This window comes from Pristiophorus japonicus, chromosome 13 (genome assembly GCF_044704955.1).
Source record: "Pristiophorus japonicus isolate sPriJap1 chromosome 13, sPriJap1.hap1, whole genome shotgun sequence".
NCBI classification, from domain to species: Eukaryota; Metazoa; Chordata; class Chondrichthyes; family Pristiophoridae; genus Pristiophorus; species Pristiophorus japonicus.
In genome coordinates, this window is record NC_091989.1 from 119,089,775 (window position 1) to 119,161,704 (window position 71,930).

The following is a 71,930-nucleotide window of genomic DNA, read 5'->3' on the forward strand; positions in this document are numbered from 1 at the left end:
CTAAACGTTTACATGGGTCATACAATGCAAGTAACTTGTTAGAGCATAGCAGGTTTCTGGCCTTGTTAAAGGCTGTTTTTTGAGATTTATCGCAAATCCAGTCATCACCCTTGCATAGCAACAAATGCAAGGATTCCAGCAAAGTGCTCAACCCCGGTAGAAAGTTACCAAAATATTTGAGGAATCCCAGGAACGCAGCTCCATTACATTCTGTGGTCTGGATGCACTCTTGATGGCTTCCATCGTGGAGTCCATGGGTCTGATGCCATCCACTGCAATCTTTCGCCCCAGAAATTCGACCTCTGGCGCCAGGAAAACACACTTGGAGCATTAGAACCTCTTCCAGGTTGTGCAAGTATTCGGTGGTGTTGCGACCAGTGATCATGATGTCGTCTTGGAACACCATTGTGCATGGAACTGATTTCAGCAGACTCTGGAAAATGGCCACCGCCGAGCAAATCCCTAAGGGGCATCTATGGTACACGAAGAGTCCTTTGTGTGTGTTGATGCACGCCAACTCCTTTGGTGATCCAGCCAGCTCCTGTGTCATGTAAGCGGAGGTTAGCTCTAGCTTGGTGAACGACTTTCCCCATGCTCGTGTTATAGAAACATAGAAACATAGAAAACAGGTGCAGGAGTAGGCCATTCGGCCATTCGAGCCTGCACCGCCATTCAATAAGATCATGGCTGATCACCCACCCCAGCATCTCCCTCCCCCACACCCCCTCCACACCCCCCGGCCCCCCCAGCTGCAAGGACCACATCCAACTCCCTTCCGAACACATCCAATGAACTGGCATCAACAACTCTCCGCGGCAGGGAACCCCACAGGCCAACAACTCTCCGAGTGAAGAAGTCTCTCCCAATCCCAGCCCCAAACAGCCCACCCCCCATCCCAAGAATGTGCCCCCCCCCCACCCTCGGCTCCGGACCCACCCAACACCGGGAACACTCCCCCCGCACCCAACCCGCCCAGTCCCGTCAGAATCCTTCCCAAATGCCGAACACCCCCAGATGTCGAGCCCCCAGCCCCGGCCATCCCGGAGCCACGCCCCCACGACGCCAACCACACCACATCCACCAACCGCCATCTGCGCAGTCAACCCGTCCACCGCACTCTGAACACTCCCCGCACTGAGGCACAGAGCCCCCAGGCCCGCCCCTCCAACACACTTCGCCCCCCCAGACCTTCCCTGCAATGTGGCCCCTCCTGTCCCCTGCCCTGGGTTTCTCTGCCCCCCACCTCCACCACTCTCCCTTCCATCCCCCGTGCCCGTCTCCCCTCAACTTCCCTCTGCCTCCCCGCACAGGCTCCCATCTTGGGGGCGGTAACCTTCTGGGGCAGGGAATTTTAGCCCCCAGCGTGGAAGTCCTGCTCCTGCCGCAGAATTGGCCTTACCACCCCTCGATGGAAGTGGAGTGCAATTTCCCACACTCCACTTCCTTTGGGGGCAGTTACCGGGGCACGACTGGATGCTCCTGTGACAGGATGAACTGGTGCTCTCCACTCTCTCTCCTGTGACAGTTTGAACTGGTGCTCTCCACTTTCCCATCCTGTGACAGTTGGAACTGGTGCTCTCCACTCTCCCATCCTGTGACAGTTGGAATTGGTGCTCTCCACTCTCCCATCCTGTGACAGTTGGAATTGGTGCTCTCCACTCTCCCGTTCTGTGACAGTTTGAACTGGTGCTCTCCACTCTCTCTCCTGTGACAGTTGGAACTGGTGCTCTCCACTCTCCCATCCTGTGACAGTTTGAACTGGTGCTCTCCACTTTCCCGTCCTGCGACAGTTGGAACTGGTGCTCTCCGCTCTCCCGTCCTGTGACAGTTGGAACTGGTGCTCTCCACTTTCCCGTCCTGCGACAGTTTGAACTGGTGCTCTCCACTCTCCCGTCCTGTGACAGTTGGAACTGGTGCTCTCCACTCTCCTGTCCTGTGACAGTTGGAACTGGTGCTCTCCACTCTCCTGTCCTGTGACAGTTGGAACTGGTGCTCTCCACTCTCCCGTCCTGTGACAGTTGGAACTGGTGTTCTCCACTCTCTGTCCTGTGACAGTTGGAACTGGTGCTCTCCACTCTCCCGTCCTGTGACAGTTTGAACTGGTGCTCTCCACTCTCTCGTCCTGTGACAGTTGGAACTAAGAACAGTTGCGAATAAGTCCTCTGCTTTGGGTAGTGGATACTGGTCCTGTAATGAGACTCGGTTGATCATCACCTTGTAGTCCCCACAGATTCTGACCGTCCCATCGCTCTTTAGTACCGGCATGATTGGACTGGCCCACTTGTTGAAGTCAACTGACGATATGATTCCCTCTCATTGAAGTCTCTCCAGCTCGATTTCGACTTTCTCTCGCATCATATATGGGACTGCTCGGGCCTTGTGATGAATGGGCCGTACCCCAGGAACAAGATGGATCTGCACTTTGGCACCTGTGAAGTTGCCAATGCCTGGCTCAAATAACGCCGGGAATTTGTTTAGCACCTGGGTGCGTGGGGCGTCATCCGCCGAGTATAGTGCTTTGATGTCGTTTCAGTTCCATCGGATCTTGCCGAGCCAGCTCCTGCCAAGCAGCGTTGGGCCATCGCCTGACACAATCCATAGTGGTAAATCATGCACCCGTCTGTCATACGATACTTTCACTGCCGCACTGCTAATAACTGCTGAGTTCTTTGGTGTAAGTGCGCAGCGTTGTGTGGATCAGGCTCAGTTTTGGCCTCTGTGCCTTGTTACTCCACAGTTTCTCAAAAGCCTTCTGGCTCATAATTGACTGACTCGCCCCCGTGTCCAATTCCATGGAGACTGGAATGCCGTTAAGTTTGACTTTTAACATTATTGGGAGGATTTTGGTGGTGAAGATGTGTACCCCATACACTTCCTCCACATTCTCCAGTTGAGTTGCCTCTCCTGCTCGTTCAGTGTGATCCACGCTGGATCGGTCGCTCTCTGCTGACTTTGTTATGTGGTAAGTCCGAGGTCGCTTGCACATTCGCTGGAGGTGCTCCATTGTTCTACAGCCCTTGCACACGTAGTGCTTGAATCGACATTGATGGGCTCTGTGACTGCCCCCGCAGTGCCAGCATGGTGTTAATGGATTCACATTAGCATTCCCCAGCGGCCTCTGAGTCATCCTGGGTCTAGCCTCTGCGGTCGTGTGGGCCCTACCTTACAGTCCTGCCTGCTGAAGGCATTATTTTAAGCACAGTACTTGCCGGTAAGCTTTGATACTGGGAAGATATCTGTTTCGTGTTGTCGCTCATGGATGTGAAGGCTTGGGCTATCGTGATGGTCCTGCTCAGATCCAGGGATTCGGTAGACAGCAGTTTGCGAAGGATGACCTCGTGGCCAATCCCAAGCACGAAAAAAATCTCACAACATTTCCCCCAATGATCCTGCAAAGTCGCACTGCCCCGCAAGGTGACTTAGGTTGCTGACAAAACTCACCACGTTCTGGCCTTCGGAGTGACAGTGCATGTAAAAGCGGTACCTGGCCATCAGGATGCTCTCCTTTGGCTTGAGGTGTTCCTTAGCCAGTGTACACAACTCTGCATAAGATTTGTCCGTTAGTTTGACCGGTGCCAGCAAATTTTTAAGGAGGCCATATACTGGTGACCCACATACGGTGAGGAGAATCGCCCTGCACTTGATCTCTGTTTCAGCCATGTCTTATTCATTGGCCACAAAGTACTGGTCGAGGCACTCAACGAGGCTTCCCGATCATCACCCTCAACAAATCTCTCAAGAATACCAACGGCAGCCATTTCTATTGTGAAAGTTTGTGATCTGTAACTCGTCGCCAGTTGTTAAGTTCAGAATAACTCCACAAGACAGTGTTGTAAGCTCAAACCATTGTGACCTTGGTCTCTTTAATATAACTTCAAAGTGAAGCAGCAGCATGGTGGACTGCCTTTTATACCTGCTTGCACCAAGGTACACAGGTGACCCATAGGTCTCCCACAGGTGTGCCCTCTGGTGGCAAGTCTGATACACAGGTGAGGTTCACATACATAACAGTAATGGCGGCAAACGCCAAGAGTTTCACCTTCATTACCGTCCCAAAATCTGGGCCAATGTTTCATCCGAAAGACGGCACCTTTGACAGAGCAACGCTCCCTCAGGACTGCACTGAAGTGTCAGCCTGGATTTTTTCTCAAGTCTCTGGCCTATGGCTTGACAACCTTCTGACTCAGAGACAGAGAGCTGCCACTGAGTCAAGGCTAACATTAATAATCTAAATTAATGGACTTTAAGGAAACGCTGTGTGAGCTGGATACAAATCCCACGTCTCCCCCTTTAGTGCTGGCGTCACTGTGACGCTGGAGTGCATCCAGTGGATATAAATCGTGGGCTGAGCATAGGATCCCAAAAGCAGGCGACACTTCTCAGCAACCAAGTGAGTGGACAAAAAAGTTTGCTTTCATTTCTTAAACTATTCTTTTTTGGTAAATGGAGTTTGCTTATTCGAAGTTTCTTAAATCAAACTTTAGCAAATGCATGATATTCTTATGATAGATAAATGATCTTTATTGTACAGTGTATGGTTCACCAAAAGAAACAGACCTGTGTCTAGGGCTGGGTGTTTCTTCCAGTTGAGTGTTGTGTGTTTACGCTCCAGGGATCATGTTTAACGCCGTGTTGCTGTGCTGCTGGGCTCTGCAGAGTGTTCAGATCGTTCTCACCTCTGGTCCCACCAGAAGTGCAGAGGGTGCGCTGGATTCCAACTCCGTGAGGGAGGTAGCCACCTACATCGACCTTGCTCTTCTGAGCAGGGTCAAGGCCCTACTGTCTGCCGCAGGTGTGTATTAACAATCTCTGTCTGTCTGCACTGACTGCGTTAGTCTGGCAGCGAGGCTCTCCAAGCGAATAGATATCCGCCATTTAAACCATAATTGGAGGTGGAAATGACATTGCTTGCAGTTGCAGTGTAGCAATCGAAGGAACAGTGAATCGGTTCATGGCTCCAATGGGGGAGCGGGAAGTGAGCACGGTACTGATTCCACATAAAGCATTTGTACTTACATTAGAAATTGTTTTCAAAGAGGAGCAAATGAATCTGTAGCTCTGTGTATTTATGGCAACTCCGACCTCACCGATTGCAGGTAGGTATACTGTTAGAGCAATAGATAACTTAGCTTGGATGTCCTTAACTTTAAATTCTGGTATCCATGTTAAAAAAGACAATTTTTGTACTATATTAGCTTTAAATATATCAACTGACAACTTACCCTTAAACTGTAATTCAGCAGTTAGAGGATCTTTATGTTACTGCTCACAGTCATCTACTCTTCTGGTTTACCTTGTCAGTTGTTTTTGCTTCTGTCTCTGTCCTTTTTTTTATTGCTTTTCTCTCAGTCCTGTTTTGTGCGTCCCCTTCTGTCCGCTTCTGTCTGCACCGCCCCCCACCCCACCACCCGATATTCTGCTGGGAAGATGCTGGTGGTGCAGATCACACTGGCTCTCATTATTTTAAACTACAACTTAATTGTTCAGGTAGAGAAAAAATGATTTGTGAGACAGTCTTTATTTTTTAGTAAGATTTAGTACAATCGACCAAATTAAAGTTTCGTGTTCCATAATTTGCGTTTGCACAAACAACAACATGGGGGATTTTGATTTTACACATGATTGTAACGTTTGATTTCGTAATCCAGGTCCACTGGCAGGGCCTGCATTGGATGGAGCAGTAGATTTAGTTAAGGAGGATCATGTGTCGGAGAACATCATGCTGGATCCTGAGGTAAACACATCAACAACGCAAAACACGGCGGCCATTGCTGCATAATAAACTGGTTCCCTTTTTATTACATATAAATTTAGACTTTTCATAACAAATTGCTGTTTTTAAAATTTCATACAAACTGCTTCTTTTTATTGGAAGGGAGAGTAAGATCTTGGGAAATTCTTCCAATATCCATTTATCTCCCACAACAGGGGACACATTCTTGCGATATTTCAATCTTAAATTTCGTTAATATAAATAGTGATTTCTCTCGAAGCTGTGCCATTTTGGTTAAAAGTAAAGCAAAATTAAAACGGTGCCGCTTTCAAGCTAAACAGCTGAACATTTTCAGACTCTCACTTTATGTTAGTAAAGAGGTGGGTGTGTCTGATTAATGAGAGAACAGTTTTCTGAAGGATCATGTTGAAATATTCTATTTAATTGATTATTAATCTTTATATCAAATTTATAAATGGCAACAGTAGGAGCAGCTCCCAAACCCGTGACCTCTACCACCAGAAGGACAAGGGCAGAAGGCGCATGGGAACACCATCACCTGCAAGTTCCCCTCCAAGTTACACACCATCCTGACTTGGAAATATATCGCCGTTCCTTCATCGTCACTGGATCAAAATCCTGGAACTCTCTAACAGCACTGTGGAAGTACCTTCACCACACGGACTGCAGCAGTTCAAGAAGGTGGCTCACCACCACCTTCTCGAGGACAATTAGGAATGGGCAATAAATGCTGGCCTCGCCAGCGACACCCACATTCTGGAACGAATAAAAAAAGAGCAAGTTCATCATTGAAAGTAAACAGTCTGTCCAAACAAAGTTCTGGCAAAGGAGGCAGAGCAGCCAATGGCTGTGGTACACGTGGTAACCAATGAGCAAGTGAGGTCCTGCAGTCAGATATTCAGAAAGTAAATGCTTTTAAATACACAATACAGGATTTACAAAGGAAACCTATATAGTGGGAAATAATAAGGTATAAGGGCAAAAAGGAGTGCAGTGGTAGAGTGCATGGATAGGATGAAGACTGTTAAAAAAACACTTCTTCATTCATTTTTGGGATTTTGGGGATATGGACATTACTGGCAAAGCCAGCATTTTATTGTTGATCCCTCGCTGTCCTTGAGAAGGTGGAGGTGAGCCTTCTTCTTGAACTGCTGTAATCCGTGTGGTAAAGGTACTCTCATGGTTCTGTTAGGGAGGGAGTTCCAGGATTTTGACCCAGCGACGGTAAAGGAATGGCAATATATCTTCAAGTCGGAATGGTGTGTGGCTTGGAGAGGAACTTGGTGGTGATGATGTTCCCATGCACCTGATGCCCTTGTCCTTCTAGGTGGTGGAAGTTGCGGCTGAAGAAACTGTGACAACTTGCTGCAGTGCATCCTGTGGACAGGACGCACTGTAGCCATGGTAAGCCAGTGGTGGAGAGAGTGGATGTTTAAGCTGCTGGATGGGGTTCCTAATGGGGTGCCTAATTATGCAGGCAAGAAAAGGTAAAGATTGAAGGGAATATAAAAGCAAAATAAAAGGCTTGTACAAATACACCTGGAGTGGCAGCGCCAAGGAAATAGTAGGGCCTTTGAGAGGTCCAGTGGGCATGTGGTATCGGGCTGCCAGGAAATGGCAGCTGTCCAGAATAACTGTGTTCAGGGAAGGAGCCACTGACTCGCTCCTGGAAATGCTGATTGATTTATAGAGAAATAAGAATAATAGTAACTACTGTTCAGGAAGTGTTAGAAACAGTGAAGGCACTGAAAGAGGATTAGGCCCAGGATCCTAGCCTGGACTCAGGGGTATTTACAGAAACAGCCAATGAACTTGGTTACATTCTGATGGGGATCGTTATGAAATCATATGGAGATGTACCAAAGGACTGGTGAGAAAAAGGGCTAAAGGTTGTCCTGGAAGTTATAAGCTGGTGAGCATGACATCTGTACTGTTTATAATTTTAGACACGATCCTGAGGAAGGGTATTGAGAAACACCCGGTGAACTATAAAATAATCAGGGCAAGTCATCATGGTCTTGTAGCAGGAAGGACATGCCTGGCAAATCATTAGAATTCTTTGAGAAGGCATCAGAGCTTTTGGATAAAGGGAAGTCCACAGTGAACATTTTATCTAGACTTTTTAATAAAGTGCAGTACAGAAGGTACCTACGGTAGACAAAGCATAAAATAGGTGACATTTATTTAGTCAGTGGGGAAAAACCTATTTCATTTAGCATATAAACCACCTTTTGTCTGGGTGCCTTTTTCAAAAATAAATTGAGAAAATAGACATTATTTTTAAAAACCCAGCATTAAAAGTAACTTTTCTTTCCAATTGTTTTCTGTGAGAAAAATCATCAGAATCCTGAAACATGATATTTAAGATCCTTAAAGGTATTGGCAAGTTGAAACCTGAAAGACTATTTACTGTGATAGCACTCGGAACGAGGGAAATGAGTGGACAGATCAGATATTTAAAAAAATACTACAGAGGTGATAAATGTTTGGAATAACTGACCAGGAAGGCTGATTAACATCAGTAATTTTAAGAATGATTCAGGTGGGCATTTGGCGAAAATTCATGGATATAGGTAGTGAACTGTGTGCTCTGGTTTTGAACTCTGGGGCTGACTTGATGCACCAAAATGATCTTGTCACAGTATGTGTTTAACTATTAAATGTAATTGTTTATTAATTACTCCAATGCTGCAATATGAAGGAATGATATGTAGCTGTGCTTTCCTAATCTTCAAATGTAATCGTTTTTCCCTTGCAGGTAATATCCAATGCACTGGAGATGGACAGATCAGAGCGGTCACCCAGGAGATGTGTCCGACACTTGGAGTCCTGTTTTGGTCATACTCTGCCTTGCTGTGATCCATGTGCCATTTGTTACTGTAGGTTTTTTAATGCCATTTGTTACTGCAGGAAAATTGGCAATAGCTGTCACCAGGGCAAGAATTAGTTTTGTACTTGTGCTGTCTGCTAGAACACGTTTCTGTAAAAAAATATATGCACAAATTTATGTTGTATTGTTGTTAGCATGTAACTAGTATTTTTGCAGTTGAAATAAACTTATTGCATATATGAGAGAAAAAAACTTGTTTTTGGAGTACCGTCTAGATCTTTATTTGTGACAAGTAGATGTCACAAAATCTGAATAGACATTGTCGGACTTTGTCACCCTTTGGGGAAGTTTTAAAGCTACACCTTTTAAATGTGGTTAGGAAGTGTCACAAATTAATTAATTTTGCTACGAGAGACATCTTGCCCCTGAATTTGCGGTCGGCATGACGGCGAACTATCAGAGTACGCCATCACGCCGCCTTTGAAACTGACTGCAAGTTCATGCGCTAAATCCCGAACTTGCGATCTGTCAAGTTAATAACGCACAGAGGCTTCGCTGCGTCTTTCACCTCCTGATAGAAATCAACGTGCTGGCGAAAAGTTGCCTGCTCCTAAGTAATTATGCTGAAAATGTTTAAGTCTTGTTCAAGCAGGGACAGGAAGCCTGTTTGCACAGCATAAGGGGACTAGAGGAAAGGTTTTTTAAAATTGGGAATCGCGTTCTAACACACAACACAATTAATAGGTATCATCGATTGTATATTGTACATTGCCCTGTGGCTGTGTATCCTGCAAGAAAATGGTTTACAATTAGCAAATGCCAATTTAGAACAATCATTGTAGATGGCCATTTTTGTTTTAAGTTTTAATTTAAATCGTGAGAATGGAAGCATTTTTATTTTTAGATGTCCCGAACATGTGTCACCAAATTATATGTTTAGTGTTCTAATTACTGAGGAAATTGACCTCGATATTTTGCAGAATATCATCATAGGCAGCCCCTCGAAATCGAGGAAGACTTGCTTCCACTCTAAAAGTGAGTTCTCAGGTGACTGGACAGTCCAATACAGGAATTACAGTTTCCGACTGTAGAATATATGCCACCGAGGACAGTGACAGTCTCGCTATCAACAGTAACATAACCATATCACAGAATAATCTCGAGTCATCATTAACTCCCAGCCAGAACATGAACTCGTTTCCTATCCCAGTTCCAGAGTGAAGCATGATGATTAATGACGTTCAGTACAAATCTTTGTTGCAGAATGCGTTGCCGTATGAAACACTAGTAAATGTCAGAGCGCCACAGTACTGAGACAGGCTCTGGCAAATAAGCCAGACACTTTGTACAGCGGTGTAGTCAAATGGTGCTGGTTTAGTCCTGCCATCAGAGTCAGTTGCTAGCTGAAGCTAAGCACAGAAACACCAGCTACAGGCGGCATTAAAGCTGGCGAGACCCGAATTAATAGCTTATTGAAAAGCTCATCTAAGAATCAAGAAGTCAAATAACCGCCCACGTGATCCCAGGTTCGCATACGCACAACTCTGCAGCGTTTGAAAGGAAGTTCTCAAAGGGGGGAATTGCATGAGGAAAGTGCGGATTTACTTGCGATGTCAGCGGCGTACTACTTAGCTTCGCCGCCGACTGCAAATTCCGGCCCATTAATCTCAGACTTTGTTACATTATAGGATACCAGTGCATGGATGCTTAGCACATTGTATGAAATTCATTTCTCTGCTATTTTAATGGAGGCATTAAACCACTTTAAAAAAACAGATTAGCAGAGGAAGGAATTTCACATGAACACATTTAGTATTTGTATGATAGGTTCATAACTTCAAGTCCTCAATTTCTCACATTCTACCAATTAAGATTTTAAATATTGTTTTATCCTTAACGGAAAGTAATGACTTGATTCTGCAACACGAGTGTTCAATACTTTGTTTTTGACTGAAGGTGAGAAACAAAATACAGCGCAGTGGATGAATCTTAGTCTACAGTACAAATTTGGAGTCTGCAATAGATAATCTCATGGGTTCAGCATCACCATTCTCTCCTTAATCAGATACCACATCCCTTCTGTGACTTTTTCTGAACTTATGTTTTGTGTCTTAGGGGTGTGATAACATTGATAATTTAAGTTCAAAGCTTCATTGTTATAAGGCAGTGAAAGCTTGAAACTTTGTTCTCAAACAATAGCATAAATAAAGTAGTAGAACAGGCACACCTTGTATAGAACTGGTTTGATATTCAACGTAAGCCACGTGCCCCTGAATAATGGGGCAGATCTGGCAGATACCTCTACATTCTCGTCTTCCTACTTCTTCCGTCTCTCAGACTGGTTATATTATCCATGCACTTTCTTAATCTTGGTTGATCAATAATTGCTACTTTCCATCCATTTGCGGAGATCTGATTTCTGATTCAACACCAATAGCAAAACACACTGAAGTGAAAATAAGGGGAACAATTTTATCGGAGCCAAGGCATTTAAAGCAGTGGAAAACTACAACAAAGTGTGAAAGGCTCAGAGATGGTTGTGAAAGAAATGGAAGAAGTTAGAGGGAGATTTCCATTCCATGCACACTTCAAAGGTGGTAGAACAAGTTGGTGAGGCTGTTAAAAAAGCATATCCTTGGGTTTATAAATAGAGGCATGGAGTACAAAAGCAATGAAGTTAGGCTAAACCTTTATAAATCACTGGTTAGGCCTCAGCTGGAGTATTGCGTCCAATTCTGGGCATCACACTTTAGGAATGATGTCAAGGCTTTGGAGAGTGTGCAGAGGAGATTTACTAGGATGCTACCAGGGATGAGGGACTTCAGTTATTTGGAGAGACTAGAGAAGCTAGGATTGTTCTCTTTAGAACACAGAAGGTTAAGTGGAGAATTAAAAGAGGTGTTCAAAATTTTGAGGGGTTTTGATAGAGCACAAATGGCAGGAGGGATGGTAACCAGAGGTCATAGATTTAAGCTAATTGACAAAAGAACCAGAGAGGAGATGCGAAGAAATTTTTTACACAGTGAGTTGTTATGATCTGAAATACATTGCCTGAAAGACTGGTGGAAGCAGATTCAATAGTAACTTTCATAGAAACAAAGAAACATGGAAAATAGCTGTAGGAGTTGGCCATTCGACCCTTCAAGCCTGTACCACCATTCAATATGATCATTGCTGATCATGCAACTTTAGTACCTCATCCCTGCTTTCTCTCCCTACCCCTTGATCCCTTTAGCCATAAGGGCCACATCTGACTCCCTTTTGAATATATCTAATGAACTTTCTTAACAACTTTCTGTGGTAGAGAACTCCACAGGTTCACAATTCTCTGAGTGAAGAAGTTTCTCCTCATCTCGGTCCTAAGTGGCTTCCCCTTATCCTTAGACTGTGACCCCTGGTTCTAGACTTCCCCATCATCGGGAACATTCTTCCTGCATCTAACCTGTTCAATCCCATCAGAATTTTATATGTTTTTATGAGATCCCCTCTCATTCTTCTAAATTCTAATCGATCCAGTATTCATATGTCATTCCTGCCATCCCGGGAATCAGTCTGGTGAACTTTCGCTGCACTCCCTCAATAGCAAGAATGTCCTTCCTCAGATTAGGAGGCCAAAACTGTACACAATATTCAAGGTGTGGCCTCACCAAGGCCCTGTACAGCTGTAGTAAGACCTCCCTGCTCCTATACTCAAGTCCTCTTGCTATGAAGGCCAACATGCCATTTGCCTTCTTCACCGCATGCCAACTTTGAATGACTGATTACCATGACACCCAGGTTTCGTTGCACCTCCCCTTTTCCTAATCTGTCACCATTCAGATAATATTCCGCCTTCCTGTTTTTGCCACCAAAGTGGATAACCTCACATTTATCTACATTATACAATTCCAAAAAGGAATTGGATAAATACTTGAAAATGAAAAATTTGCAGGACTATAGAGAAAGACCAAGGGAAAGGTATTAATTGGATAGCACTTTTAAAAAGCCCGCATGCACTATCGGCCAAATAGCCTCCTGTGCTGTATGATTCTATGATTAGCATGTGAGTTATTAATGAATGGAATATCTACTTTCAGGAAATCACTGTTTTTAGAAGATAACAGTACGGTAATTTCATGTAACTTGTGATAGGCTAAGGCACCCAATTAAAAGTTAAAGTTATTCAAAGCAAGTACCCAAATGAAGTCTATTATGCTAATAAATATAAATAAATGTAAGATGATAAGTGACAGGAAGTAAAAGAATAAAATGGGGATAGAAGGAGACAGATAACCACAGGGGAATATTTCCTTACATGTAACAAAAATGTAAACTTGTTCTTTATAAACAACAACAATAACTTGTATTTATATAGCACCTTTAACATAGTAAAATGTCCCAAGGTGCTTCACAGGAGTGTTATCAGACAAAATGTGACACCGAGCCACATCAAAGAGATATTAGGACAGATGACCAAAAGCTTGGTCAAAGAGATAGATTTTAAGGAGCAACATAAAGAAGGAGAGAGGCAGATAGGTTTAGGGAGGGAATTCCAGACCTTAGGGCCTGAACAGCTGACGGCATAGCCACCAATGGTGGAGTGAAGGAAATCGAGGATGCGCAAGAGGCCAGAATCGGTGCTCAGCACACAAAGGAAATCGTTCCCCCGCACACCTCTGAACACCAGTTATTTCACTTAAACAATTCTTAAAATGCAATGCAAAATTTCCCAAACTTAAACAATGTTACTTACTCCAGATGGACAATCCTATAAAAATCACGATAGCAAAACAGTCAACAACATTTTGAAAATTATTGAATGGCTCGGGTCTACAAATATCATATTACCAACTTTGAAAGGAACTACGAGAAAGCAAATTGATTTCAGCATTCAAAGTTCCAAAGGCAATGAAAGAGGTTCAACCTCAACAAAAAAACACTCATGATGCCGGAGAATGTGACAACAAAGATTTTCATTGGATGAAAGAACATTCCACAAATCCTAAATGTCATCTTCAGGTTCAAGTGCAATGTAAATTTTAGTAGCTTATTTTGAATGTTGTATTGCTTGACAATCAAATAATATAAGGGCACCTAAATGATAATAGTGTCCTCGACCAGGCCGACATTCCCAACATTGAAGCACTGACCACACTTGATCAGCTTTGCTGGGCAGGTCACATCGTTCACATGCCAGACACGAGACTCCCAAAGCAAGTGCTCTACTCGGAACTCCTTTGCGGCAAACGAGGCAAAGCTGGGCAGAGGAAACATCACAGGGACACCCTCAAAGCCTCTCTGAAAAAGTGCAACATCCCCACTGACACCTAGGAGTCCCTGGCCAAAGATCGCCCTAAGTGGAGGAAGTGTATCCGGGAGGGCGCTGAACATCTTGAATCTCATCGCCGAGCGCATGCAGAAATCAAGCGCAGGCAGCGAAAAAAACGTGTGGCAACCCGTCCCACCCACCTTTTCCCTCAACGACTATCTATCCCACCTGTGACATGGACTGTAGCTCTCGCATTGGACTGTTCAGCCATCTAAGTGGAAGCAAGTCTTCCTCGATTCCGAGGGACTGCCTATGATAATGATGATAAGGGCACCATTATAGTACTCAACCTGTTTGAAATTGGTGCCGATTGAGAGCAATGTGGGGTTGGAAAACGGGAGTTTTATCTGTTCCATGTCATTCTCTGGCCAAAAGAACATGTTTTCCCAGAACTCCGCTCACAGGCATTTTAAACAAATTACATTTTAATGTTAGAGAGCTAACTGCTTTTTTAGTTCTAAGGTTAAAAATGGAAATTCTAGGACAAGCCACTGGAGATTTTTAAAATGTTACTTTACACAAGCTCGAGTTGTATTGCAGTGGGTGTGAAGCCTAAGCAATGCGAGACTACCTTGTGTTGTCCAAGTGGCCACATGATGTGAAGCATTCTGAGTGTGCAGCAATGCCTGTGGAGATATGCTATGGGATGCACTAGAGACCATTAAATCTTTGTGGTGTGAGCTCCTCTCCAGGAGGAGGTCTCACACTAGTTTGAGTTTGCATCAAGTGCAATATAGCTCCAGCCTAACTATACTTGGGGTGACATCACACTTGAATCACGGCTTTTTTCAAAGCAAAACTCTAACCACTTGGCATTGGTGCAAGCTGTAGTATAACTGACCTATTATTTCCTGACCTTAATATGGTTAAAGGAACCTTGTAACTTCTGTAATTTGGTCAATGTGATGGTTTGGTTATGTCGCAATGCAGGAAAAGACCAAAATGCCTTCAGTGACTAACACTAGATTGTGTCTGGATATCTTGAAAACACATTTAATACCCGGACTAAAACTATAACAAAATTATGAATGTGTTGACATTTCTCAACATTATTACTGCATGAGTAGTAGAGGGAATGGATCTATCAGTGAACCCAAATCACATGTCTATGTGTTTTTGTTGAATCATTGGCTGTGAAAATCCATCATGCTTCAGATCCTTTCATAGGAACATAGGCCCAGCAACAGGCCTTTCGGCCCATCGAGCCTGCTCTGTCATTTTGTTAGCCACAGCAGCTCTTTATCTTATAATCTCATTTCCCCGCCCTTTCTCCATATAATGTAATACTCTCACTTCCCAAGTAAGTATTTATAGGGCTGATTTTAACTTTCAGTGGTGGCAGAAGATGGGTGGGAGCTGCTCAGGCACCCATTGTACACCCCGTCCAATTTTCATTTCCCGTGGCCTGGCCAAAATTTAGCAATATTTATCCCTCAACCACCGTCATTAAAAACAGATTATCTGATCAATTATCACACTGCTGTTTGTGGTACCGTGCTGTATGCAAATTGCCTGCCGTATTTGCCTACATTACAAGAGCACACTCACCTCGGAGTCAGAAGGTCATGGGTTCAAGTCCCACTCCAGAGACGTGAGCACATAAATCCAGACTGACACTCCAATGCAGTGCTGAGGAAGTGCTGCACTGTCGGAGGTGCCGTCTTTTGGATGAGATGTTAAATCGAGGCCCCATCTGCTCTCAGGTGGATGTAAAAGACCCTGTGAATTTGAAGAAGAGCCGGCGAGTTATCCCTGGTGTCCTGGCCAATATTTATCCCTCAATCAACATAACACAAACAGACTATCTGGTCATTATCATATTGTTGTTTGTGGGAGCTTGCTGTGCGCAAATTGGCTGCCGCGTTTCCCACATTACAACAGTGACTACACTCCAAAAGTATTTAATTGGTTGTAAAGCGCTTTGAGATGCCCAGTGGGCACAAAAGGTGCTATATAAATGTAAGTCTTTCTTTCTTTAACAGTGACTGCACTTCACAAAAGTACTTCATTGGCTGTAAAATGCTTTGGGACGTCATGAAAGGCGCTATACAAATGCAAGTTCATTCTTAATTGTTGCACTTTGCGTTCTTTTCCAAGGTCGGAGCTGAGACATGTTATCCAAGCAAAGTGAGGAGAGCTTTGCTTTCCATCTAATTATGCTAAACTTAAACAGGGACGACTGGTTACTGACATTGGCTGCCAGAATTAGGAAGTGTTCCAATCCCCAACATCCTTCGCTTTGATTAGCATAAACTTCACTAAATGTTGTCTCTGCCCAAATGTGTGGTATTTACTTAAAACCACCACCAGATGGCACTCTAAAACAATGCAATATAAATTGCTCAGATCACTTTTTCTCAGTTCCATTAAAGCCACTATGATGCACTTTGGAATTGAATTACCTTCAACTTTTTTCTTTGCTAATTTTTTTAGATCATTTATACATTTTATACAATCCTGTGCGTTCTTTGAGGCTGAAATCCCCTTGTTCTGTGTCTCCCGTTAACCCCGCTCCCCTTACCGGCCGCTCCCTACGCGGGGTTGGGGCCACAATCATGCAGCCCGGCACTCCATTTCAGTACCGGGCTGTGGCCAAGCAACCCTTAGCCCTGGTGGTCCAGTGGAGGCCTTCAAAGGGCCTGCAGAGTTCACAGCGTCCCTCTCCTTTAACGGAAGGGGAGGAGTTTTGAAAAGCATCAGGCTTCGGTCTTCCTAATATTTAGCTGGAGGAAATTTCTGCTCATCCAGTATTGGATGTTGGCAAGCTGTAGCAGGCACATCAGATCTCAAGCCCTTGGAATTCCTGGCAGAACCTACCCTGGACGTAGTGGCCCGCCATTCTAAAGCCCTCATCAGAGAGTGGCATACTGAAGTACCATCTGCCTCTGCTCCAAGCTATAAAACTCCTCCTCCTCCTCCATTGGCTCCCTAATGGCAAGGGGAAATCCTGAAAGGAATGCCCATGTTAACCATGGGGTGTTGCTGCCTATGTCAAGCGAACTATCTTCAATGGTAGGGGAGCAAAATCTCAATTCTAAACAAAGAAAAGACAACTATTTAAAGATTCATGTAAACAATAAGTCTACAAAAGTGCAATGAAGTGTGCTTTGATCCAGCTTTTAAAGGCGCACAGCATTAGCAATGGAGCAAAGTTTCTGAGTTCCTGGGGTTACAAGCATTCATGTCCCCAAATGCAGAGTGTAATAGGTGCAACCCCATCTGAAACCCTCGGGCTGAAACAAAATAGGCGTAAGATCACTGTCGCCATTTTTGTTAACCTCCTCTGCACCCGGCACGCAGCCGAGCCATGGCCACACAGGAGCAGATTTCCAGCCCCATGGTCTGTCTATAAGTTTGACATTGGTGTTGGCACGGCAGATTTAGGATGGAATTTTTTATTTTATGGACAATTCTAATCCAGGAAGTGACAGCTTTACCACCTCCCCCTCCATTTGCAATTCATTAGCAGTTAGTTTAGATTAGCAGACATAAAGTGGCCCTTTGAGCTGGTATATTCGAATAATCCCATCTAAATTCTGTTTATTATGGTTGCTATCATACAACCCTTTTTCTGCATGGAGGTGAATATGTGACATAAATGAAACTTGGACGGGTCTGTATAAAATATGTTTAATGAACAATGAAAGGAATTGGGCTATTCCAAACTGAGTAAGAGAGCACGTAATGTTCCTAACTTCTATTTATTTAAAATGTTGTGCAAGAAAAACATCGAGTCATTTACAAAAGACAAGGCCACACTTATCAATCTGTCTACAGAGTTGTTTGAGAACTTACCATATGTGCGGGATGTCTACTGTTGTTAATAAACCAATGGTTAATACATTTCATTGCCTTCCAAAAGGAGCAAGATTCTATCCTCTTTATACTGCTTCTCATCTAATTGATGTCTTCATTCATTTTTTAAACCACTTAAAGAAACCCTATTCTGTTATTTCCATTATATAAAAGCTGGTACACAGTAGTAGATACAGAAAGCTGAGAGTTTGGCAATGTAATTCCTTGGAGGTTTTCCTGGTTGCCTGTTTGACTTAAGTGGAAGAGTGGCCGAATCCCTGGGGATACTGAGTTAACAGCCATTTATACCGTTTCCTTGGTGATTCCGCCAGTCTCCTGCTGAGGTTCTGGCTGGAGACAGGAACCACCTCCATGGAATTTCAGGGCCAAAGTGCTCACAGGTATAAATGCCATGCTGAGTTAGTGGATCCCGGTTGGGACAGTGGTAGAACACTCAGTGTCCCTGGACTAAGGGAGGGGACATAAAAAGTTTAACCAGAGTTTCTATCCAGTGACTCTTGCGAGAAAGGGTGCAAGTGTGAATGTTGGATGAGGACACAGGGCTAGTTTCCTTGTTTTTTTGCATGCTTAACGCCCACTTAATGTCCATTTTACTGCTGAAATGACATATAACACCCATATATCGCCCATTTAGGCACAAAATGGAAACTGTCGGGCATTTTTCGGAAACTTATCACCAAGCGTTACTTTCCCCATGTGCATAACGCCGGGAAGAAATAATACCGTCCTCCCACTTTTTTGGGGCAGAATCATCAGAATGGGCGAAATCAATGCCTGTAATATCACCCAGCATTACATTCCGCACAGGATTAACGCCGAGATTCAATAATACCGCCCGCTTTTTTTTTGTCGTAAAGATCACATTTGGCGAAACTAACGCCCAGGAGATCACCCACCGTCACTTTCACCACCTCGCACACATCTCGCCCACAATATCACTCGCCCAAAAACCCACCCAGAAAAAGTGCAGTGTGGGCGCCATTTTTAAAATCGCTGTTCGCTTCATTCAAAAGGCTGCTTCAACTTTGGAGGAGTTTGCATTGACTCTGGAGTTCTTCTCAGGTGAAGTGAACTGTATGAAGTGACATATTTTCAGACTCTGGACTATTGGGGGTTTACTCTAGGTGTAGTTTGGTGAGGAAATTATTGCTTCTGATCAATCGCTATTATTCTTTCATTGCAATGGGGCCAGCCATTTCTCAGCCTGCATTGATTAATACGCAGATGCTGCAGAGTGCAAATGGCTCAATGTGTGATGCACATCATTATGTCCCCAATTTAAGATATACAAGAATGAGGAGGAGTGTCATAGAAACATAGAAACATAGAAAATAGGTTCATGAGTAGGCCTTTCGGCCCTTCGAGCCTGCACCACCATTCAATATGATCATGGCTGATCATGCAACTTCAGTACCCCATTCCTGCTTTATCTCCAAACCCCTTGATCCATTTAGCCGTAAGGGCCACATCTAACTCCCTTTTCAATATATCTAACAAACTGGCTTCAACAACTTTCTGTGGTAGAGAATTCCACAGGTTCACAATTCTCTGATTGAAGAAGTTTCTCCTCATCTCGGTCCTAAATGGCTTACCCCTTATCCTTAGACTGCGTCCCCTGGTTCTGGACTTCCCCAACATCGGGAACATTCTTCCTGAATCTAACCTGTCCAATCCCGTCAGAATTTTATATGTTTCTATGAGATCCCCTTTCATTCTTCCAAATTCCAATGAATATAAGCCTAGTCAATCCAGTCTTTCTTCATATGTCAGTCCTGCCATCCCGGGAATCAGTCTGGTGAACCTTCGCTGCACTCCCTCAATAGCAAGAATGTCCTTCCTCAGATTAGGAGACCAACACTGTACACAATATTCAAGGTGTGGCTTCACCAAGGCCCTATACAACTGCAGTAAGACCTCCCTGCTCCTATACTCAAATCCTCTTGCTATGAAGGTCAACATGCCATTTGCCTTCTTCACCACCTGCACGCCAACTTTCAATGACTGATGTACCATGACACCTAGGTCTCGTTGCACCTCCCTTTTTCCTAATCTGTCACCATTCATATAATATTCTGCCTTCCTGTTTTTGCCACCAAAGTGGATAACCTCACATTTATCTACATTATACTGCATCTGCCATGCATTTGCCCACTCACCTAATCTGTCCAAGACACCCTGCAGCCTCTTAGCATCCTCCTCACAGCTCACACTGACACCCAGCTTAGTGTCATCTGCAAACTTAGAGATATTACATTCAATTTCTTTGTCTAAATCATTAATGTATACTGTAAATAGCTGGGGTCCCAGCACTGAACCTTGCGGTACCCCACTAGTCACTGCCTGTCATTCTGAAAAGGACCCGTTTATTCCTACTCTTTGCTTCCTGTCTGCCAACCAGTTCTCTATCCACGTTAATACATTACCCCTAATACCATGTGCTTTAATTTTGCACACTAATCTCTTGTGTGGGACATTGTCAAAAGCCAAATACACCATATCCACTGTTTGTTTCTCCCTTGTCCATTCTATTAGTTACAGCCTCAAAAAATTCTAGAAGACTTGTCAAGCATGATTTCCCTTTCATAAATTCATGCTGACTTGGACCGATCCTGTCACTGCTTTCCAAATGTGCTGCTATTACATCTTTAATAATTGATTCCAACATTTTCCCCACTACCGACGTCAGGCTAACCGGTCTATAATTCTCGGTGCCAACAATGTTCTTGGTGCTTAGTGCTTTTGCTCCTGGTGAATCTCCCTCATGTCTCCCACAACAGCCAGACAAGCACACACCACACCCACACAAGCCCAAAAATGTAAAATCTAGCCCATGATCTCATGTTCAGCTGTGAAAAAAATATATACAGAGAGAGAAAAGGTAAGATATAACACCTTTTATGCCCCTCTTGAAAAACACGCATTAACAACTATTCTGTTTTCTGTACTTTAACCAATTTCCTACCTTGCTCTCATGCTCCCTTATATTTTGTGCACCTCAATTTTGTTCACAAGCCTCCTGTGTGACACCTTACCAGATGCCATTCCAGGATTGTACTTGTGAAAGATACATCCTCATTCACCCTCGTGTCTCCAGAGGAACATGTTGTACACAATATAAGTTTCAAATGAAGTTCTGAAGGGTTTTTTTTGTTCCTCGTAGATCCCAATTTCTATTAGTTAAAAATGTTTACAAAAGAAATAAAGCCATGCGAGAAATTGCACCCAAAATGCACTTTAATTGTGATGGTTAGGTTACAGTTTAAGTTTCTGCTAAAAGTCATTTGCATAATCACAAACATAAAATCTCCCATAAACCAGCGCAATCGGGCAGCTTAATAGAATGTAATCATTTATGTTATTTTCTTTCCCATTAAAAAGTATTCCTTGATGTATTTAAGAGCGGTAACCTGGTGCAGTTTTATTAATACAGCTGAAAATGGGTTTATCAGCAAAAATATGCATTTTTAATATCTATCCTCCACCTATGAGTAACCTCATTTAAAATCACTGAAAGTGATCTAAAAAATACTAGACTGACACATTTAATAGTTTCATTGGTTTACAGTTCAAACTAGTCAGTTTTTGATTTTAAAAAATGTTTAAGGCGTGCCTACTAGTGTCTGTGCGTCTAAGAAAATGAGCACAATTTGAGAGCCTTTCTGAACCAGTGCAATTGGCAGAATCTCGCGTCTTGGACGTGGGGGTTGGCCTTTTCTGGGCGGGGCTTGCTTCGGGCGAATTGAATCTGGAGCCAGCATAAAAGATTGGGGAAAGCACGATTGTAAGTGGTTCTGGGCGTAACGCACTTATGTCTAAAATTCCCCAATCATTTGCGCTGGGTCGGCCAATTCCACCCCGATTGCACTGATACTATTCGCAGAAACAAGTGGAAACTCCACCCCAAGGTCTTATTTATCAAGTTTCCTATCAAATGTATGGTGAAAGATTCTTTGTACAGCTGTTTATGAACGTGTCGTGTGTGGAAAATCTATTATTATATCATTAATGAACTGACGTATATCGCATATAATTCCTTTTCAATTATAACAGACACAGGATTTTACTTATCTGTGATTATACCGCACATTCTCTATTTTACTGATCTTTTTTGAGTTCTTAGGTGCAAAAAACAGATGCTCTAAATTATATACTGGAATTACTTCTAAAAGACGAGTATGCAGTAGCAAATATAATAAAGATTGAAATAATTGAAATGAAATATTATAGGTACTGATATCATTCCAATCTATTGAGGTATTTAATTTGCCTGGCACTAGTTTAATTTATTGATTCTGGAAATAAATAGAATCATAAATACCGGCCATCTCTCTTCATAGTTGTTTTTCGTTTTTGCGATTGTTCTTTAATTAATGTCTCACGCTATCGTGTGATAATTAATATTGCTGAAATATCGAACTAGGTAACTGTACAACAGTTCCTCTAATACAAGCCATTATAGCTTTTATTTTGTCTGAAACAAGACCAGACATCACGTGGTCCTTGGTGAGTTTAACAGAAATCCCTTAAATAAACCAATTCAGATTAAGGCCATTGCCATGAGCTGCACAGAGTATTAACGTATTATTCTCAAAGAGATCTTCAATTGGGATTTAGTTAAAATTCTAAAATCTGGACAAATTGGGTCAGAAACACATTGTGGACTCCGGTTAGCTGTGATTTGGGTTTACTGTCGTATACACTAATGATTTGATGGAATTTACCAGGATAATTTCTTACTCTGCAGTCTGTAGAATAGTTCAGTTACCAGCAGTGTAATGATCGTTTCACATTGTATCATGGAAGATGGTTTCAACTGCAGTCTCAGAGGAGAATGTCAAATGCACAAAGTGTACAGCATTTACATCCTCTACATTACCAGCCCTTGGTGTCTGGGACCTTTCTCTTTCAGTTATAGGTCTTCACTCATCCTGGATGGAACTGGCAGTCAATGAACATTCGGCATTACCCGGCTGAAATGTTCATCTCCTGCTGCACTCATCAATCACGTGCCACCCATTTGCTTGCCTGGCACAACCAATGATGTCCCAGAGTCCATGAAGGTTATGGCAAGACCCCCTATAAAGGTTTGACACTTTAAAAGAAAGACTTTCATTTGCATAGCACCTTTCACAACCTCAGGACGTCCCAAAGCACTTTACAACCAATGAAGTACGTTTGAAGTACAGTCACTGTTGTAATGAAGGAAACGTGGCACTCGGGAACCACGTCTGTCAACCTGAGGTGGGAGTTGAGTGTCCATTGATCCAGCTGATTAGTTGACAGCATGAAATGTACTATAAAACCTCACACCTCACAGCTGATCACTTTCCTCAGCCAGAAGCTGTTGCTAACTGCAATCCCAGCACAGATTTCGCTTTCCAGAGGATGCAAGTGTTTCCAGCAAAGTTGCCATCCAGTCTCACCTCATTGGTAGAACCTATCACACCATTGACAGATTGCTTGGCCTGCCATCTATTCCATCAGCATGGATGCTGTTTATACTGTCTCACCTTGGTCCTCAGAATAGGACCACAATGAGTCCAACACCAGCACCACCAGGCACACCAGCAGCACCAATACAGGGTAAACAACAACCATCCTCAATGACCTGATGCTCCACAGGACAGAGGGCACCAGCACAGGGCTGCACTTTGATGGAGACAATATCCCTAACACAGGGTATTCAGGCAGAGGATGAGCTTCCTCAACATGACTGAGCAGCAGTGCCAGAGGAGGCTCAGGCGATCGTGCCAGTTCATCGCAGACATTTGCAACTTGCTGGAGCAAGACCTGCAGCCCAAGGGACCGGGTGGACATGCCTTGCCGGTGGCTATCAAAGTCACTAGCACCCTCAACTTCTTCATCTCAGGCTCCTTCCAGGGATCTGCAGCAGGCATTTGCATCATCTCGTAGTCGACCGCCCACAGATGCATTACACAGGTCACCGATGGCCTGTTTAATAAGTCAGCCAATTATATCAACTTTGCCACTGATGAAGCCGGTGTTACTGAGCAGGTGCTCAGTTTTGCTGTTCTGGCTGGCTTCCCACGGGTGCAGGGTGTCATCGACTGTACAAATGTGGCCATCAGGGACCGCATCATCACCCAGGAGTCTTTGTCAACCACAAGGGCTTCCACTCCTTCAATGTGCAGCTGGTCTGTAACCATAAGATGATCATCATGCATGTGTGTGCCAAATTCCCTGGCAGCTGCCATAACTCTTTCGTCCTTCGCCAGTTCACCCTCCTTCAGCCCTTTGCTCCTCCAAACAGACTTTTCGGCTGGCTGCTTGGAGACAAGGGCTATTCACTGAAGACATGGCTCATGACACCCTTGAGGAGGCTAAGTACTGAGGCCCAGGAGAGATATAATGAAAGCCACATTTCGGCCAGATGTGTCATAGAGCAGACAATAGGCATGCTCAAAATGCACTTTAGATGCATTGATAGATCTGGAGGAGCCCTTCGGTACACACCAGCCAGGGTCCCCAAAATCGTCATGGTCTGCTGTGTCCTGAACAACATAGCACGGCAGCAAGGATTAGCACTGCATTAGGAGCAAGGCACACAGCCTCTTCAGAGGATAGGAGGAGCAGGAGGAGGAGCATCATCTGGAAGATGAGGAGGAGGAGCTGGAGGAACCTGCGGTCCAGATTCCACCAGCACCCGAGCACATTGCTGCTAAGAGGCCAGCGATAGGCTCACCATGGCCAGATTAAGTTAACTTTACGCTGTACACCCATATAGCTGCCACGTGCAGTGCCAGGTTGGCATCACCCCACAGCAACACCATAAAGGAACCCTACAATGACCAAGCCATTCTTTTCACACTGACCATCATTGCTGGTAGTTCCGTTATGTCTCATCATTCACTACAACTCACTAAGCCACTTCCAAAGGTGTACACAAATTTGTCCAAGATCGGAAAGTGGTAAAAATAAAGATTTTTATGTTTGACAGCACATTAATGGACATTTTACATAAACATTGAATAAAATACCCAAGTGGCTACCGCTGTGGATCTACTTGTGTGTCATCTTTCTCTTCTGCGTGCTTCTACAATGTGCTATCCCTGCGGCTTCAGCAGAGGTAGAGACAGCCTGTTAACTTCCCTGCTGCGACTACTTAGACACTCTTGGCGGATGTCCTCACGGTTCTGGAGCCTGTGAGGACCCCGCCAAAGTCTGCTCCTCCTGCGTCTGTGCAGGGACAGACTCGACCATCGCGATCCGTGGAGGTACCTGGAGCTCTGACTGAGTGAGTGGCAATGGGGAAGAAGTGTGAGTTCTTTGAAAGGAGTCCACATTTCCATGTCCCCTCTCACCATCATCCCTTTCATCGGCCACCCACGCTTCGCTGCTGGCAGGGAGCTGGAGAGCGTCTTGCTGCACATCAGTGGGGCCATGAGGAACCAAGTCTACGCTGATATCCCTCTCAGAGATGAGGTCTATGAGCCTCTGCCATGTATTCTCCATAGATACCATGTGCTCCTGTAAGTGGCGCATTATGAAGAATGGGTACAGATACCCTTATGCACCTGATGGCCATTCAATGGCTGCTGACATCAAACCCCATATGAGTGACTGACGTATGCCATGTATGATATGTAATTTTATCACCAGATTGCTGAGAGGTCCCCTCTCTCTGTCTCCCACCTGCAGCTGCTCGGCCACTACAGCTACTTCTAAGGCTGCCTCCTCTGCTGTTGTAAGGGTGGCAAATGATGGAGGGCCACCTCTGGTTCTCTCCCTGACCCTCATTGTGGGCTCTCTTTTCCTGCAAGGAGGGAAAGAAGCGAAGGTTGAGTGAGAGTGTTGGAATGAGTGTAAGGAATGGATGGGTTACATCTTTAGAGGGTGACTACGATGGAGTGGGGTGCCAAAGCCAAATGGCTTCCTTGGGTGTTGTTAGTTGGTACGATTGCATTAGGATGAGGGTAAGTGTGAGGAGTGTTTAGTTAGATGGGGATGTGATAATGTAGATAGAGAGTGAGGGATGGGTGGACGTGCAAGGTACGTTGGTGTGAGTAAGGATGTACAGGAGTAGGGTTGGGAAGGCAGAGTATGAGAAAGTGAAGAGAGGCACAGCAGGATGAGGTTGCGTGTGGTTTTGTACTCACCTTTCCTGATCTAATCAGATCATTGAAGTGTTTCCGGCACTGCACCCAGGTTCTCCTGAATACATCACTGCTGTTGACCTCCTCTTCAATTTGGAGCCAGGCTCTTTTGTCTCCTGGGAGGTCTCTTCTGCCCATTGCATGCTCTGATCCCTCCACAACCATATGGAGGGAGTCATTGGAGAACCTGGGTGCAGCCCTCTGTCTCTTTGCAAATATCTGTGGAACTGTTTGCAGCAGTCGATTTGCCTGCACAATCCTAGATGAACCGTCAAATGCAATGTGGCCGTGGCTCCGTTAAATATACCGGCTGAAAACGCGTCATGGATGACATCCTCAGACTTGCACTATTTAATGGGGCTGGGTAACATGCAGGGCAGCTTTAATAGGCCCCATTAGCGCAAAGTTGATTTCTGGAGTGGGATGGAAGCAGCACCTGAGTCGCGACCCCCCCACACCGAGCACCCGCACCCGACCCACCCAGGTACAGAAAACTCCAGCCACAGTGTTTGGGTGCTACCAAGATTGTGTTGTAAAAACCTGCAGTTGTAGGAAGAGGGGAAGACTGAAAGAGATGAGGAATTCCACGGTTTTGAGGTTCTGGGAAACAATAGTTGAAAATTTCAATGTTGGTGGGGGTGTAAAACGAATGATACCAGATCTGTTACTTGTTATACACCCCACCCATTACTTAAAATAAAGCATGTTTGCAAATATTTCTCATTTTTTTCCCAGCAATTATTTTTTTGTGACGCACTAGATGAATTTGAATATCCATTAAAATGGGAGATATAGGGCGAGGTTTAAAAAAACTGTGAGTAATTGTGTTTGTATTCCATGGATGACCAAAGGGATGCGATTAGTACTCTGACTTACTTCGCTGGGTTGAACTGAATTTGATCCAGCGGGCGACAAAAAAATTGCCAAGCAATAGTTCTTTAAAGAATGCTCAGCACATGAGTTCAGAGCGAATTCCCACTTCCCTCCTCCAACCCTCCTCTTGCTGCTCCCACCAAAGGAAAGGCAGGAGAGAGTGAAACTCTCAGTAACCAGTGGAACATGATTTGAGATCTGTTGAAGGTATAGGGAGGAGTGGTGAGTGGTGAAGGTACTTAGAAGAAAGTGTTATCAATAAGACAATGTGGAAGACTTTGGCAAGGCTGTATTGTAGTGTGGCCTATGATCTGTCTGGACATTTGAATCCCAGTGGTGTGTTTCATGCTGACTGTCACAGGCACATGCACCTCATTATGCCTGCACTTGGTAGGTGTATGTGGCTTCTGCAGAGGTGTCACGAGCTAGGGCTGCAGAAGACTGCCTTGGTCTCTTAGAAGCTAGCCTTGCATTTTTCTTAGTGGATCAACTAATGGGGGCACAGTGAATAGACTTAAAATAAAGACAGCATTACTGTTGCCCAGGAAGCAACCATTGACCTGCATCATCCTGTGCAGATGCTCACGGACTAGCTGTGCGTTGATGAAGTGTTCGGCCCCGTGGTTCATGAATGGACAGTTATTGTGTACAGGAGTGCGTAAGGCTGCAGGTACGCAATCAATGATACTCTGCATGTGGGGAAATACAAATGTGGTAGACGTTTGACAATTTATATATTTTTTTCAGATTTTCAATAACCTTGTACTCTTCATATTCCATTTGTTTACTTTGGAAAGGAATAAGCAGCATGTGCACTTGTTAATTTGCTTTAATGGCATTTTTTAATCTTTTTAAATACTATTTGCTATCTGTTTACGACATTCCTATTGTACGGCACCTAAGGTTCATGGCAACCAAAGTATATAAAACCCTTCACCGTCTTCTTAAGGCTCATAGCAACATAAACCATGGCATTCCTCTGGCTTCTCTCCTGCTTCGCCTTCATTGGAGCCACTTATGGTAATTTTGTTTTAAATGAAAGTTTAATCATTGAAATGGAAGATATAGTTTTGGATAGTCAGATATTGTTGATAATACAACATTGTAACAATTGCTTCTTTCTATCTGGGCGCAGGCTGTGGCTTGCCGGCCATCACCCCTGTCGTCACGGGCTATGCTCGAATTGTCAATGGTGAAGAGGCCGTTGCAGGATCCTGGCCCTGGCAGGTCTCCCTGCAGGTGAGCTAATGTTATTCAGCTATATATAAAAGTAAATTGTTCTGTTGATATTCAAGCAGTTGACATCATCCTGTGCTATATCCATAGGACATGCTCTTCAGCACTCACATTGAATCCTGGTAGACAGTTAAAAGCTCATAGACCATATACAGTAGGGAGAAATAATGAAGGACAATTTGCTGCTTCTTCCTCATAAGATTGATGTGGATGAAGAAAGGCATGCACCCCATTCTAGTTTATCCATATGGTGAACCTCCGCACATTGCATCATCCAATTGTTTTTAAGGATAATTCCAGGGTTTTTAATCTCCACTGTCCTACTGGAAGACCACTCCACATATTCCTCGTTCTTTGTATGAAGAAGAATTTCTGTCATCAGCCTTATGTTGTCAGAAAGTGAATCAAGCACTGACCCCAGGGTACACCACTTCCAACCTTGCTCCCGTCCGAGGAATACCAATATACCCCATCTCGGTGTTTTCTGTCCATCAATTAACTTTCTATCTGCTAAAATTCCAGTTATACCACATGCCTGAATTTTTCTAATAAGCTTCTTATGAGACACCTTATCAAATTCTATATATACTACACTTACTGCTTTCCCTTTTTCTATCCAATCTGTCACTTCTTCAGATAAAATGACTTGCCTTTAACAAATCCATACTGTTGCCCTTAATCAACACATTTCTAAATGCTCAGTAATTTTATCTTAAATTATAGATTCACCCACAAATGAGATTACACTACTTGGTCTATAGGTAGCTGGTCAATCCTTCCCTCCCTTTTTGAACAAATATGTTACATTGGTCACTTTCCAGTCCCATGGTAAATTTGCAAATTTAAGGAGGATTGAAAAGTTGTGGCCAGAGCCTCTGCTATCTCCTTTATCACTTCTTTCAACTGCTCTGGGTGCCTCAAATTCTCTAAAAATCTGTATAGAATCAATTCCTTTTCTACAATCACCTCTAACAATTGCTCCATATCATCCTCTAGGACATCTACATTCTCAATTCCACCATCATTTGCATTAAAACAATTTAAAATATTTATTTAATATCCTGCTACACATTCATGCTTCACAGTTAGACTCCATCCATCATCCCTGAGTGGTCCTACCCTCTCTTTCAATATTTTTAACTAACTTTTTATATGCTTATGAAATCCTTTATCATTTGTTTTTATATTATCTGTTACCCTTTTTCCATATACTCTTTTAGCCATTCTAATCTCCCTTTTTACCTCCCACCTTACTTTCTATATTCCTCTTAATTGTCTTTAGTCTTATTAACCCTAATTTCATCATATCCTTTCCATTTAAAGTTTCTGTTTCATTTTATTATCTCTGTGTATCCTTGGAACTCAATACTTCAATGCATCCCTTTTCGTTTATAGGAATACATTTATTTTCCACTCTTTCTATCTCATATTTGAAAATTTCTCACTGTTGGTCTGACTACCTGTTTGCTAACGTCCCTGCCTAGTCAATTGGGTCCATATTCCTTCTTATAGAGAAATCCAGTTCACAGTATGGAGACCCTGCCCCCCACTCTCCTACCAATAAAACTAGGCCCACTTTACAATGGGAAAAAATTGAAGAAGCTGTTGCCGTGGTGATATTGAGCATTTTGTTTCTTTGTGTAACAGACCGACAGTGGATGGCATTTCTGCGGGGGCTCTTTGATCAATGAAAACTGGGTTGTCACTGCTGCACATTGTGGTGTGAGGTAAGTCTTCATACTAGGCCTGCAAAAAGTAAAAAAATCTGAAATTGCAGCTCTAAAGCTTCATTCATGGGGGGTAGTGCAGTTTAGAATCATAAAATCATAGAATGGTTACAGCACGGAAGAAAGCCATTCAGCCCGTCGAGCTTTGACTGCCATTTTTGATCAAAGTAAAATTTAGTGCAAGACGTATATTGCAGGTGGGGGAAGAACATTGATCTGAAGAATAGTAAGACCCTTCCCTGAAGAGAGTCAGGGAAATAGAAGATGCCTGGAAAGTGATGATGACAAGAAAGTGCAGTTTTCAGTTTTGAATACTGGGAGACGGAATCCTTTAGTTGCTGACATTTTGCTACAAACGTACTCACTGTCACTTCTTGTTTCCCTTTTGTCTGGCACAGTACTGCAGATTTCGTTGTTGTTGGTGCCCACGACAAAAGCTTAACATCAGAATTGAGCCAGAAATCCATGACTATTGTCAAGGTATGTATAGATCGCTCTGTAAATCTAGGATTCTATTTGAATTCAATTCTAGTTTGGATTAAACCACTGTTAAGATTCAAAATAATGGGGGAAATTGGGCACCACAGAGAATGACCACACCTGCTGCTGGCATTGCATATCCAAAATAGAAAAGTGTTCCATTCCCCAATACTAATATTCCTCACCTTGCCCAGCATTAAAACATTGTGGGGTCGAAATTCGGTACAGCCGTTTTTGAGGCGGTGTCACCGCCTGAGTGCTGACTTTAGCGCCGGGCGTTAGGCGCAGCCTCAAAGTCGTAAATTCAGTTTGTGCGCCCAAAGATGAGAGAGCAGTGCTAAAATGTTGCATTGCACACTCATCCTTGGGCGGCAGTTCGGGAGGCCGACTGAATTTCCCGACGGGAAGCTGCCGGCATGCTAGAAAAAAAAAGGGAAGAAAAAAAAAACCTAAAACTTCTCTGATCCTCACACGCACTTCCCCACTCTTAAAACTAATGAAAACATGCAGAAATGAATGGAAAAACTTACCTTCCTTTCTGGGTGATTGCGCCCGAGATCCGCTCTTTAATGACCACTTTTTCCTGGCTGTATGGCCGCCTGTTTGTACAGTAGCCGTACAAAGCAAATGTTGCGACAGAGGTGTCAAAGAGGCGTTGTACGCTGGATGACATCACCACGTGGGTGGCATTAGCTGGCACAGCGTTGCCTCTTGGCACCTCTACCAAAGAGCCAACTTAATTTAGGGCAAGGCGTCGATGCCACTTACCGTCGAAGGTGGGCCTTTGCCGCCCATAGCCACTTCCCGCGCACGGTAACAGGCAGCGTACAAAACCAAATTTTAACCCCCGTAACTCTGACAACAGAATCATCAGTCAAGTTGATACTAATTGGAAACAAGAGTCACTTGCAGGTGTTTATTGAGGTAAGAAAGAAAGAAGCAGTGGCGGGCACAGATTCTGAGCAGGCCACATGCCACTTGCCCCCAAGCTTTGGGCCCTGGTTTCAATCCAGTCCGTATTGATTTCTCCCTCAAATTTCCCGGCCCACTGAGCTTCCAGCAGTATTTACTTTGTGATGAATTGTTAGTAAAATTGCTGGCATTACAATATTTGTGGAGACAAGCTCATGCATACGTATACACACACATCAGGCAGGATTAGAACTTTGACTTTTTATACATGAAATTATGTGACTGAAAATATCGACTCTGACAAAGTGTTAGGATCAAGGCTGACAATCAAAAAAAGTGAGTTTGGTCTCAAAACCCTTTAACTATTTGGAGCTGCGATACTTTTAATGCTGAGGACCAACAAAATAAATCACATTTTTATTTAAAATAAGTGAACCTCACTTAGAACGAGTGAGAATTGACAGGCCTGAATCTTTAAAACTCACTTGCTGGTATCAATGGGCATTTTAGTGCTAATTTACAGAGCATATAAATAAGAGTCCTATTAATTGGCTTAAAGCTCTATAAAGAATATCAAATTTTGAAAAGAAAACTGAAGATGTATATTTTATGCAACAGTTTACAGAGAGCCACCATGGGCATCAATCTGTTTGAGTTTTTATTTTATATGTCTATTTATTTTCCATTAACTTGCTGACTGGTCACTCTTTTATCCAGTGATGTGTTTTGAACTTGTCAATGAGCAATGGCCCTTCCACAGGTGCTGCTGCAAATTAGCATTTGTTTAAGCAAGGGTTTCCCCTCTGAAATCCAGCAAAGTCTGCAGCTATTTATCTCAAGGAACTGCGTACGTGTAAAACATAACAAGAGTAATAAGCTCAGCCACTGTTCCTGCACTTTCCATTACAGGTCATTACTCATCCCAAGTGGAACACTTACACCATTAACTATGATGTTTCTGTAGTGAAGCTTGCATCCCCTGCTCGTTTCAACACTCAAGTATCCTCAGTCTGTCTTGCTGCTGCATCTGATGACTATCCAGCTGGCATGAAGTGTGTCACAACAGGATGGGGAAGGACCCGCGCCAGCCGTACGTCACTTAAAACCTTTAGAAAAAGAATCTAAACTTGACACAGATAAGTCTTTCTCTGCAATAGTTGTCGGTTTCGTATCCTCGTACTCTTCCCTTGGAGAATAGTGGAAAGTAGTGGAAAGATTCACAGGCTGATTGACAGTCTGCCAGGCCGTGACGTGAATGCCCCTTCCATGGCGGTAACCATTGTTATCCCAGCTGATAGGGTGGTTAGTCCCATACAGTGGGCTGGTTTTATGGGCTCCCACAACCCATACAATGAGGAGGGAACCAGCCACACCCACCAGATGCAAGTATCCCACTCTCCAGGACTCTCTGGAGCAGTATTCGAACCTTGCACCTTCTGACTCAGCATTCTGCCACTAAGCTAAAAGCTGTAGTGACCAATTGTCACTTTGCATGTGCTCATATTGAATGTCAGTACAGCTGCATTTTCAAACATACATTTTTGGAAATGTTGTTTCGATGAACCAATAGGAATATGATTGACATTGGAAAGGTTAGTTTCTACTGGTTAGCAGGAAGAGTTCCAGAGTTACTTGGGTTTTTGCTGTCCTAATCTATTTTTAGTAATAATCGTATGGCATCACAGACACTCTTATCCAGATTGCTCAAATGGTGAGTTATCTTCTTAGGCCGTCCCTCAAATCGAGGATGACTCGCTTCCACACCAAAAAGGGATGTGTTCAATGAGTTCACAGGTGTTTCAATGAAGGACCTAAAATTCCAGGTCCCAAACTGCATTTTGAAGGGTACAAGATGCCTGTGCGTGGATTTTTTAAACATGTGGTGGCCTTTGCACACCAGCCACCACACAGGCTTAACAGAGCTTGGTCTTGGTCCAGTGGCAAGGGTTAACCAAGACGACTGGAGACCAGCTCTGCTGCACGGACCTAGTGCGCACACATATCGCAGTGTGGGCTGGCCCATGCTGCCCCTGGATCCACGTCTCTTCTGGGCCCCGATCACATTGCACTGCAATCTCTCGCCGCTCCTTCGCTCCGACCTTACCGCTCCTCCTGTACCTTCCCACGCTTGGGTTATAATAAAGAGGCAACACTCAAGAAGCCAACTGTGGAGACGACCAAATCCTGGTGTTAAACAAGAAATTAGGGATGCGTGCAATAAAGGTACAGCATGGGCGACTTTAATCGACATATAGATTGGGTTAACCAAGTTGGTAGCAATGCGGTGGAGGAGGATATCCTGGAAGGTATTAGGGATGGTTTTCTAGACCAATATGTCGAGGAACCAACTAAAGAGCTGGCCATCCTAGACTGGGTGTTGCGTAATGAGAAGGGACTAATTAGCAATCTAGCTGTGCGAGGCCCACTGGGGAAGAGTGACCATAATATGGTAGAATTCTTTATTAAGATGGAGAGCGACAGTGTTAATTCAGAGACTAGGGTCCTGAACTTAAGGAAAGGTAACTTCGATGGTATGAGACGTGAATTGGCTAGGATAGACTGGCAAATGATACTTAAAGGGATGACAGTGGATAGGCAATGGCAGACATTTATAGATTACATGGATGAACTTCAACAATTGTACATCCCTGTTTGGAGTAAAAATAAAAAAGGGAAGGTGGCTCAACCATGGCTAACAAGGGAAATTAAGGATAGTGTTAAATCCAAGGAAGAGGCATATAAATTGGCCAGAAAAAGCAGCAAACCTGAGGACTGGGGAGAAATTTAGAATTCAGCAGAGGAGGATAAAGGGTCTAATTAGGAGGGGGAAAATAAAGTATGAGAGGAAGCTTGCAGGGAACATAAAAACTGACTGCAAAAGCTTCTATAGATATGTGAAGAGAAAAAGATTAGTGAAGACCAACGTAGATCCTTTGCAGACAGAATCAGGTGAATTTATAATGGGGAACAAAGAAATGGCAGATCAATTGAACAAATACTTTGGATCTGTCTTCACTAAGGAAGACACAAATAACCTTCCGGAAATACTAGGCGACCGAGGGTCTAACGAAAAGAAGGAACTGAAGGAAATCCTTATCAGTCAGGAAATTGTGTTAGGGAAATTGATGGGATTGAAGACCAATAAATCTCCAGAGCCTGATAGGCTGCATCCCAGAGTATTTAAGGAAGTGGCCCTAGAAATAGTGGATGCATTTGGTGATCATTTTCCAACATTCTATTGACTCTGGATCAGTTCCTATGGACTGGAGGGTAGCTAATGTAACACAACCTTTTTAAAAAGGAGGGAGAGAGAAAATGGGTAAATATAGACTAGTTAGCATGACATAGGTGATGGGGAAAATGTTGGAATCAATTATTAAAGATGAAATAGCAGCGTATTTGGAAAGCAGTGACAGGATCGGTCCCAGTCAGCATGGATTTATGAAAGGGAAATCATGTTTGACAAATCTTCTAGAATTTATTGAGAATGTAATTAGTAGAGTGGACAAGGGAGAGCCAGTGGATGTGGTGTGTTTGGACTTTCAAAAGGATTTTGACAAGGTCCCACACAAGAGATTAGTGTGCAAAATTAAAGCACAGGGTATTGGGGGTAATGTATTGATGTGGATAGAAAACTGGTTGGCGGACAGGAAGCAGAGAGTCAGAATAAATGGGTCCTTTTCAGAATGGCAGGCAATGACTAGTGGGGTGCCGCAGGGTTCAGTGCTGGGACCCCAGCTATTTACAATATACATCAATGATTTAGATAAAGGAATTGAATGTAATATCTCCAAGTTTGCAGATGACACTAATCTGGGTGGCGATGTGAGCTGTGAGGAGGATGCTAAGAGACTACAGGGTGACTTGGACAGGTTAGGTGAGTGGGAAAATGCATGGCAGGTGCAGTATAATGTGGATAAATGTGAGGTTATCCACTTTGGTGGCAAAAACAGGAAGGCAGAATATTATCTGAATCGTGACAGATTAGGAAAAGGGGAGGTGCAGCGAGACTTGGGTGTCATGGTACATCAGTCATTGAAGTTTGGCATGCAGGTACAGCAGGCGTGAAGAAGGCAAATGGTATGTTGGCCTTCATAGCTAGAGGATTTGAATATAGCAGCAGGGAGGTCTTACTGCAGTTGTACAGTTGGTGAGGCCACACCTGGAATATCGTGTTCAGTTTTGGTCCCCTAATCTGAAAAAGGACGTTCTTGCTATTGAGGGAGTACAGCGAAGGTTCACAAGATTAATTCCTGGAATGGCAGGACTGACATATGAGGAGAGACTGGATCAACTGGGTTTGTATCCACTGGAGTTTAGAAGAATGAGAGGGATCTCGTAGAAACATATAAAATTCTGATAGGACTGCGCAGGTTAGAGGCAGGAAGAATGTTTCCGTTGCTGGGGAGTTCGAGAACCAGGGGTCACAGTCTAAGAATAAGGGGTAAGCCATTTAGGACCGAGATGAGGAGAAACTTCTTCACTCAGAGAGTGGTTAACCTGTGGAATTCTCTACCGCAGAAAGTTGTTGAGGCCAGTTCATTAGATATATTCAAAAGGGAGTTAGATATGGCCCTTACGGCCAAAGGGATCAAGGGGTTGGTGAGGCGTGAGTCCGGGGATCAGCAGAGGCCTATAAAAGGCCGCGAGAGATGTCGGGAGTTTGTTGGTGAGGCGTGAGTCCGGGGATCAGCAGAGACCTATAAAAGGCCGCGAGAGGCGTCGGGAGTTCGTTGGTGAGGCGTGAGTCCGGGGATCAGCAGAGGCCTATAAAAGGCCGCGAGAGGTGTCGGGAGTTCGTTGGTGAGGCGTGAGTCTGGGGATCAGCAGAGGCCTATAAAAGGCGTACTTGTGCAGCTACAAGGAGAAGGCAAAAAAGAAGTAGAAAGAAACAGAAAGGTGACGTCACAGCCTAGGGGGTAAGTGATTGGCTGGTGATTGGTGAGTAGTTTTTCTTTTTCTTTTTTATATCAGTCAGTAACTTTTAGCATTATTGTTGCCAATTTAAGTGTATCTAAGTCATGGCAGGAGAGCTCGGTCGGGTGTTATGCTCCTCCTGTACCATGTGGGAACTCAGGGACACCTCTGGTGTCCCTGACGACTACGTGTGCGGGAAGTGTATCCACCTCGAGCTCCTGACGGTCCACATTGCGGAATTGGAGCTGAGGGTGGATTCACTCTGGAGCATCCACGATGCTGAGAATGACGTGAGTATCACATGTAGTGAGTTGGTCTTACCGCAGGAGAAGGGTCCTCAGCCAGATAGCGAATGGAAGACCAGCAGGAAGAGTAGTGCAAGGAAGGTAGTGCAGGGGTCCCCTGTGGTCATCCCCCTGCAAAACAGATACACCGCTTTGAGTACTGTTGGGGGGGATGACTCATCAGGGGAGGGCAGCAGCAGCCAAGTTCATGGCACCATGGCTGGCTCTGCTGCACAGGAGGGCAGGAAAAAGAGTGGGAGCGCGATAGTGATAAGGGATTCAATGGTGAGGGGAATAGATAGGCGTTTCTGCGGCCGCAACCGAGACTCCAGGATGGTATGTTGCCTCCCTGGTGCAAGGGTCAAGGATGTCTCGGAGCGGGTGCAGGACATTCTGAAATGGGAGGGAGAACAGCCAGTTGTCGTGGTGCACATTGGTACCAACGACATAGGTAAAAAAAGGGATGAGGTCCTACGAAACGAATTTAAGGAGCTCGGAGCTAAATTAAAAAGTAGGACCTCAAAAGTAGTAATCTTGGGATTGCTACCAGTGCCACGTGCTAGTCAGAGTAGGAATCGCAGGATAGCGCAGATGAATACGTGGCTTGAGCAGTGGTGCAGCAGGGAGGGATTCAAATTCCTGGGGCATTGGAACCGGTTCTGGGGGAGGTGGGACCAGTACAAACCGGACGGTCTGCACCTGGGCAGGACCGGAACCAATGTCCTAGGGGGAGTGTTTGCTAGTGCTGTTGGGGAGGAGTTAAACTAATATGGCAGGGGGACGGGAACCAATGCAGGGAGACAGAGGGAGACAAAAAGGAGGCAAAAGCAAAAGACAGAAAGGAGATGAGGAAAAGTGGAGGGCAGAGAAACCCAAGGGAAAGAACAAAAAGGGCCACTGTACAGCAAAATTCTAAAAGGACAAAGGGTGTTAAAAAAACAAGCCTGAAGGCTTTGTGTCTTAATGCAAGGAGTATCCGCAATAAGGTGGATGAATTAACTGTGCAAATAGATGTTAACAAATATGATGTGATTGGGATTACGGAGACGTGGCTCCAGGATGATCAGGGCTGGGAACTCAACATCCAGGGGTATTCAACATTCAGGAAGGATAAAAGGAAAAGGATGTGGGGTAGCATTGCTGGTTAAAGAGGAGATTAATGCAATAGTTAGGAAAGACATTAGCTTGGATGATGTGGAATCTATATGGGTCGAGCTGCAGAACACCAAAGGGCAAAAAACGTTAGTGGGAGTTGTGTACAGATCTCCAAACAGTAGTAGTGATGTTGGGGAGGGCATCAAACAGGAAATTAGGGGTGCATGCAATAAAGGTGCAGCAGTTATAATGGGTGACTTTAATATGCACATAGATTGGGCTAGCCAAACTGGAAGCAATACGGTGGAGGAGGATTTCCTGGAGTGCATAAGGGATGATTTTCTAGACCAATATGTCGAGGAACCAACTAGGAGGGAGGCCATCTTAGACTGGGTGTTGTGTAATGAGAGAGGATTAATTAGCAATCTCATTGTGCGAGACCCCTTGGGGAAGAGTGACCATAATATGGTGGAATTCTGCATTAGGATGGAGAATGAAACAGTTAATTCAGAGACCATGGTCCAGAACTTAAAGAAGGGTAACTTTGAAGGTATGAGGCGTGAATTGGCAAGGATAGATTGGCGAATGATACTTAAGGGGTTGACTGTGGATGGGCAATGGCAGACATTTAGAGACCGCATGGATGAATTACAACAATTGTACATTCCTGTCTGGCGTAAAAATAAGAAAGGGAAGGTGGCTCAACCGTGGCTATCTAGGGAAATCAGGGATAGTATTAAAGCCAAGGAAGTGGCATACAAATTGGCCAGAAGTAGCAGCGAACCCGGAGACTGGGAGAAATTTAGAACTCAGCAGAGGAGGACAAAGGGTTTGATTAGGGCAGGGAAAATGGAGTACGAGAAGAAGCTTGCAGGGAACATTAAGGCGGATTGCAAAAGTTTCTATAGATATGTAAAGAGAAAAAGGTTAGTAAAGACAAACGTAGGTCCCCTGCAGTCAGAATCAGGGGAAGTCATAATGGGGAACAAAGAAATGGCAGACCAATTGAACAAGTACTTTGGTTCGGTATTGACTAAGGAGGACACAAACAACCTTCCAGATATAAAAGGGGTCAGAGGGTCTAATAAGGAGGAGGAACTGAGGGAAATCTTTATTAGTCGGGAAATTGTGTTGGGGAAATTGATGGGATTGAAGGCCGATAAATCCCCAGGGCCTGATGGACTGCATCCCAGAGTACTTAAGGAGGTGGCCTTGGAAATAGCGGATGCATTGACAGTCATTTTCCAACATTCCATTGACTCTGGATCAGTTCCTATCAAGTGGAGGGTAGCCAATGTAACCCCACTTTTTAAAAAAGGAGGGAGAGAGAAAACAGGGAATTATAGACCGGTCAGCCTGACCTCAGTAGTGGGTAAAATGATGGAATCAATTATTAAGGATGTCATAGCAGCGCATTTGGAAAATGGTGACATGATAGGTCCAGGTCAGCATGGATTTGTGAAAGGGAAATCATGCTTGACAAATCTTCTGGAATTTTTTGAGGATGTTTCCAGTAAAGTGGACAAAGGAGAACCAGTTGATGTGGTATATTTGGACTTTCAGAAGGCTTTCGACAAGGTCCCACACAAGAGATTAATGTGCAAAGTTAAAGCACATGGGATTGGGGGTAGTGTGCTGATGTGGATTGAGAACTGGTTGTCAGACAGGAAGCAAAGAGTAGGAGTAAATGGGTACTTTTCAGAATGGCAGGCAGTGACTAGTGGGGTACCGCAAGGTTCTGTGCTGGGGCCCCAGCTGTTTACATTGTACATTAATGATTTAGACGAGGGGATTAAATGTAGTATCTCCAAATTTGCGGATGACACTAAGTTGGGTGGCAGTGTGAGCTGTGCGGAGGATGCTATGAGGCTGCAGAGTGACTTGGATAGGTTAGGTGAGTGGGCAAATGAATGGCAGATGAAGTATAATGTGGATAAACGTGAGGTTATCCACTTTGGTGGTAAAAACAGAGAGACAGACTATTATCTGAATGGTGACAGATTAGGAAAAGGGAAGGTGCAACGAGACCTGGGTGTCATGGTACATCAGTCATTGAAGGTTGGCATGCAGGTACAGCAGGCGGTTAAGAAAGCAAATGGCATGTTGGCCTTCATAGCGAGGGGATTTGAGTATAGGGGCAGGGAGGTGTTGCTACAGTTGTACAGGGCCTTGGTGAGGCCACACCTGGAGTATTGTGTACAGTTTTGGTCTCCTAACTTGAGGAAGGACATTCTTGCTACTGAGGGAGTGCAGCGAAGATTCACCAGACTGATTCCTGGGATGGTGGGACTGACCTATCAAGAAAGACTGGATCAACTGGGCTTATATTCACTGGAGTACAGAAGAATGAGAGGGGACCTCATAGAAACGTTTAAAATTCTGACGGGTTTAGACAGGTTAGATGCAGGAAGAATGTTCCCAATGTTGGGGAAGTCCAGAACCAGGGGTCACAGTCTAAGGATTAGGGGTAAGCCATTTAGGACCGAGATGAGGAGAAACTTCTTCACCCAGAGAGTGGTGAACCTGTGGAATTCTCTACCACAGTAAGTCGTTGAGGCCAATTCACTAAATATATTCAAAAGGGAGTTAGATGAATTCCTTACTACTCGGGGGATCAAGGGGTATGGCGAGAAAGCAGGAATGGGGTACTGAAGTTTCATGTTCAGCCATGAACTCATTGAATGGCTGTGCAGGCTAGAAGGGCTGAATGGCCTGCTCCTGCACCTATTTTCTATGTTTCTATGTTTCTATGAAAGCAGGAAAGGGGTACTGAGGTTGAATGATCAGCCATGATCTTACTGAATGGCGGTGCAGTCTTGAAGGGCCGAATGGCCTGCTCCTGTTTCTGCTCTATGTTTCTCTGTTAAAAAAAGAGAAACAAATATCAAAATATTTTGTTCAGTCACAATAGTCCGAATAACAATCTATTTTTTTACTTGCATTGTAACGTAACCCTGCAAGGATTAAAGCAAGGCACAATTTTTAGTGAAAAATTGATTCACATGTCATCTAATCTATTACAGCTGCCGAGCGCCCTGACAAACTACAGCAAGCAGCCCTTCCTCTCCTTAGCAACACCGACTGCAAGCAGTACTGGGGTAACAAGATCAGCGACATCATGATCTGTGCTGGTGCAGCTGGTGCATCCTCTTGCATGGTATGAACCTGTTTGGAGGTATTTAAATCTTTCTTCGATTGCAAAAAATGGAAACTAAAAGTCTGGGGGGTGGTGTTTCTCTCCCATTAACAGGGTGACTCTGGTGGCCCTCTTGTCTGTCAGAAGAACAATGCCTGGAACCTGGTTGGCATCGTTTCTTGGGGCAGCGGTTCCTGCTCCACCAGGAGACCCGGGGTCTACGCCCGTGTGACTGAGCTCAGAGGGTGGATTGATGAGACCATTGCAGCTAACTGAATGCAAAATAAAAACATGAATCGCAAATTAAAATAAATGAATTCATTCAAAAAGCATTTTAACCTCGTCTCTTTCTTAGTGGCCCTGCTGCGTGATGTAAATTACAATCCTTTACAGAGTTTTTAAAAAGTATTCATGTTTGGGATGTGGGCGTCGCTGGCAAGGCTAGCATTTATTGCCCATCGCTAGTTGCCCTTGAGAAGGTGGTAGTGAGCCGCCTTCTTCTTGAACCACTGCAGTACGTGTGGTGAAGGTACTCCCACAGTGCGGTTAGAGAGGGAGTTCAAGGATTTTGACCCAGCGACGATGAAGGAACTGTGATATATTTCCAAGTCAGGATGATGCGTGACTTGGTGGGGATCTTGGAGGTGATGGTGTTCCCATGCGCCTGCTGCCCTTGTCCTTCTAGGTGGTGGAGATCGCCAGTTTGGGAGGTGCTCAGGCAATAAAGTTTGTAGTCTATTATCTTTTATATTGAAAAATTAAATATTTGCGGCAATTGGAAAAATACAGTAAAGTTGCACTTTGATTCTAATACTGATATACTACAAACTCGTACGCAGCACTTGTTAATAGAAGAACACACACACAAAACACTATCTCAAATCTAGGCTTCCTTGCATCTCATTCATCAGAAGTTTTCAAAACAGAATTGGATATATACTTGAAAAGGAAAAATTTGCAGAGCTAAGGGGAAAGAGCAGGAGAGTGGGATTAATTAGATAGCTTTTTCAATGAGTCAGCACAGGCACAATGGGCTGAAGGGCCTCCTTCTGTGCTGTATGATTCCATAATTCAGTGTTCTAAAATATAATAATATACAAAGAAGCTTCATCAAAATACGCCCTCAAAATTGAAAAAAAGTATGACATACAGATGCACACACAATATAAAGTTTACATTTCCTGAGTTTGTTTACTATAATTACTAGCATACATCACGTTCAGTGAAGTGGGCAGAAGACCTCGTACCTCAGTGGCTGGTGTTGAAACAGGGACTCATTGCATTGTCAAAAATGCAAGCTCAGTCTTCCACAGGACCTGAAACTCCTTACCTCCTTCAGTCTTCCTGCTATAGCCTACAGGTTCTTAAAATGCAAGTGGCCATCACCTACCCATTGCAGCTCTGTGATTTATCCGTGTTTCTCTCCCACTCTTCAACATTGGTAGTGTTTTGCATTATGAGCCTTGGCCCTTCAACTAAGTCTTTCAATTTAATAAGAATAACTTTTGCTGACTGGGTTTCAGAGGAACTATATCAACTAGATTGCCCACATCAACCAATTATCTTACCGCAACGAGCTGTGGCATACAGTGCACAACTTGTTCCTAAATCCATGGCGACTACTCTTTATGTGTTTTTCTGACAAAAATGTTGATAGCATCTTCAAAACGCTCTCCATTTTTTTCCTTGCCATAGGTGGTAGGCTAATTACATCTATAATCCTGGCTTCATGTCTCACTTTTCTTTAATACCAGGATGTCATTCATTATTCTCCAGGCCTTAGGTGTAGCTGCTCTATTTGTGTAACGCAAAAAAATATTAATCAGAATCTTCTTCCTCTCTCACTTTCATGCAGATTCTATGGAGTATACTATCGTGTTCAGGTGCCCTGTGCACGTGGAACTTGTCTGAGCTTGACTGGGTTTTGAGTTTCTCAAAAACACTGAAATAATAGTGAGCGGTTGTGTATATTTTTGTATTGATATGTTGCAATACAAATTCAGAGAAGCTCTATCTTACAGATCTCCATATGTGACGGGGACCTGCATATAAAATTTGAAAGCTGAGAAAGATATGCACACAGTGAAAATATTTAACATATCGCTGATACATACACCAGAACCTAATGGGATCATGTAACCTTACAAAAGCTCATCTGTATTCAACCACAGTTTTAATGTTGAAATGTTTTACACTGCAGTTTTACAATAAGTATGGGTGAAAATGATGAACACACTATCAAGAATATTTCTAAAAAATTCTATATCAAGAAACTGTGGTACATATCGACTCGTATTTCATGGAAAATTATATTTTTAATGCTAAGTCGTATCCCTGGTCGTTTGAGAGACGGTGGACTAGAATTTCCAAAAAAATCTGCCAGCGTCAGATTGCCGCTCAAATTATTGGCGGCGAAAAATTCCATTAAAAAAAAGAAAAAATCCGCGCGGTGAAAAAAAATGGACCTTACACCCCAATTCTCGGCGGAAAATGGAATCTTTGGTCGATTGGGCGGTTCTTAAAAAAAAATGGGCGATAATTACTAAAATTTACAGTGAGGCTGCGGGTTGGGCCTAGGAGAAAAACAAGTAAAATATTTTTTCATAAAACGTGAAATAAAAAATCAGAAAAACATTCTCAGGACCCTTTTCCCCTTAATCATTGCAAGAGAACTTTAAAATAATTAATAAAAACCCATTTACTTATCTTTCTTTGCAGGGCTACTCACCTACCGCCCAGCACCACTGCTTCTTGTGGGCGTTTTTTTTTCAACTTATCCACGGGTCACCGCTGAGCCAAAAATCGGGCAATGGCGGTCTATGGATGGTGCAGTCCGCTCCCCAGCGGTACTTCGAAACCGCCGGCGGAACTCAGTTGTGGAAATTTTCGCCGACCCGGTTCTCGCCCAAAACAACCAATACCGCCGAGAAACCGGGTGGCGATGGAGTGGAAATTCTAGTCCTGTGCCTCAGTAGATGTCAGTCTGAGAGATTATCTTCTTTCAGTATTACAAATTAAACAATGACTGGGTAAACATGAAAATACAGCTGCAGACATATAGGTGGGCTGAATGTATAGGTTTGTATGTGTGTGAGGGGGTTGGAGAGGGAAGATCGCTTTGGTATCTCAAAGATTTAACTGCATTCATTTTGACCCTCCCCTCTTTCTCATGTAAAATAATTGGGAGTCAATTTCGATCTTACAAGGGCCATTTTATAATTTTAATTGTAACTTACTTTGTCAATCACTGATGTTACATTTCAAATTCTTTCCCGACTCTTTCCTCAGACTGAGGCAAACACGCACACTCCCTATGATCCAAAGGATGACCCAGTGTACAAAGTTATCTGGGATATTGTGCCCTAGTAAAACTATGGACTTTGTCTATTGACACTGGATTCATACTTAGGGTTTCCACTATACATCCATACTTTGAGGACAATGAATATCAATCGCACCAGATTCTTTTGTACCTGAATGAATGACCACATTTATTCATGGATAGAGCCTTCCACTATAGCAGGAAAGTACAGCCAGTGAGTCACCTCTGGGGGAAGGCTAAACAAGCTAAGTTGACTGTCATGTATTCAACCATCATTGTAACCCATGTATAAACTGACCTAAGTTATACACTGTGAGAACAATGACCACTAGGTGGTGAACTTGTGGGAGACACTCCTAACCTGGACTTTCAGGTATAAAAGGGGAAGCTCCACCCACCTTCATCACTTGAGTGCTAGCAAATAAAGGTTACTGGTCACAGAGTGACCTTCTCTCAAGTATAGGCCACGTGTGTATTTATACTGTATAGTAAGGACATATCATTGGCGATGAGAAATTGGGATTTAAACCACGCGAGCATGGCCACTAGCAGCACAGACGAGAGGTACTGTGTTGGTGATGATTGGGACGATTTTATTGAGAGACTACAGCAAAGTTCCATCACTAAGGAATGGTTGGGACAGGAGTCGGCCGGCAAACACAGGGCTCATCTCCTGATGGTTTGTGGATCCAGGACGTACTCCCTGATGAAGGACCTTCTAGCGGCAGAGAAGTTGGCGGACAAGACATTTGAAGAGCTCAGTAAGTTGATCAGGGAACACCTTAAACCGGCGAGCAGCATGCACATGGCGAGACACCGGTTTTATATGCACCAGCGGCGAGAATGGCAAAGCGTTCCAGACTTCGTGGCAGACCTCCGGCGACTGGCGAGCCTATGTAAGTTCCCAGGTGCATGCAGAGCGGAGATGCTGCGAGACTTTTTTATTGAGGGCATTGGGCATGCTGGGATTTTCAGGAAACTGATTGAGACCAAAGACTTGACCTTGGAAACAGCGGCTTTGATGGTCCAGACTTTTATCTCGGGGAAGAGACCAGAATGATGTTTGACAAAAATTTGTTCAAATGCAGCAAATGGACAGGGAGTCAACATTGTTAAAGCGACACACAGTTCTCCAGGCAGACAAAGGCAATCGGACATGCCCTAACATGCAGTCGAACCCAGAGGGGGAATTTGACAGAGACAATGGCTAACTGAACGGCGATTCATGCCATCGCAAGGGACAATGCAGCCAGTAATGGGGCCATCAACACCTGTTAATGGTGCACTTAAGGACAGTCACAGAGACAGTCAGAGACGATCGACTGGTAGTGGACCTTTTGTTTCCAACAACGGCTCATGTTGGAGGTGTGGAGGCACAGACCCAGCCAGAGTTTGCAGGTATCAGCAATATACCTGCAGAAATTGCAACGTCAGCGGACACTTGGCGCGTATGTGCAGGAAGCCTGCAGCCAGGCTGATGTACGAGGAGGACGGGCCTGATGTAAGCCCTACGAGGCCAAGTGTATACTGGGGGCAAATTGCTGGAAATTGAAGTTCAGCGAGTTCATGTGGAGCACATATACAGTTCATAGACCAGGATGCCACCTATAATGATGAAAGTGCTCCTCAATGGCATCCCAGTTTCAATGGAGCTAGAAACGGGGCCAGCCAGTCCCTGGTGAGTATCAAACAGTTCAAAAGGTTGTGGGCGTCCAAGGCCAGGAGGCCAAAATTACTGCCGATTGACGCACAGCTACGGACATACAAAAAGGAGATAATTCCGGTGCTAGGCAGCGCCACGGTAGTCATGACCCACAATGATTCGGAGAACAGGTTGCCACTCTGGATTGTCCCAGGGGACGGTCCCGCACTACTGAGGAGGAGTTGGCTTGCTGTCATGAACTGGAAATGGAGCAATGTCAATGCAATTTCTTCTGTGGAGCAAGTATCATGCTCACAGGTCCTGGACAAATTTGACTCATTATTTCAACCTGGCATCAGCACTTTCATGGGGAGCAAGGTAGTGATTCACATAAACCCGACGCCATTCCAGTACACCACAAGGCCAGAGCGGTGCCGTACGTGATGCGGGAAAAGATAGAAAGCAAATTGGACTGCCTGCTGAGGGAAGACATCATCTCGCCAGTCGAATTCAGTGGCTGGGCGAGCCCGATTGTGCCGGTGCTCAAGGCGGATGGGTCGGTCAGGATATGTGGCGATTACAAGGCCACCATCAATCGGGTGTCATTCCAAGACCAGTACCCGCGACCGAGAACGGAGGACCTCTTTGCGACACTATCCGGTGGCAAACATTTTTCAAAATTGGACCTGACCTCAGTTTACATGACCCAGGAGCCGGCGAGTGAGTCGAAGAAGCTGACCACCATGACGACACACAAGGGGTTGTTTGAGTACAACAGATGTCCGTTTGGGTTTCGATCGGCCGCCGCGATCTTTCAATGAAATATGGAAAGCCTCTTCAAGTCGATTCCAGGGATGGTGGTTTTCAAGACGACATCCTCATCACGGGTCACGATACTGAAGAACACCTCCACAACCTGGAGGAGGTGCTACGCAAACTGGACCGGGTAGGGCTGCGACTGAAAAAGGCGAAGTGCGTCTTCCTAGCTCCAGAGGTAGAATTCCTGGGGATGAGGGTAGCAGCAGATGGAATCAGACCTACTGCTTCCCAGACGTAAGCGATCCAGAGAGCACCCAGACCCTGTAACATGACAGAGCTGCGTTCGTTCCTAGGGCTCCTGAATTTTGGTAACTTTCTTCCCAAATTGAGCACGCTGTTAGAACTGCTACACGTGCTCCTATGCAAAGGTCGGGGAATGGGTCTGGGGGGAAAGCCAGGAAAGGACTTTTGATAGAGCACGCAATTTGTTATGCTCCAACAATCTGTTAACGCTATATGACCCATGTAAGAAACTTGTTTTAACGTGCGATGCATTGTCCTCTGGTGTCGGGTGTGTGTTGCAGCATGTTAATGCCAAGGGTCAGTTACAGCCGGTAGCTTATGCCTCCAGAAGTCTGTCCCAGGCAGAAAGGGGCAACGGAATGGTAGAAAAGGAGGCGCTTGCATGTGTACATGCAGTAAAGAAAATGCACCATTATCTGTTTGGTAGGAAATTTGAGCTGGAGACAGATCATAAACCCCTAACGTCCCTTTTGGCCGACAACAAGGCCATAAATACTAAAGCATCGGCCCGCATATAGAGGTGGGCACTCATGTTAGTCGCCTATGACTATACAATTCGGCACAGATCGGGCACCGAAAACTGCGCCGATGCACTCAGCAGGCTCCCACTAGTCACCACTGAGGGTGCTACCGAGCATGCTGCTGAGATGGTCATGGCTGTTGAAGCTTTTGAAAGCGAAGGCTCACCCGTGACAGCCCGTCAGATTAAAGACTGGACAAATAGAGACCCACTACTGTCTTTAGTCAAGAAATGTGTCCTGAATGGGGACTGGGCAGCCACGTACGGGGCATGCCCTGAGGAATTTAAACCATTTCACAGGTGCAGGGATGAACTCTCGATTCAGGCCGATTGCCTACTGTGGGGAAACCGTGTAGTCATGCCCCAGATGGGCAGCGAGGTGTTCATCCAAGAACTCCACAATGAGCACCCGGGCATTGTCATGAAGGCAATTGCCAGGTCACACGTTTTGTGGCCAGGGATAGACGCAGACCTGGAACTTTGTGTTCACAGGTGCAACACGTGTGCCCAGCTGGGCAATGCGCCCAGGGAAGCCCCCCTAAGCCCCTGGTCCTGGCCTGCCAAGCCATCGTCATGCATCCATGTGGACTACGCAGGTCCTTTCATGGGAAAAATGTTTTTGGTTGTAGTAGACGCCTACTCCAAATGGATCGAGTGTGACATTTTAAATTCAAGCACATCCTCTGCCACGGTAGAAAGTCTACAGGCAATGTTCGCCGCCCATGGTCTACCGGATGTCCTGGTCAGTGACAATGGCCCGTGCTTCACAAGCACTGAATTCCAGGACTTCATGGCAGGCAATGGAATTAACCATGTCAGAATGGCACCGTTCAAGCCGGCCTCAAACGGCCAGGCAGAACGAGCAGTGCAGATAATCAAACAGGGAATGCTCAGGATCCAAGGGGGTTCCCTACAAAGCCACTTATCATGCCTCCTGCTGGCCTACAGATCCCGACCACACTCGCTCACAGGGGCTCCACCCGCAGAGCTACTAATGAAAAGGACGCTCAAAACCCTTATACACCCCACCATGAAAGAAATTGTCGAGAGCAGGCGTCAGTCACAATGTGACTACCATGACAGGAATGCGAGGAGGTATCGATGTCAATGACACTATATTTGTCCTCAACTACACTGCAGGGCCCAAATGGCTCACAAGCACTGTGATTGCCAAAGAGAGGAGTAGGATTCTGGCAGTTAAACTTACCAACGGACAAATCTGACTCAAGCATGTGGATCAAACAAAAAGGAAGTTCAGCAATCCCATAGAAGAAGCAGAGGAAGAACACGATGTAGAGTTCACTCCACTACAGGTGACTGAACACCGGAACCAAGTGGAGGAGAGCCCAGTCACTGTGGGCAGTCCGGACAGGCCTGAGGCACCGCAAACAGCAGACACTCAGGCCAGCGCCCAACAACCGGAGTCCCAACTCAGGCGCTCTACAAGGGATCGTAAACCACCAGAGAGACTCAACCTGTGATCCCAATAAGACTTTGGGGGGGAGGTGATGTCATGTATTCAACCATCATTGTAACTCATGTATAAACTGACCTAAGTTATGCACTGTGAGAACAATGACCACTCGGGGTGAACTTGTGGGAGACACTCCTAACCTGGACTTTCAGGTATAAAAGGGGAAGTTCCACCCACCTTCATCACTTGAGTGCTAGCAAATAAAGGTTACTGGTCACAGAGTGACCTTCTCTCAAGCATGGGCCTCATGTGCATTTATACTGTATAGTAAGGACATATCTTAACATAATATAGTAAGGACCTTAACATATCTTGATATAGATCAATTTTGCTTGTGATACCTGTTAAGTGATTCTCGCACTTGGAACATTAGCAATAAACAGCTTGACCAGCTTCCATCTGAACAGCTTCAGGCAGGTTATAGATGGAATATTTCTCAATATACAATCACAGAACCCATTTCATAAGAACATAAGAACATAAGAAATAGGAGCAGGAGTAGGCCATACGGCCCCTTGAGCCTGCTCCGCCATTCAATAAGATCATGGCTGATCTGATCATGTACTCAGCTCCATTTCTCTTCCCTTTCCCATAACCCCTTATCCCCTTATCGTTTAGGAAACTGTCTATTTCTTTCTTAAATTTATTCAATGATCCAGCTTCCACAGCTCTCTGAGGCAGCGAATTCCACAGATTTACAACCCTCCGAGAGAAGAAATTTCTCCTCATCTCTGTTTTAAATGGACGGCCCTTTATTCTAAGATTGTGCCCTTTAGTTCTGGTCTTCCCCATCAGTGGAAACAACCTCTCTGCATCCACCTGTCAAGGCCCCTCATAATCTTATACATTTCGATAAGATCACCTCTCATTCTTCTGAATTCCAATGAGTAGAGACCCAACCTACTCAACCTTTCCTCATAAGTCAACCCCCTCATCCCCAGAATCAACCGAGTGAAGCTTCTCTGAACTGCCTCTAAAGCAAGTATATCCTTTTGTAAATATGGAAACCAAAACTGCACGCAGTATTCCAGGTGTGGCCTCATCAATACCTTATATAGCTGTAGTAAGACTTCCCTGCTTTTATACTCCATCCCCTTTGCAATAAAGGCCAAGATACCATTGGCCTTCCTGATCACTTGCTGTACCTGCATACTAACCTTTTGTGTTTAATGCACTAGTACCCCCAGGTCCCGCTGTACTGCGGCACTTTGCAATCTTTCTCCATTTAAATAATAACTTGCTCTTTGATTTTTTTCTGCCAAAGTGCATGACCTCACACTTTCCAACATTATACTGTTTTGGATTAAAAAAAGTAGACCCAGGTTCGGGATCTGGATGAATGTCAAATAAGAGACAAGACAAATGAAGTAAAGAATAAGATACCGTTTATTGAGAGAAAAGAAACATTAATAATACAGTTTATGAAGAAAAGAGAAGTATGATAAGATGCAACAACGCTCACGGCCTTCCGCCCGTCGGGAACTCCACAAACGACGGCTGGACTGGAGCATTGGGGGTCCCGGCACCGCTCGCGAATCACGGTCCAAGGTGAAGTTCAAAGAGCTACGGGACAGTGCTGTACCTTTATACTATCAAATAAACATACTGTTGAACAAAACATGGGTGCATGTGGCTTATGGCCAACTCCTAATCTGTAAGGCCCCAGGAGCTTGTCCACAAAGCATGAGATCTCGAGCCGCGGACCGTCTCATAGCAAGCTGATGTGCGTCCAAGGTCGCTTTCTCTCTCTATATATAGCAACAACAATCCACAAAATGGAGCAGAGACACACTGTGAATGATTATATATCATAATTAACCGTATGTGATTAACCCATACAATACAATACTCCATCTGCCAAATTTTTGCCCACTCACTTTGCCTGTCTATGTCCTTTTGCAGATTTTTTGTGTCCTCCTCACACGTTGCTTTTCCTCCCATCTTTGTATCATCAGCAAACTTGGCTACATTATACTCAGTCCCTTCTTCCAAATCGTTAATATAGATTGTAAATAGTTGGGGTCCCAGCACTGATCCCTGCAACACCCCACTAGTTACTGGTTGCCAACCAGAGAATGAACCATTTATCCTGATGCTCTGTTCTCTGTTAGTTAGCCAATCCTCTATCCATGCTAATATATTACCCTCAACCCCGTGAACATTTCGTAGGTGGTAGGTCTCCTAGAAAGAATCATGGGGTGAATTGCCTCAAGGTCTCTCCCAATTCGCCGCCGTAACTTTGGCAGTTTGGCAGAAACCCCATTACCTTGTTTGTGACGCTGAAGGAAATGTGATTAATTTGTCCCAATGTTCCTCACCATGCGCCTGGGGAACATTTAGGTCACAGATACAAAGGAGTGCAGCATGTCCTGACAAAATGCCCTTCAGGTTGCTGTTGTTGGACATCAGGGAGAAGGCCCCAACATTAGAGCCAATCCTTTGCGTGTTCTCCATCTGCCTCAAGCCCAGGCACTGGGGATGAGAGGAGGGGTAAACAGAAAAATTGCCCCCATTAAGTTCAGTGAGAAGTAAAATACTAACCCCAGTTTGGAAACACACCACTTTCACTGAGGGTGTTGCACTGCATGTAATCTTCATCATACTATTTTTGTCAAATTATCTACAAAACACTTAATCCATTCACTATGTCTACAGACTACAATGATTTACATTCAAGGTATTTATTGTCTCAACGGCAACTTTTAGTGTGGTGAATTCCTTGAACAAATTGTTCCAACATCTCCTGCTGCATTGACAGGCACTGGGGAGTGGGTGAGGGGGGGGCGTGCGGTGTGGGGGTGGGGGGGCACGTTGTGCGGTGCAGGATGGGGGGCACGTTGTGGGGTGTGGGGGTGGGGGCGCGGTGTGGGAGTGTGGGGTGGGAGGCGCGGTGTGGGGGTGGGGGGCGCGGTGTGGGAGTGTGGGGTGGGGGCGTGGTGTGCGGGGTGGGGGGTGCGGTGTGGGAGTGTGGGGTGGGGGCATGGTGTGCGGGGTGGGGGGCGCGGTGTAGGAGTGTGGGGTGAGGGCGCGGTGTGGGGGTGGGGGGCGCGGTGTGGGAGTGTGGGGTGGGGGCGCGGTGTTGGGGTGGGGGGCGTGGCGTAGGCGCGGTGTGGGGGTGGGGGGCACGGTGTGGGAGTGTGTGGTGGGGGCGTGGTGTGCGGGTGGGGGGCGCGGTGTGCGAGTGTGGGGTGGGGGCGTGGTGTGCGGGTGGGGGGCACGATGTGGGAGTGTGGGGTGGGGGCGCGGTGTGGGAGTGTGGTGTGGGGGGTGCAGTGTGGGGGTGGTGGGCACGGTGTGGAAGTGTGGTGTGGGGGGCGTGGTGTGGGAGTGTGGTGTGGGGGGCGTGGTGTGGGAGTGTGGTGTGGAGGGCGTGGTGTGCGGGTGGGGGGCGCGGTGTGGAAGTGTGGGGTGGGGGCGCGGTGTGCGGGTGGCGTGCGCGGTTTGGGCGCGGTGTGGGGGTGGTGGGCACGGTGTGGAAGTGTGGGGTGGGGGCGCGGTGTGCGGGTGGCGTGCGCGGTGTGGGGGTGGGGGGCACGGTGTGGAAGTGTGGGGTGTGGGCGCGGTGTGCGGGTGGCGTGCGCGGTGTGGGCGCGGTGTGGGGGTGGGGGCGCAGTGTGGGAGTGTGGGGCGGGGGGGTGAGGTGTGGGGGTGGGGGGAGCACGGTGTGGGGGTCGGGGGAGCGCGGTGTGGGGGCGGGGCGAGCGGCAGAGTGTGGGGGTGGGGGGAGCGCGCTGTGGGAGTGTGGGGTGGAAGGCGCAGTGTGGAAGTGTGGGGCGCGGTGTGGGGGTGGGGGGCGCAGTGTGGGAGTGGGGGGAGTCCGGTGTGGAAGTGGGGGGAGCGCGGTGTGGGGGAGTGGTGTGCGGGTGGGGGGCACGGTGTGGGAGTGTGGGGTGGGGGCGCGGTGTGGGAGTGTGGTGTGGGGGGTGCAGTGTGGGGGTGGTGGGCACGGTGTGGAAGTGTGGTGTGGGGGGCGTGGTGTGGGAGTGTGGTGTGGGGGGCGTGGTGTGGGAGTGTGGTGTGGAGGGCGTGGTGTGCGGGTGGGGGGCGCGGTGTGGAAGTGTGGGGTGGGGGCGCGGTGTGCGGGTGGCGTGCGCGGTTTGGGCGCGGTGTGGGGGTGGTGGGCACGGTGTGGAAGTGTGGGGTGGGGGCGCGGTGTGCGGGTGGCGTGCATGGTGTGGGCACGGTGTGGGGGTGGGGGGCACGGTGTGGAAGTGTGGGGTGTGGGCGCGGTGTGCGGGTGGCGTGCGCGGTGTGGGCGCGGTGTGGGGGTGGGGGCGCAGTGTGGGAGTGTGGGGCGGGGGGGTGAGGTGTGGGGGTGGGGGGAGCGCGGTGTGGGGGTCGGGGGAGCGCGGTGTGGGGGCGGGGCGAGCGGCAGAGTGTGGGGGTGGGGGGAGCGCGCTGTGGGAGTGTGGGGTGGGAGGCGCAGTGTGGGAGTGTGGGGCGCGGTGTGGGGGTGGGGGGCGCAGTGTGGGAGTGGGGGGAGTCCGGTGTGGGAGTGGGGGGAGCGCGGTGTGGGGGTGGGGGAGTGCGATGTGGGGATGGGGGAAGCGCAGTGTGGGGGCGGGGGCAGGGTGCAGGGTGTGGGGGGCGCAGTGTGGGAGTGGGGGGCACGGTGTGGAGGTGTGGGAGTGTGTACCCCAGCAGGGGAATGGGCAAGCGCTGTGATCTTTCACCTCTATGAACCTTGGCTCAGTAGTAATATTCTCACAGCCAAGCCCTATACGTGAGCACATAAACTCAGTCCAGTGTAGCACGGAGCGACTGGTTCACTGTCGGAGGTGGCGCCTTTCAGAAGAGATTTTAAACGGAGGTTCTGTCTGTCCTCTCAGGTGGATATAATGGATCCCATTGCACTATTCAAATACTCCCAGTGTCCTGATGAACATTTATCCCTCAGCCAACACTGCTAAAACAAGTTAATTGGTTAGTTTTCTCACTGTGGGACCTTGCTGTCTGCAATTTTGGCTGCTGGGCTTCTCTACATTACCACAGTGACCACACTTCAAAAGAACTTAACTGGCTGTAAAGTGATTTGGGACGTCCTGAGGTCATGAAGGGTGCTATATAAATGCAAGTCTTTCTTTCTCTGAGATCTGAGTTTGAATTCAGCCGAGACTCTTGGAAGGAAAGCCTCCTCTGTCCAATGGCTGTAAGGGTTTTGTGTGAGATGAGTTGGGGAGAGTCCCAACCAAACACAAAACTAATTCGGCTAAAATTGGCAATCTCACTAATCTTACAAGATACAAACATTGCTTAATAAAATCAAACATTTCTGATTGTATGTTTTGTCCAATCGGTGCACGATTTGAATTGATTTTTTTATTTGCTGACAATATTGGTATCTGCCACACAACTCAGGGAAGCTCAGTCAGTGCTTAAGTAACCCAGGCTGGTAAGAGTGTTCGGGACAGTATCGTGTCACTGTAGGTGATATGGCACCCCATTCAGAGTCAGACCTGTGCAGGTCCTTCCAGTCACATTCCCTCTCTTGTAACAGGTTTTTTGTAGCTTAAGATTCATTTTACTTTCGTTTCTACAAAAAATGTACTTACCTTTTAAATGTTAATAACTTAATGAATGATTTTCTTCATCGTTGATGAAGCTGGTGCCTTTCGCTGTCATTACAGACAATTGGTTAATATTTCATTTAACAAAATGAATGTGTAAGCCAACCTTGTGTCCAGCTGTTTGATTTCTGGATTGTTCTCAGATTTTATCAACATTTACTCTACTGTCACTGATTTCATTGATATATGCATGTCAAGGGTGGCCTTCATGTGTCAGTCAAATCCACTTACATTTCATATTTGAAAATGACCATTGAACATGTACTGTTATGATGTAATTTTATACACTTTTTACACATGGACTTAGCAAAGGGCTGCATCAAAGTTAGTCAGAATCCATTCTTCTGCTTTGTTACTTTTAATAAAATGAAAGGGTTGGACCTCAAAGGTAGTAATCTCCATGTTACTACCGGTGCCACTTGCTAATGAGTACAAGAATAAAAGGGTAGAGAGGATGAACACATGGCTGGAAAGTTGGTGTAGGAGGGAGGGCTTTAAATTCTTGAAGCATTGGAACCGCTTCTGGGGGAGATGGGATCTGTACAAACCGGACGGTTTGCACCTCAACAGCGCCAGGACCAATATCCTCACGGGGAGTTTTGCTAGTGCTGTTGGGGAGCTTAGCAGGGGGATGGAAACCTGAGAACAAATTCAGGTGGATACCAAGCAGAAAGTGGATAGCAAGAATTTGGAAAGCCAATCTATGGGCCCAAGTTTCCACATGATTTGCGCCTGATTTTTAGGAGCAACTGGTGGAGAACGGACTATCTTAGAAATCGCAATTCTCCACATTTTTTTTCTGCAGTTCTAGTCAGGTAGAACAGTTCTACTTTGGAACAGAATTTTTTCTTCAAAAGGGGGCGTGTCCGGCCACTGACGCCTGATTTGAAAGTTTCCACAGTGAAAATGTACTCCAAACTAAAGTAGAATGGAGCAAGTGAAGATTTTTGTAGAACTGAAAAAACCTGTTCTACACATTAAAAAATCAGGCACAGGTTACAAATTAGGCGTCCAGAACGAGGTGGGGGGGGAAGGGGAGGGGAAGGGAAGTCATTACATTCTATAATAAATCCTTATTTATACTTATACAAATATTATATAAATAAATCCAACCTGAATAAACATTTATAAGCTAAGAAAAGATTAAATAAACCATGTTCCTACCTGCGTGAAAGTGCTTCAGCCAGGGAGAATTCTGCAGCCGTTCGTGCCGCTGAGCGGGAGGGGGGGGGGGGAGAAAGCCATTCGTGTCGCTGAGCGGGAGGGGGCGGGGAGGAGAAAGCAGTTTGTTGCCGCGGAGGGGAGGGAGGGGAAGGAGACAGCGGTTTGTTGCCGTGGAGAGAGGGGAGGGAGGGGAAGGAGACAGCGGCTTGTTGCCGCGGAAGGGAGGGAGGGGAAGGAGACAGCGGTTTGTTGCCGCGCAGGGGAGGGGAGGGAGGGGAAGGAGACAGCGGTTTGTTGCCGCGGAGGGGAGGGAGGGGAAGGAGACAGCGGCTTGTTGCCGTGGAGGGAGGGGAGGGAGGGGAGGGAGGGGAAGGAGACAGCGGCTTGTTGCCGTGGAGAGAGGGGAGGGAGGGGAGGGAGGGGAAGGAGACAGCGGCTTGTTGCCGTGGAGGGAGGGGAGGGAGGGGAAGGAGACAGCGGCTTGTTGCCGCGCAGGGGAGGGGAGGGAGGGGAAGGAGAGAGCCGTTTGTTGCCACGGAGGGGAGGGAAGGGAAGGAGACAGTGAGAAGGGTAGCCTCAGTCTGATGTGCTGATGGCAATGTGATTTTATTAAAAAATGTTCAAAAATTAAACAGCTACAAAGAACTACAAAAATGGCTGAGTGCCAATGTTTTTTTTCACACTGAGCATGCGCGAACGCTCCAACGCGCACGCGCAGCGTTGCCAGCAGGAAAAAAACTAATTTAAATAGTACCTGCCCCCTCCTACTTACAAAATCGGTGCGAGTGTAGGCTCCGCCCCCCTGGGCGCCGTGCCAAACAGACAAGGAGCTGCAAAGCGCTCGAGAATAGCGCGTTTTCTTTCTGGCGCCGTTTTAGGCGCGAAAAACGGGCGCCCAGCTCGGAGGGGCGCCCGTTTTTTATCGTGTGGAAACTTGGGCCCTGTAAGACAGAGGAAACAAGGAGGTCTTCCTGTGTTAAATGGTCTATACTTTAATGCAACAAGTATAGCAAATAAGGCGGATAAGCTAAGAGCACAGGTAGATATTTGGGGTATTACATTATAGCCATTACAAAAACATGGCTGAAAGAGGGGCAGGTTTGGCAGAACAATATTCCTGATTACAGGATTTTTAGACAAAACAGAGAGAGAGGTAAAAAGAGGGGGCGGTGTGTTGCGGTACTGATTAAAGAAACTATTACAGCGGTGAGGAGGGATGATATGTTAGAGGAATCATCAAATGAGGCCATATGGGTTGAATTGAAAAATAAAAAAGGGGTGATCACACTGCTGGGCTTGTATTATAGACCCCCAAACAGTGGGAGGGCGATAGAGGAGCAAACATGTAGGCAAATTGTTGTGAAGTCCAAAAACCATAGGGTAATAATAGTAGGAGATTTTAACTATTCAAATACTGATTGGGACAAATATAGTGTGAAGGTATAGAGGGTGCAGAATTATTGAAATGCATTCAAGAACTTTTTTAGTCAGTATGTAGTAAGCCCAACATGAGAGGGGGCGGTCTTAGATTTAGTTTTGGGGAATGAAGCTGGGCAGGTTGAAGGGGTATTAGTGGGAGAGCACTTGGGTGTCAGTGACCATAATTCAGTCAGATTCAAGTTGGTTATGGATAAGGACAAGGATGGGCCTGGAATAAAAGTCCCGAATTGGGGAAAAACTAATTTTGCTAAGTTAAGGAGTGATTTGGGCACAGTGGACTGGAAACAGCTACTTGTGGGTAAATCAGTGTCGGAACAGTGGGAGGCATTCAAGGAGGAGATCCGGAAGGCTTAGACCAAACATGAGCCCTTAAAGAAAAAGGGTGGGAATAATAATTATTGAACACCCTGGATGTCTAGGGACTTACAGGTGAGGATAAAGAAAAAAAGGGATGCTTATGTCATATACCAACAATTAAATACTATAGAGGGCAGGAAAAAGAGTGGGAGAGCGATAGTGATAGGGGATTCAATTGTAAGGGGAATAGATAGGCGTTTCTGCGGCCGCAACCGAGACTCCAGGATGGTATGTTGCCTCCCTGGTGCAAGGGTCAAGGATGTCTCGGAGCGGGTGCAGGACATTCTAAAAAGGGAGGGAGAACAGCTAGTTGTCGTGGTGCACATTGGTACCAACGACATAGGTAAAAAAAGGGATGAGGTCCTACGAGACGAATTTAAGGAGCTAGGAGCTAAATTAAAAAGTAGGACCTCAAAAGTAGTAATCTCGGGATTGCTACCAGTGCCACGTACTAGTCAGAGTAGGAATCGCAGGATAGCGCAGATGAATACGTGGCTTGAGCAGTGGTGCAGCAGGGAGGGATTCAAATTCCTGGGGCATTGGAACAGGTTCTGGGAGAGGTGGGACCAGTACAAACTGGACGGTCTGCACCTGGGCACGATGGAACCAATGTCCTAGGGGGAGTGTTTGCTAGTGCTGTTTGGGAGGAGTTAAACTAATATGGCAGGTGGATGGGACCCAATGCAGGGAGACAGAGGGAAACAAAAAGGAGACAAAAGAAAAAGACAGAAAGGAGATGAGTAAAAGTGGAGGGCAGAGAAACCCAAGGCAAAAAACAAAAAGGGCCACTGAATATAAAGGGGCTGCAGGAGGGGTCAAAACTAAAAATCATGGTTTAAAAACTAGGATTAAAACATCTACATAAACGCACACAGCATTCGAAATAAAGTAAATGAGTTGATGGCACAAGTCATTACAAATGGGTATGATTTGGTGGCCATTACAGAAACATGGTTGCAGGGTGGCCAAGACTGGGAATTAAACATACAGGGGTATCTGACGATTCGGAAAGATAGACAAGAAGGGAAAGGAGGTGGGGTAGCTCTGTTAATAAAGGATGATATCAGGGCAGTTGTGAGAGATGATATTGGCTCTAATGAACAAAATGTTGAATCATTGTGGGTGGAGATTAGAGATAGTAAGGGGAAAAAGTCACTGGTGGGCGTAGTTTATAGGCCCCCAAATAATAACTTCACGGTGGGGCGGACAATAATCAAGGGAATAATGGAGGCATGTGAAAAAGGAACGGCAGTAGTCATGGTGGATTTTAACCTACATATCGATTGGTCAACTCAAATCGCACGGGGTATTCATAGAATGCATACGGGATTGTTTCTTAGAACAGTATGTTACAGAACCTACAAGGGAGCAAGCTATCTTAGATCTGGTCCTGTGTAATGAGACAGGAAAAATAAATGATCCTCTCGGAATGAGTGATCACAGTATGGTTGAATTTGTAATACAGATTGAGGGTGAGGAAGATGTGTCAGAAACAAGCATACTATGCTTAAACAAAGGGGACTACAGTGGGATGAGGGCAGAGTTGGCTAAAGTAGACTGGAAACACAGACTAAACGGTGGCACAATTGAGGAACAGTGGAGGACTTTTAAGGAGCTCTTTCATAGTGCGCAACAAAAATATATTCTAGTGAAAAAGAAGGGCGGTAAGAGAAGGGATAACCAGCTGTAGATAACCAAGGAAATAAAGGAGAGTTTCAAATCAAAGACCAATGCGTATAAGGTGGCCAAGGTTAGTGGGAAACTAGAAGATTGGGAAAATTTTAAACAACAGCAAAGAATGACTAAAAAAGCAATAAAGAAAGGAAAGATAGATTATGAAGGTAAACTTGCGCAAAACATAAAAACAGATAGTAAAGGCTTTTACAGATATATAAAACGGAAAAGAGTGACTAAAGTAAATGTTGGTCCCTTAGAAGATGAGAAGGGGGATTTAATAATGGGAAATGTGGAAATGGCTGAGACTTTAAACAATTATTTTGCTTCGGTCTTCACAGTGGACCATGCCAAAAATTGCTGGTCATAGGAATGTGGGAAGGGAGGACCTTGAAACAATCACTATCACTAGGGGGGTAGTGCTGGACAGGCTAATGGGACTCAAGGTAGACAAGTCCCCTGGTCCTGATGAAATGCATCCCAGGGTATTAAAAGAGATGGCGGAAGTTATAGCAGATGCATTCGTTATAATCGACCAAAACTCTCTGGACTCTGGGGAGGTACCAGCAGATTGGAAAGCAGCTAATGTAACGCCTCTGTTTAAAAAAGGGGGCAGACAAAAGGCAGGTAACTATAGGCCGGTTAGTTTAACATCTGTAGTGGGGAAAATGCTTGAAGCTATCATTAAGGAAGAAATAGCAGGACATCTAGATAGGAATAGTGCAATCAAGCAGACGCAGCATGGATTCATGAAGGGGAAATCATGTTTAACTAATTTACTGGAATTCTTTGAGGATATAACGAGCATGGTGGATAGAGGTGTACCGATAGATGTGGTGTATTTAGATTTCCAAAAGGCATTCGATAAGGTGCCACACAAAAGGTTACTGCAGAAGATAGAGGTACGCGGAGTCAGAGGAAATGTATTAGCATGGATAGAGAATTGGCTGGCGAACAGAAAGCAGAGAGTCGGGATAAATGGGTCCTTTTCGGGTTAGAAATCAGAGGTTAGTGGTGTGCCACAGAGATCGGTGCCAAGACCACAACTGTTTACAATATACATAGATGATCTGGAAGAGGGGACAGAGTGTAGTGTAACAAAATTTGCAGATGACACAAAGATTAGTGGGAAAGCGGGTTGTGTAGAGGACACAGAGAGGCTGCAAAGAGATTTAGATAGGTTAAGCAAATGGACTAAGGTTTGGCAGATGGAATACAATGTCGGAAAGTGTGAGGTCATCCACCTTGGAAAAAAAACAGTAAAAGGGAATATTATTTGAATGAGGAGAAATTACAACATGCTGAGGTGCAGAGGGACCTGGGGGTCCTTGTGCATGAATCCCAAAAAATTAGTTTGCAGGTGCAGCAGGTAATCAGGAAGGCGAATGGAATGTTGGCCTTCATTGCGAGAGGGATGGAGTACAAAAGCAGGGAGGTCCTGCTGCAACTGTATAGGGTATTAGTAAGGCCGCACCTGGAGTACTGCGTGCAGTTTTGGTCACCTTACTTAAAGAAGGATATACTGGCTTTGGAGGGGGTACAGAGACGATTCACTAGGCTGATTCCGGAGATGAGGGGGTTACCTTATGATGATAGATTGAGTAGACTGGGTCTTTACTCGTCGGAGTTCAGAAGGATGAGGGGTGAGCTTATAGAAACATTTAAAATAATGAAAGGGATAGACAAGATAGAGGCGGAGAGGTTGTTTCCACTGGTAGGGGAGACTAGAACTAGGGGGCACAGCCTCAAAATATGGGGGAGCCAATTTAAAACCGAGTTGAGAAGGAATTTCTTCTCCCAGAGGGTTGTGAATCTGTGGAATTCTCTGTCCAAGGAAGCAGTTGAGGCTAGCTCATTGAATGTATTCAAGTCACAGATAGATAGATTTTTAACCAATAAGGGAATTAAGGGTTACGGAGAGCGGGCGGGTAAGTGGAGCTGAGTCCACGGCCATATCAGCCATGATCTTATTGAATGGTGGAGCAGGCTCGAGGGGCTAGATGGCCTACTCCTGTTCCTAATTCTTATATTCTTATAATCTCTCGAGGAATATAGAAAGTTAAGAGGCAAAATTCAAAAGGATATTAGGAATGCTAAGAGAGAGCATGAAAAATTCTTGGCTAGTGAAATTAAGGAAAACCCTAAGATGTTCTATAAATATATTAACAGTAAGAGAGTAACTAAGGAAAGGGTAGGGCTTATTAGAGACCATGAGGGTAATCTTTGTGTGGAGGTGGAAGATGTTCTTAACGAATACTTTGCATCTGTTTTCACAAAGGAAAGGGGCGATGCAGATACTGCTATCGAGGAGGAGTGTGATATTCTGGATGAAATAATTATAGTGGGAGAGGAAGTATTAAGGGGTTTAGCAGCTTTGAAAGTAGCTAAGTCCCCAGGCCCAGATGAAATGCATCCCAGGATGTTGAACGAAGTAAAAGAGGAAATAGCAGAGGTCTTGACCATCATTTTCTAGTCCCCTTTGAATTTGGGCATGGTGCCGGAGGATTGGAGGACTGCTAATGTAGTACCCTTGTTTAAGAAGGGAGAAAGGGATAGGCCGAGTAATTGCAGGCCTGTCAGCCCGAACAGGATAAATCTACATTTGGAAAGGCAAGTATTAATTAGGGACAGTCAGCATGGATTTGTTAAGGGAAGATCATGTTTGACTAACCTGATTGAATTTTTTGAGGAGGTAAGCAAGAGGGTCGATGAGGGTAGTGCATACGATGTAGTGTATATGGATTTTAGCAAAGCTTTTGATAAGGTCCCACATGGTAGACTGGTGACGAAGGTTAATGCCCATGGGATCCAGGGCAAAGTGGCAAGTTGGATCCAAAATTGGCTTAGAGTTAGGAAACAAAGGGTAATGGTTGATGGATATTTTTGTGACTGGAAGGATGTTTCCAGTGGGGTTCCACGGGGCTCAATACTGGATCCCTTGCTTTTTGTGGTATATATCAATGATTTAGATTTGAATATAGGGAGCATGATTAAGAAGTTTGCAGACGAAACTAAAATTGGCTGTGTGGTTGATAATGAGGAGGAAAGTCATGGGCTGCAAGAGGATATCAATCTACTGGTCAGGTGGGCAGAGCAGTGGCAAATGGAATTTAATTCAGGGAAGTGTGAGGTAATGCACCTTGGGAGGGCTAATAAGGAAAGGGTATACACATTTAGTGGTAGGCCACTTAATAGTGTAGATGAACACAGGGACCTTGGAGTGCTTGTCCACAGATCCCTGAAAGTAGCAGGCCAGGTGGATAAGGTGGTTAAGAAGGCATACGGAATGCTTGCCTTTATTGGCCGCGGCATAGAATATAAATTGTATAATACTTTGGTTAGGACACAGCTGGAGTACTGCATGCAGTTCTGGTCACTGTATTATAGGAAGGACGTTAATGCATGAGAGAGGGTGCAGAGGAGATTTACTAGGATGCTGCCTGGAATGGAGAATCTTAGTTATGAGGACAGATTGGATAGGCTGGGTTTGTTCTCATTGGAACAGGGGAGGTTGAGAGGAGACCTCATTGAGGTGTACAAAATATTGAGGGGCCTGGACATAGTGGATAGTAAGAGCCTATTTCCATTGGTGGAGGAGTCTACTACTCGGGGGCATAGTTTTAAGGTGGCTGGTGGAAGGTTTAGAGGGGATTTGATGGGGGTGCTTCTTTACGCAGAGGGTTGTGGGGATCTGTAACTCACTGCCTGGAAGAGTGGTGGATGCAGAAAACCTCACCACTTTTAAGAGATGGTTGGATGGGCACTTAAAGTGCCGTAGCCTGCAGGGTTACGGACCTAGAGCTGGTAATTGGGATTAGATTGGATAACCTCTTGTTGACCAGTGCAGATATAATGGTAAGTACTGCAGGGAATCGAATATGGCCAGGGTGATCTGGACTAGTTTCAATCGCTTGGATGGATCGGAGAGGAATTTTCCCAGATTTTATTTTTCCCGAAATTGGCCTGGATTTTTATCTGGTTTTTGCCTCTCCCAGGAGATCACATGGCTCCGTTTGGGATGGAGTGTAGAATGTTTCAGTGTAAGCGGTGTCGTAGTTGTGTGAGGCGGACTGGTTGGGCTGGGTGCTCTTTACCTTTCCGCCATTGTTCATTGTTCATGGGCTTATATGTAACCTTCAGGGCTGCTGACTGAGGGCCGTGCGGCTCTTTGTCGGCCGGCGCGGACACGATGGTCTGAAATGGCCTCCTTCTATGTTTCTAAACCATTAGATCTCCTGTGGCATTACCCACAGAGAGTCAGGATGGAGTGAATTTCCCTCAGTATTAGTGATGCTGTAGGTATAGGTGTGAGGATCTGCCGCTTCTGGAGCATATGAAGCTCCCTCTAGTGGGAGAGAGTGAAGTTGCAGGCATGACTGCTCACAGAATGGGGATGCCCCAATATGGAGTGCAGGACATAAAGGCTAGAATTTTCTGTACCTGGTCTGATTGGGTCGGGTGCGGGCAGTCGGTGTGGTGGATCATGACCCCGTTGTTGCTTCCACCCCACTGCAGAAATCAACTTTGAGCTAATGAGGCCTATTAAGGCAGCCCTGCGCGTTACCCGGCCCTATTAAATAGTTCATCTAGGAATGTGCAGGCAGCACACTGGAGCTTTTGATTGCTCCAAACAGTTGGAGAGATGCCTGCACAGTGGCAGAGGGCTGCACCCAGGTTCTCTGATGACTCCCTCCATATGCTTATAGAGGAAATCAGAGCACACAGGGAGGTCCTATTCCCTTCCAATGGGGAAAAGACCCTCCCCAGGAGACAAAAAGAGCCTGGCTCCAAATTGAAGAGGAGGTCAACAGCAGGGATGTGGTCAGGAGGACATGGGTGCAGTGCCGGAAACACTTCAATGATCTGATTAGATCAGAAAGGTGAGTACAAAGCCACACTCACCTTCATCCTGCTAAGCCTCTCATCACATCCCCATCACTCTGCCTTCCCAACCCTACTCCTGCACATCCGTACTCACACCAACATACCTTGCACATCTACCCATCCCTCTATCACTATCTACATTATCATATTCCCATCTTACTAGCCACCCCTCACACACACCCTCATCCTAATGCAATCATATCAAGTAATTGCAAGGAGGCCACTTGGCATTGCCACCCCAATCCATCATACTTGCCCCCTAAATATGTAATCCACCCATTCCTTCACTCTCACTCAAACTTCTCTTCTTTCCTTCCTTGCAGGAGAAGAGAGCACACAATAAGAGGGAGAGGGAGCGAACTGGAGGTGGCCCTCCATCATTTGCCACCCTCACATTAGCAGAGGAGGCTACGTTGTAAATATCGCGAGTGGCCGAGCTGCTGGAGATGGGAGATGGAGAGAGGGACATCTCAGCAACCTGGTGACAGAATTACATATCATATAGCGACATGGCATACATTAATCACTCATATGGGGAAGATGTGGTTATGGTTCTTAATGAATACTTTGCGTCTGTTTTCACAAAAGAGATGGGTGATGCAGACACTGCTATCAAGGAGGAAGAGTGTGGAATATTAGATGAAATAAACATAGTGAGAGAGGAGGCAGCTTTGAAAGTGGATAAGTTCCCAGATCTGGACGAAATGTATCCCAGGCTGTTAAGCAAAGAAAAAGAGGAAATAGGCTCTGACCATCATTTTCTAATCCTCTCTGGCTTCAGGTGTGGTGCCAGAGGATTGGAGGACTGCTAATGTCGTACCTTTGTTTAAGAAAGGAGAAAGGGATAGACCGAGTAATTACAGGTCAGTCAGCCTAACCTCAGTTGTGGGAAAATTATTGGAAAAAATCCTGAATGACAGAATAAATTGACATTTAGAAAGACACGGATTAATCAAGGACAGTCAGCATGGATTTGTTCAAGGAAGGTCGTGTCTGACTAATTTGATTAAATATTTTGAGGAGGTAACCAGGAAGGTCGATGAGGGCAGTATGTATGATGTAGTGTATATGGATTTTAGCAAAGCTTTCGATAAGGTCCCACATAGCAGACTGGTCACGAAAGTAAAAATAGATCCAGGGCAAAGTGGCAAGTTGGATCTAAAATTGGCTCAGAGGCAGGAAACAAAGGGTAATGGTTGATGCGTGTTTTTGTGACTGGAAGAATGTTTCCAGTGGGGTTCCGCAGGGCTCAGTACTAGGTCCCTTGCTTTTTGTGGTATACATCAAAGATCTAGACTTGAATATAGAGGGTATGATTAAGAAGTTTGCAGATGATACTAAAATCGGCTGTGTGGTTGATATTGAAAAAGAAAGCTGCGGACTGCAGGAAGATATCAATCAATTGGTCAGGTGGGCAGAACAGTGGCAAATGGAATTTAATCCAGAGATTTGTGAGGTAATACATTTGTGGAGGACTAATAAGGAAAGGGAATACACATTAAATGGTAGAACATTGAGAAGTGTCGAGGAACAAAGGGACCTGGGAGTGCATGTCCACAGATCCCTGAAGGTAGCAGGTCAGGTGGATAAGGTGGTTAAGAAGACATATGGAATACTTGCCTTTATTAGCCGAGGCATAGAATATAAGAGCCGGTGAGTTATGCTTGAATTGTATAAAACTGGTTAGGCCACAGCTGGAGTGCTGCATGCAGTTCTGGTCACCGCATTACAGGAAGGACGTGATTGCACTGGAGAGGGTACAGAGGAGATTTCCGAGGATGTTGCTGTGGAGAATCTTAGCTATGAGGACAGATTGGATAGGCTGGGGTTTTTTTTCCCTTGGAATAGAGGAGGCTGAGGGGAGACCTCACTGAGGTGTATAAAATTATGAGAGGCCGACATATAATGGATAGAAAGAGCCTATTTCCCTTAGCAGAAAGGTCAACAACCAGGGGGCATAAATTTAAAGTAATTGGTAGAAGGTTTAGAGGGGATTTGAGGGGAAATTTCATCACGCAGAGGATTGTGGGGGTTTGGAACTCACTGTCTGAAAGGGTGGTAGAGGCAGAAAAAGTACTTGGATGTGCACTTGAAGTGCCATAACCTTCAGGTTTATGGATCTAGAGCTGGAAAGTGGAATTAGGCTGGATAGCCTCTTGTTGGCAGGCGCAGACACGAAGGGCCAAAATGACCTCCTTCCGTGCTGTAAACTTCTATGAATCTATGATTCTATGATTCTAAGATTATCATCAGCCACTGAATGGTCATCATGTGCACAATGGTATGTGCACCCATATGTCACTTCATATGACATATCGAACTCATCTCTTTTCTCTCCCACAGGTCCATCAAGAGCACCCCCACCCCCACTGTCCAGGAGGAAGAGGAAGATGATCCCTCAGAGGAGCCTCCAGCCTCTGAGGGCGCACCGCCACCAGACATAAGTGCACCCAGCACCAGTGCAGAGAAGCACACCTGAGTGGGTGCCACGCGAGATAGAACAGTGTTGTCACAGGGTCCGTCACAAGTCACAAGTGAGCAAGAGCAGATGGTGGAGACAGGGACAGCAGTGGAGACTCCTCGCCAGAGGGCGCAGGGTGCCCCCAGCTCTGCTCAGCTACATGTAGACGCTGAGCCTCGGGGGCCATCCAGAAAGAGGGCGATCCTGGAGGTGCAGGAAGAAGTGCAGGAGGCTTTGACAGGTTTTGGAGCACAATGTCTGCAAATGTGCAGAGAATGGAGGAGTTCATCTCCAACATGAGCACCACTGTGTCACAGGCGATGGCAACTGTAGGCTCTTCCATGGAAAGGATGGCCACCTGCATGGAGCAGCTAATGCGACAGTCATTGTAGTACATGGTATCTATGGGGAAGCGATGGCAGAGACTAATAGACATCCTGTCTAGAAGGAGTATCAGCATAGACTTGGTTCCTCATGGCCCCACTGATGTGTAGCAAGGCGTTCTCCAGCTCCTTGCTAGCAGTGAAATGTGGGTGGCCCATGAGAGGAATGATGGTGAGAGGAGACATGGAAATGCGGGCTCCTCTCAAAGCACTTACACTTCTCCCCCATTGCCACCCCCTCAGTCAGAGCCCCAGATGCCTCCTTGGACAGCGATGGCTGAGTCTGTCCCTGCACAGTTCCAGGAGGAGCAGACTTTGGCAGTGTCATGTATGTATGCTTGGGGTTACTAGCCACCAGGTGGCGCCACTGTCAGAGGTCATTGGGCTGTACGCACGTGTGTGAGGCCCAGGTATAAAAGTCAAGCCATCATGTAATGTAATCATTTTGGGTCCTAATAAAGCAGAGCCAGGTTTGTACTTGTGTTAGTTTACAGTATTCAGTCTATCGAGTTGTTACGTACTCAACATTTGGCGACGAGGTAACTTAAAAACCTTCGCATGCAAAAATGAGCACAATTGGAATTCTGGAGAGATTCGTGGAGGGAGAGGACTGGGCAGATTTTTTAAGCTCGCCTGGACCAGTACTTTGTGGCCAACAAAATGGAGGAACCCACTGACGCAGTTAGGCTTACTGGGCGGTCTTCCTCACTGTTTGCGGTCCGAAAATCTATGGACTCAAAGAATCTTCTCTCGCCTGCAAGTCCAACGGACAAGGACTATGAGGAATTGTGTGCTCTGGTACATGACCATCTCAAACTAGAAGAAGGCATCATCTCACGATATCGATTCTACACACACGTTCGTTCTGAGGGCCAGGATGTGTCAGAATTCGTTGCTGACCCAAGGCATCTAGCTGGACCGTGTAAGTTCGAAAACGCGTTGGGAGACATGCTGCAGGAGTTCTTTATAATCAGCATCAACCATGGGGTGATCCTGCGTAAGCTACTGGGGGCAGAGATGCTGGATTTGAGCAAGGCTATCACGATTGCCCAGGCATACATGACAACGGACAAAAACTTAAAGCAGATATCACCCAAAAATTGGAACTCGGCAAGTACTGTAAACAAGATTGTATCATCGTTTGGCAGAGCTGCATATGGCAGGGCCTACTCGACTGCGTATGCAAAACCTGTGGCTGCCCAAAGTCCGCCAACGGGAATGAATCCAATTTCACTGTGTTGGCGTTGTGGGCGCAATCATCGGCCTCATCGGTGTCAGTTTAACCAGTACATTTGTAAAGGCTGTTCAAGACTGAGGCATCTCCAGCGCATGTGTCCGCAGCTGAGTAAGTGTGCTGCAACACACCACGCGGAGGATGATGACCAGTATAGTGCGGATCCGGATATGCAATCCGAGATACCAGAGGAGGAAGTGTATGGACTGTATTCGTTCCTAACAAAGAGCCAACCGATAATGATTAATATGAAACTTAATGGTGCGCCGGTACCAATGGAATTGAACACGGGTGCAAGTCAATCAATACTGAGCCAGAGGACATTCGACAAGCTGTGGGATACTAAAGCTGTGAGGCCTAAGTTGAGTCCAGTCAATGACAAGTTGCTTACGTACACTAAAGAACTCATAACGGTGACTGGCATTGCAGCAGTCAAGGTGTCGTATGATGATGCGGTTCATGATTTACCATTATAGATTGTTCTGGGCAATGGTGCAACGCTGTTCGGCAGGAATTGGCTAGAAAAAATCAAATGGAATTGGAACAATATCAAAGCGTTGTCGCGGAGAATGATACTCCATGTGCTCAAGTGCTGAGCAAGTTCCCCTTGCTGTTTGAACTAGGCACGGCAATTTCACGGGAGCCAAGGTGCAGATCCACGTGGACTCGGATGCAAGACCCGTCCATCATAAAGCTCGGGTGGTTCCGTACATGATGAGGGAGAAGGTTGAAATCAAACTGGACAGACTCCAGCGTGAAAGGGTCAAATCACCGGTCGAATTTAACGAATGTTCCCCATTGTTAACCCATTGTTCCTGTGTTGAAGAGTGATGGCATTGTCAGGATTTGTAGAGACTATAAGGTTACGATCAACCGAGTTTCGAAACAGGATCAATACCCATTACAGAAGGCTGATGACCTGTTTGCAACGCTAGCCGGGGGGAAGTCGTTCACTAAACTGGATCTGACATCGGCCTACATGACACAGGAGCTGGTCGAGACGTCGCAGAAACTTACATGCATCAACACTCATAAAGGACTGTTTATCTATAACAGATGTCCTTTCGGAATTCGCTCGGCTACAGCCATATTTCAGAGGAACATGGAGAGTCTACTGAAGTCTGTCCCTAGAACCGTCGTGTTCCAAAATGACATCCTGGTCACAGGTCGTGACACCGCCGAACATCTGAACAACCTGAAAGAGGTTCTACATCGTCTGGACAAAGTGGGACTCAGACTGAAACATTCGAAGTGTGTCTTCATGGCACCGGAAGTCGAATTCCTGGGGAGGAAAATTGCTGCTGACGGCATCAGGTCTACGGACTCGAAAACCAAGGCTATGAAAAATGCACCCAAGCCTCAGAATGTGATGGAGCTGCGTTCGTTCCTTGATCTACTCAACTACTTCGGTAATGTCTTACCTAGATTGAGCACTTCATTAGAGCCACTGCACATGCTACTAAGAAAAGGCGACAACTGCGTTTGGGGTGCGTCTCAAGATAGAGCTTTTGAAAAAGCTACTAATCTGCTTAGCTCTAACAAGCTGCTGGTACATTATGATCCGTGTAAGCGTCTAGCATTGGCCTGTGATGCTTCATCATATGGAGTTGGTTGCGTGCTCCAACAAGCTAATGAGTCGGGTAAACTACAACCTGTTGGCTATGCTTCTAAAAGTTTGTCAAAGGCGGAAAGAGCCTACAGCATGGTAGAAAAAGAAGCATTAGCCTATGTGTATGGGGTTAAAAAGATGCATTAGTACCTGTTTGGTCTTCGGTTTGAACTGGGAACAGATCACAAGCCACTCATTTCATTGTTTTCGGAAAACAAAGGTATCAATACCAATGCATCGTCCCGCATCCAGAGGTGGACGCTGACATTATCTGCCTATGATTATGTCATTCGCCATAGACCTGGCATTGAGAATTGTGCCGATGCACTGAGCCGTCTGCCATTGCCCACACCGGAGATAGAGACCCCACAACCTGCAGACTTACTTTTAGTTATGGATTCTTTTGAAAGTGAAGGAACCCCTGTCACGGCTCAACAAGTTATGTCCTGGAACAGCCAGGACCCGATATTATCGGTTGTGAAATGTTAGTGGTGATTGGTCTGCCATACCCAAGCAAATGGGTGATGAGACCAAACCTTACACCCATCACAAAGACAAACTATCCATTCAGTCAGGTTGTTTACTGTGGGGTAATTGTGTTGTTATGCCTAAGAAAGGAAGAGAGAAATTTGTACATGATCTACATAGCACTCAACCTGGTATTATCATGATGAAAGCCATTGCCAGGTCTCATGTATGGTGGCCTGGATTGACTCTGATCTGGAATCATGTGTGCATCAGTGCAACACTTGCATGCAGCTCAGTAAAGCACCAGCAGAATCGCCACTGAGTCTGTGGCCGTGGCCATCTAAACCATGGTCCAGGATCCACATCGACTTTGCAGGTCCCTTCCTGGGAAAGATGTTTTTAGTAGTGGTGGATGCATATTCCAAGTGGATAGAGTGTATAATCATGTCATCCAGCACATCCACAACTACCATTGAGAGCCTTCGTGTCATGTTTGCCACTCATGGTCTGCCCAACATCGTTGTAAGCGACAACGGATCTTGCTTCACTAGTCTGGAGTTTCAAGAGTTCATGAAACTCAATGGTATCAAACATGTGAGGTCAACACCATTCAAACCTGCATTTAATGGTCAAGCAGAGCGTGCTGTCAAAACCATCAAGCAGAGGATGAAATGTGTAACTCAAGGTTCCCTGCAGACTCGCTTGTCATGCATATTGCTTAGTTTTAGGACAAGACGGATGAACAGGAACAGTCTGAAGAAGACAAAATCAGTGACCAACCAACCTACCCTCAGTCATCAGAGGACTCCACTGTCATCAATGAATCTGGACTTTCAATCTCTGACATGGTCATTGCCACTCCCATCAGATCGGCTACCCAGCCCCCAGTCATAACAGACTCAGAACGCTAGCCCAAGGCTGGAGTTGAACTGAGATGATCAACTCAGGAGCGGAAAGCCCCGAAACATCTCAATTTGTAAAAAAACTGTTACTAATATCTTAAAGGGGGATATTGTCATGTATGTATGCTTGGGGTTACTAGCCACTGGCGCCACTGTCGGAGGTCATTGGGCTGTACACACATGTGTGCGGTCCAGGTATAAAAGGCAAGCCATCATGTAATGTAATCACTTTGGACCCTAATAAAACAGAGCCAGGTTTGTACCTGTGTTAGTGTACAGTATTCAGTCTATCGAGTTATTACATACATAACAGGCGGGGCCATCACAGGCTCGAAAACCCAGAGGACGTCTGTCAAGAGTGTCTAAGCAGTCGCAGCGGGGAAGTGAGCAGCCTGCCTCTACCTCTGCTGAAGCCACAGGGGTAGCACATTGTAGAAGCAAGTGGAAGAGAAAGATGACACACAAGTAGATTCACAAGGGTAGCCACTTGGCTGTCATAGTCAATGTTAATGTCAGGTCTCCATTGTGCATTGTCAAACATAAAACTCTTTATTTTTACCACTTTCCCATCTTGGACACATTTGTGTTCACCTTTGGAAGTGGCTTAGTGAGTTGCAGTAAATTGTGAGACAAAACAAAACCTCTAGCAATGATGGTCAGTGTGAAAGGAATGGCTTGGTCATTGTAGGAATGTTTTATGGTGTTGCTGTAGGGTGGTGCCAACCTGGTGCTGCACGTGGCAGCCATATGGGTGTACAGCATCAAGTTAAGTACATCTGGACATGAATAGGCCATCCCTGGCCTGCTGGGCAGCAATGCGATTGGATGCTAGTGGGATCTGGACCGCAGGTTCCCCCTGTTCCTCCTCCTCCTCGTCTTCCAGATGATGTTCCTCCTCCTCCGCCTGCTCCTCCTCTTCCTCCAGCTCCTCCTCCTTCTCCAAAGAAGCTGTGCGCTCAGAGCCTTTGTTCCTCATGCAGCTCCAATCCTCGCTGCTGCTCTCTGTTGTGCAGGCCGCAGCAGATCACAACGATTTTGGGGACCCTGGCTGGTGCGTACTGAAGGGCTCCTCCAGATCGGTCAAGGCATCTGAAGCACATTTTGAGCATGCCTATTGTCTGCTCTATGACACATCTGGTGGAAACGTGGCTTTCATTATATCTCTCCTGGGCCTCAGTGCTTGGCTTCCTCGAGGGTATCATGAGCCATGTCTTCAGTGGATAGCCCTTGTCTCCAAGCAGCCAACCGGAAAGTCTGTTTGGAGGAGCAAAGAGCTGTGGCGAAGGACGAAAGAGTTATGGCAGC

The 71,930-nt window shown here is 45.6% G+C and overlaps 2 protein-coding genes across 3 annotated transcripts; both read left to right on the forward strand.

Annotated features, from left to right (window-relative positions):
* The first annotated feature begins 4,358 nt into the window (after positions 1 to 4,358).
* Positions 4,359 to 8,707, forward strand: LOC139278266 (agouti-related protein-like). The gene is made up of 4 exons (XM_070896916.1): positions 4,359 to 4,390; positions 4,613 to 4,792; positions 5,649 to 5,734; positions 8,493 to 8,707. Exons 2-4 carry the CDS (start codon positions 4,618 to 4,620, stop codon positions 8,679 to 8,681), a joined length of 450 nt encoding a protein of 149 aa, XP_070753017.1. The 5' UTR covers positions 4,359 to 4,390; positions 4,613 to 4,617; the 3' UTR covers positions 8,682 to 8,707.
* An 18,936-nt stretch (positions 8,708 to 27,643) lies between these two features.
* LOC139278792 (chymotrypsinogen A-like) lies at positions 27,644 to 40,738 on the forward strand. Of its 2 annotated transcripts, none has more exons than XM_070897929.1 (7): positions 27,644 to 27,695; positions 27,811 to 27,914; positions 29,559 to 29,638; positions 30,037 to 30,118; positions 31,940 to 32,120; positions 40,350 to 40,483; positions 40,577 to 40,738. In XM_070897929.1, the coding sequence occupies exons 1-7, from the start codon at positions 27,644 to 27,646 to the stop codon at positions 40,736 to 40,738; spliced, it is 795 nt and encodes a 264-aa protein (XP_070754030.1). The 2 variants fall into 2 exon arrangements, with proteins under 2 accessions (XP_070754030.1, XP_070754031.1); XM_070897930.1 differs by having other exon boundaries at positions 30,037 to 30,103; positions 31,928 to 32,120.
* Positions 40,739 to 71,930: the final 31,192 nt, after the last annotated feature.

Excerpts from the sequence above, each read along its gene's own strand:
- LOC139278266 (XM_070896916.1), top strand. The coding sequence starts at position 4,618 with ATGTTTAACGCCGTGTTGCTGTGCTGCTGGGCTCTGCAGAGTGTTCAG. Across the intron at positions 4,793-5,648 it reads GGCCCTACTGTCTGCCGCAG|GTCCACTGGCAGGGCCTGCA; the intron begins GTGTGTATTAAC and ends TTCGTAATCCAG. Across the intron at positions 5,735-8,492 it reads ACATCATGCTGGATCCTGAG|GTAATATCCAATGCACTGGA; the intron begins GTAAACACATCA and ends TTTCCCTTGCAG.
- LOC139278792 (XM_070897929.1), top strand. The coding sequence starts at position 27,644 with ATGGCATTCCTCTGGCTTCTCTCCTGCTTCGCCTTCATTGGAGCCACT. Across the intron at positions 27,915-29,558 it reads CCTGGCAGGTCTCCCTGCAG|ACCGACAGTGGATGGCATTT; the intron begins GTGAGCTAATGT and ends TTTGTGTAACAG. Across the intron at positions 40,484-40,576 it reads CTGGTGCATCCTCTTGCATG|GGTGACTCTGGTGGCCCTCT; the intron begins GTATGAACCTGT and ends TCCCATTAACAG.